Source organism: Schistocerca piceifrons, chromosome 6, assembly GCF_021461385.2.
Source record: "Schistocerca piceifrons isolate TAMUIC-IGC-003096 chromosome 6, iqSchPice1.1, whole genome shotgun sequence".
Taxonomy (NCBI): Eukaryota; Metazoa; Arthropoda; class Insecta; order Orthoptera; family Acrididae; genus Schistocerca; species Schistocerca piceifrons.
Genome location: NC_060143.1, coordinates 438583038 through 438655126, shown reverse-complemented (window position 1 = coordinate 438655126; position 72089 = coordinate 438583038).

Below are 72089 nucleotides of genomic sequence, written 5' to 3'. Positions count from 1 at the left end.
ATTTTTTCGTCCAACTCTCCCTCTGGAGTGTGTTGGCGACCTCCTTCAATTTGTGTCGATTCTGTAATGCTGTCGGTATATCCTGGACGTGCCACAGGTGTGCTGTGTAGCGGTCCCTGTCTTCCAAGCGGTCTTCCGTTTGCCATGACAGTCGACCGTGTCACCCCTCCATAGCTGATGGGGAGGACCGTTATCGTAGAGAATGGCGCCGTTTCACCTGACGGGTTTTGTGTAACCCGTCGTTGAATACCCATCACAAGTATATGGCCCTCTTCGCCGCAACCAGAACAACTACGAGGCTGTCCATCATACGTCACAATTGCTCGTTAGCCATCTATAACTAGGTAGGACTGCACCTGTTTTGTCGGCCGGAGTGGCCGAGCGGTTCTAGGCGCTACAGTCTGGAACCGCACGACCGCTATGGTCGAAGGTTCGAATCCTCCCTCGGGCATGCATGAGTGTGATGTCCTTAGGTTCGGTTTAAGTAGTTCTAAATTCTAGGAGACTGATGACCTCAGAAGTCAAGTTCCCTAGTGCTCAGAGCCATTTGAGCACCTGTTTTGCGTTAACTCAATTTTAACTAGCACGGCGTTGATGACCGGGTACGTCTCGAAGGTGTTCCATTTTTCTGCCATGTGGCTAATTACAATCCCATATGGTTGGAAAACAGCAGTGACAACGTCCGGGAACACTTCGATCGGGAGTTCGAAGACTCATAGTGTGCGGAATACTAGTCTTGCATGGTCAACGGTAACCACTCTTATATAACCATCGGTGTGTTTGAAGTTGACTGTTTGTACATCTAAGCACAACGGCGTGATATGTCGCGTCATCGACCATCTTTACGCAGAAGACGCTATTTGTGGTGAGTAGGTGGATACCGACGATGCACTGTGCTGCTGTCTGAAGCAGGGATGAAGCATTCGATTTCAAAGGATTGTGGTCTTCTATGGTCTGGGTGGAAGCTGATCTTGATGGTCTTTTCTGTAGGTATGAGCCATAGCCACTCAGTGTCAACAGACGCGAGTACTAGTTCCGGTGAGAAGGTAAGCAAACTGCACACGCTCGCAACTCTGTGGATGGGACACAAACAAGACGACCTCGCCGCTCACTTGCCAAAGGCAGACTTACCATCAGTAGTTTATTCGAGCACAGCTGATGCCCAAACTCAAACTTCCATATGTCTTCAAACTCTACCCGCACATCTATTATGTACGGCTAGACATTTTACTTGTACCTTTCCTCCAGGCGTTTGCAGATACATGCGATAATGCAGTGCTAGTGTTATTACGAATTAAGGTGCAATGTTCAAAAAATGGTTCAAATGGCTCTGAGCACTATGGGATTTAACATCTGAAGTCATCAGTCCCCTAGAACTTAGAATTACTTAAACCTAACTAACCTAAGGACATCACACACCGCCATGCCCGAGGCAGGATTCGAACCTCTACCGTAGCGGTCGCGCGGTTCCAGACTGTAGCGCCTAGAACCACTCGGCCATCCTGGCCGGCGTGCAATGTTCCTTTGCACATGCATACACCACTAGATCCTAGTCAACAGCATTTGCGTTCGATCCTGTAAAAATATTGCACTTACGTGTACGTGTGTGTGTGTGTGTGTGTGTGTGTGTGTGTGTGTGTCAGTAGACGATAACAGAACCCATGCTTATCACAACCTGGGCCTGTAATTCCCTCAAAACTAGCTATAATTTAACACATATAATTTTGTAATATTCTAGCCGGAGAGCTATGACCGTTATAACGAAAAAAACGACCATAGCCAGGCAGTATTCCAATGAAATAGAAAGAGAAAAAGAGATTGGTAACTTAAATAAGCCAAGATATCTCTTACAATAATTGTTCTGGGAAACACAGAAGTCACTCCGCTGTAGCAAAACAGAAAGCTGAAAGGGATTTGTTTTAAAATGTTCTCACCAGAGTAATTTTGTTCGGTGCTCCGGTCTCAGCGCACTGAATAAAGTAGACAGCCACTATATTCTGTGTGCAGCTCCCATCAATCTGCCACTAACCCGACCCATTAGACTATAGCAGACTATATCAGGCCCCTTTAAATGCTGCAATACGATTTTATCTTTTCCAATGAGCCTCGAGATGGAAACTTAGAATCCCGTGCCTCAACCTGACAGAAATCAGACAAGGATATCAGGTTTCATATACAACGCAACAAAAATCCTTACTGTATATCTATAGAGGCACTTACTCTCGTTTCCCAACTGTTTTGCAGCTAATTAAACTTAACACGACTGAGTGAGGATAAAACACATACTCACCGAGACTGCTCACATAGGGTTCTTATGCAGAATAACTAGGGAGAGTCCACGAACAATTAAAATAAAAAAATGATAAAACAAATCTAAAGACTAAAAAAACTGTCCAGGTGCGAATAGGACTCGCGCTCTGAGAGTTTCGTACAAAATTATGTATATAGACAGTTTATCCACCCCGGGAATCAAGAATCTAGAAGATTTTTTCCTTTTATCCACTCTGATGCTATCGAGATATCGGACCTGAGAATTCTAGAGTTTTCGGGAATGTTTTAAGCTGGACGTCGAGTAACGAATAATAAAACAAAATTTTTTTAGTGTTTTATAAACAAAAATTATCCTATTTTTGCTTTACTTGTACTGTGAAACTCTGTTTCTTCCAATTACAACGATTCTAGGTTCACGGTAAGCACCGTATAGGGAAAGTAAAAAATGGGATAGTACACATTGAGTGATATAAATAATCATCGTAACAGCTAGAACAATTAATAAGGTAATAAGTAAAGCTGCCATCAACCAGCTACACGTTTGAGATAGTCTGCTGTTTCTTGCGCTCAACCGCTCAGCTGCCTTACCCAACCAGTTATAGGAGGACCTACAGCTGAACATGGATCCTGAACCACACTGATATCGGTATTTTTCACAGTTACAAATATTAACACACTTAAAACAACTGTTATATTACATATAATAATTCTAGTGCTGATTGGTGATCGAACTGACACCTTTGAATTCGTAGTCTGGCACCTAACCGTCCGTTTTATAAATAAGATGGGTACAACGTCATCTCCAAACTTAAGCGGCACCTGACGTTGCCGGTATTTCGATGGGTGACCACCCAGCACGTCACTTGCTGCTGGTAATTTTTCCTTTGCCTTTCTGGCAAATAGGAGGGTTGTGGTGGCGTGAAGTTCCTGACCATCAGGCATTTCTCCAATGTCCTGAATTAAATTCCAAAGGTCTCTATAGTGTCTCATGGAGTCAGGGCGTGCGACACCGACCCCCTTGGTGCTCTTGGAGAGGACTAGGCTGTTTGCCGGCATCCTCACCCCTCTCTCATTATCACACAATGCAAACATTAGACCACACTGCACATACATTCGTTATAACCATCCACACACACCAGATACAGTACACACTGAGATGAAAGAAGTCATGGGACACCTCCTAGTATTGCGTTGGGCTGCGCGGGAAAACACTTTATTAATAATTATAATACAAAGTAATATCACCAGTTACAGTTACATTCTCAGCAAGTACACCAAGTCCTTTCATCCATACATGCATTTTCTCATCATTAGATACTTTTGTACATGAGCGACTATACAGAGTAAAAGGCATATTACTATGAACATAACTGGGTCTACTTTGCGTGTTCGGGTCGATTTCACAGTGCCAAGTCTTGTAGGCGATGATTACGTAAGTTGCTGATAACGGACTTAGACTCTGCGTGCACCAGCGATGAGAAAATACATGTAGTGGCTAGGTGACGCTATGTGGCAATATGGGTCTGCCGAGGGACGCACCGAGATAGTCCGCACAACTGCGATAAACATCGTGTCCTGGTGGTCTAGTGATTAACGCAAGCCACACAGGATTAGCCGAGCGGTCTCAGGCGCTGGAGTCATGGACTGTGCGGCTGGTCCTGGCGGAGGTTCGAGTCCTCCCTCGGGCATGGGTGTGTGTGTTTGTCCTTAGGATAATTTAGGTTAAGTAGTGTGTAAGCGTAGGGACTGATGACCTTAGCAGTTAAGTCCCATAAGATTTCACACACATTTGAACATTTTATTGTGTTGGATCTCCTTTTTCTCATCGTAGTACAGCAACTCGACGTGGTATGGATTCTAAATGTCGTTTGAAGTTCCCTGCAGAAATATTGAGTAATTGTATCTCCTTAACTGTCCTTAACTGAAAAAGTGTTGCCAGTGCAGGATTTTGTGCACTAATTTACATCTTGATTATGTCCCATAAATAACCAATGGGATTCATGTCGGGCGACCTGGGTAGCCAGATCATTTGCTCGTATTATGCAGAATGTTCTTCAAACCAATCGCGAAGAATTGTGGTCATGTTACGTAACAATCACGTTCGACCTCCTGCAGGAACCTCAGACTAGCAAGCATGGCATGGATGAGGACTACTGGTAGGTGACGGCATGTGGCAGTGTGGGTCGCCCGAGGGACGCACCCACACAGTCCGCGCAACTGCGATGAACATCGTGTCCGGGTGGTCCAATGGTTAACGCAACTCCATAGTAAGCAGGAGAGACAAAACTCGAATTCCGGTTGTAGGGAAGCAGCCTACTCACGCTGTAGTAAATTCACATCAGTTTCCATTGTGTGCCAGCCAGTCTGCTGTAACTAGCTCTGACGTCATAAATGTTGTGCAATACCTTAAAAATCAAGCAAATGACCTAAAACTTTTCTAGCATGTCAGGAATAATACTAAATTAATGTGTGTTAAATATCAGTTCGATAACTTCAGCCATTTTCGAAATTTGGACGTTTTTCTAAAAAAATCATTGGCGCAACAGAAAAGAGCTAGATACTTCAAAATTTATATTTAGATTCATCTTTCAGAATGATTTAATAAAAACAGTACTTTGGATTTCACAAATTAAGATTGTAGTGGAAATTCATGATTTTCTGGTTTTCGTCTCAAAACTGAAGGAAGCAAGATAGATTAAGTAGGCTAATAAATAAGGCTAGGATGTTTAGATTTAAATAGGTTGGAGGTCCGCTATGACTATGAAGATGTGAAAAGTTTCTTTTGAATACCTATAAAATTATAGCGATAGCGGATCTCAAAAGGGCCAGTTCAGAGCTCATCTACTGCGTGCAGTGTAATTAAATTAATTCTCTCGCCCAAAATATTTAACTTAGCCATGTCAAAATTTTATTATCAATACTTACCTGCGTGCTGAATGCACGTTTAAATTAAGAGCTTCATCAGCCATCAGCAAAAGAAGCTATAAATTATTATGTAACCTGAAGCGGTGCGCTACTAGCCCAGCGGCTAGTCGGGAGAGCCGATTTGATCAGGCGTTCCCTTAGCCGTCCGCACCACGGCTTTATATATAAGAACGCTGCGTGAGGAAGCAAGGCCCCAGTTCTCTCCAGACGCTGATTAACACGCCATCTGTGTCGGGAGTCGCGTCGCATCGGTATCACTGCTACAAACAGCCTCGGGTGCCGTATTAAGTTACTAGAGATACGTGGAACCATGAAATCATTTCAAGTGAAGGGTTAATTCTGGGATGATTTTCATTATCTAGTTTCAGATTGCGTATTGTCGTATTTTCACGTGCCGTCGCGGGACAGACATTCTACCAATTATTTAGCGTGACGTTTGATGAAATATTCTCATCAAATTATGGCGAGCATTCATTTCAACATTTAATTCGGACATTTATAGTTGCATCAGCGCATTAGACTCTGAACTGCTCTGTTAAGTTAGGTTGTAGGGATACTTGTGTTTTTTATCAGTGAATTTCAGAATATACTCAACTATTTTGGAAAACCGTTTTTGATTAGAAATCCCGGACAATCTCCTAATTCCTCAGAGCTATAAGCTGCAGCTATAATGATTTTCTCAGATAAAGTGGGCACTAGGATCTCTAATGACTGGTTCCATGTTTTGTTAAATCACTTTCTGGCTGCTAAAAATTAAATAGAGAGCCAGTGTTGAGAAAGGCGAAAGACAGCATTACAACATTCTAAAAGCCAGAAACTGATTCTACATGCAAGCATTTATGTAGTAATCAGATTAGATTATTTTTACAACTCAACCGCTGCCCCACACGGTCCAGCTCACATTTTCATTCGGTGCAGCTGATACCGCTTAAAGTCCTGATGGAGGTTCCTCCCCTTTCCTTTCCTTGCTCCCCTCCCCACCTTCAATTTATATAACATATATGACAGCTGCAGATTTTGCATGGTGGCTGCCAGACATCTACTCAGACTCATTGTATCTGTAAAAAAAAATTATCCAGTATTTCTCTTCCTGGCATCTCACTGAACATAACAGAATGACTCACGACCTTTACTCCTGACCAAGTGCAATCAAAATTAGTTACAGGGTCACATTCCTGCTGCCCTGTTTTTGTGAAAGACATATAACTGAAAAACCAACACAAGCTGATTTTTTTTTTTTTTTTTTGTTATTCTGTGTGTAGTTTCGACGTTAGCGCCACCTTCTGGCTAACCTGATGGTCTTTTGTATCCCAACTGGAAGGCGGCGCGTGGGTCTGCTCCTGAGATCTCCCAATTAGGCCCAAAGAAGGAAGTGAGTAGGAACAGATGAAGTAAAACACTTTGGCACTGCAAGTAAAATTAAAGCACCTTTACTGGTATATAAACATGTACAAACACATTACTTAACTTTAGGTACAGATGAGCACATAGGTGCGAAGCCGTTCATATATCAAAACTAACAGTTACTAGAAGTTACAAAGGCAAAGTCTGTAATAGCAAGACCCCCTACAAGTAGATGCTAAGCTGCTAGGTCGTCTGCTCTTGATGAAATGGGCAGAAAGCAGAGCTGCCCTTGTTGAGGTCCACAGCGTCGGATAGAGGGCGCTGTGGTCGGCGTAGTTCGTCCGCTCTCGTAGTGCCAACCTACGAGCGTGCGCCTAGGCTGCGCCATCGGAACTATCGATACCACAGATGGTGTCTAACACTTGCAAAACTCTTCCCAGAGATAACTTTAATGTTGAATTTAGACACTTAAAAACAAAAGTTTTATGTTGTATACTAAATTAGCACAGTATAAAGTGCACTGTGCACCTATTGCTAGTCTCAAAAAAGTCATTTCACTTATTTGAACTTTTAACTTTCCCACTATAATTCAAGACAGTGAAAGTCGAGCTCGTGATACGTCCAGTACTGAGGTACACGAATAGTTCCCATGCTTTATCTCTCCCCTTACATAAATATCAGTGAGAACCGCATGATCTGAATCAAATAAGATGCCTTCATTGTCCATTACATTACAATGCCGAGTGAAAATATTCTCGCAGTTCATGCCTTGGCAGGCGGTATAACCCCGCCATGATAAACTGATTACGTGCTCTGCACGTGGTATGTAGCTGTGGTATAACTCAAATTATCTAATTACAAGCATTCAATGTATTTTGCCTGAGTGCGATCTCTAGGAAAGAAGCCCAATAACAATTTCTACAGAAAGTCTTACGATATTTCACTTCGAAACTATTAAAATAGAGAGATACATACGTAGTGGAGTTGTTTGTGTGTGTGTGTGTGTGTGTGTGTGTGTGTGTGTGTGTGTGCGTGTGTGCGTGTGTGCAATCGTTTCTTGCAGCATACATTGTCCACGTCAGTAGCGTCGTTCGAAAAGCAGACGTTTCACAGGCAGTTAATATGAAAGCATCAAGATAAAAATATGTCAACTTGGAATACCCATAGATTCTGCACAAGTATCGGATATTCGGTAAGCACATCAAAAATTAGTCAGTCGCCATTACTGTTCAATGCAGCTGTAATTACGATTTGCAATTTACAAACTCGTTAGATGGGATGAATTTTAAATTTCCAGTAATTATCTTTCTCTGAAATAACTTTGCAGAAGGGTTAAAACGCTATAAATGCTACTTTTTAACTACTGCAATGCGGAAATATATCAATGATTCTTCAGTATTTTAATTTTATAAATAAAAAATTAGCGTTCTGTTTGTTTTACTATCTTGCAGCTTAAAACATTCCAATCCTCACCTTCAAGTAAATGTTGAATATCACTCTTTCGTCTAACTCACTCCTTCAAATACCTCACTATTTAATTTTTTATCAAAAAATATTTTTAAAAAACATTGTATTATCTACCTATCAGGACCTATTTAATTAAAATTGATTTTTTTTAGTAATCATGACGAAAAGTGGTATTGTTTTCTATACTACTGAGGGAGGTCATATTCAGTATGGCAAGTGGTGATGGGGCATTACAGCTATGTATTACTATTACGTTGTTATTCTTCTAGGCCTCACAGAACTCCGTTGTGTCGACCGTACGTGAAGTTCGAGGTACACGGATGGTCAAGCTCTTACGTGTAACTTTGGGTGTGATACTAGCTCATAGAGAAAACCCTTAGAAGCTTCCGCCAGAAAGAAAAAACCGGTTGAGATTATTTATACTGTTAATCGAGTTTCGGCTTGCATACTCAGCTTCAGCCAATAAGAATAGTCGTTAAGGATGTAGGATATTGTTAGGATAGAATGCCGTTTTTAAGGCGAGGAGGTGGAAGTTGGAGACTTTGTGGAAGAGAAGAGCTAGCTTTGCACTTTTAAGTATGGATGGTATATACGACACAATATTACAGCCGGAGAAGTGTGCTCAAGAAAATTCTTCAAGCGTACAAGTAATGTTTTTTAGTATGTTGTTGTTGTGGTCTTCAGTTCTGAGACTGGTTTGATGCAGCTCTCCATGCTACTCCATCCCGTGCAAGCTTCTTCCTCTCCCAGTACCTACTGCAGTCTACTTCCTTCTGAATCCGCTAAGTGTATTCATCTCTTGGTCTCCCTCTACGAGTTTTACCCTCCACGCTGCCCTCCAGTACTAAATTGGTGATCCCTTGATGCCTCAGAACAAGTCCTACCAACCGATCCCTTCTTCTAGTCAAGTTGTGCCACAAGCTCCTCTTCTCCCCAATTCTATTCAATACATCCTCATTAGTTATGTGATCTACCAATCTAATCTTCAGCATTCTTCTGTAGCACCACATTTAGGAAAGCTTCTATTCTCTTCTTGTCCAAACAATTTATTGTCCATGTTTCACTTCCATACATGGCTACACTCCATACAAATTCTTTCAGAAACGACTTCCTGACACTTAAATCTATACTCGATGTTAGCAAATTTCTCTTCTTCCGAAACGCTTTCCTTGCCACTGCCAGTCTACACTTTATATCCTCTCTACTTCGACCATCAGGAGTTATTTTGCTCCCCAAATACCAAAACTGCTTTACTACTTTAAGTGTCTCACTCCTAATCTAATCCCTCAGCATCAACCGACTTAATTCGTCTACATTCCATTATCCTCGTTTTGCTTTTGTTGATGTTCGTCTTATATCCTCCATTCAAGACACTGTCCATTCCGTTCAACTGCTCTTCCGAGTCCTTTACCGTCTCTGACAGAATTACGATGTCATCGGTGAACCTCAAAGTTTTATTTCTTCTCCATGGATTTTAATACCTACTCCGAACTTTTATTTTGTTTCCTTTATTACTTGCTCAATATACAGATTGAATAACATCGGGGATAGGCTACAAGCCCGCCTCACTCCCTTCCCAACCACTGCTTCCCTTTCATACCCCTTGACTCTTATAACTGCCATTTGGTTTCTGTACAAATTGTAAATAGCCTTTCGCTCCCTGTATTTTACATCTGCCACCTGCAGAATTTGAAAGAGAGTATTCCAATCAACATCGTCAAAAGCTTTCTCTAAGTCTACAAATGCAAGAAACGTAGGTTTGCCTTTCCTTAATCTTTCTTCTAAGATATGTCGTAGGGTCAGTATTGCCTCACGTGTTCCAACATTTCTACGGAATCCAAACTGATCTTCCCCGAGGTCGGCTTCTAACAGGTTTTCCATTCGTCTGTAAAGAATTCGCGTTAGTATTTTGCAGCTGTGACTTCTTAAACTGATAGTTCGGTAATTTACACATCTGTCAACGTCTGCTTTCTTTGGGATTGGAATTATTATATTCTTCCTGAAGTCTGAGGGTATTTAGTCTGTCTCATACATCTTGCTCACCAGATGGTAGAGTTTTGTCAGGACTGGCTCTCCTAAGGCTGTCAGTAGTTCTACATGTTGTCTACTCCGGGAGCCTTGTTTCGACTCAGGTCTTTCAGTGCTGTGTCAAATTCTTCACGCAGTATCGTATCTCCCATTTCATCGTCAAATGGTTCAAATGGCTCTGAGCACTATGGGACTCAACTGCTGTGGTCATAAGTCCTCTAGAACTTAGAACTACTTAAACCTAACTAACCTAAGGACATCACACACATCCATGCCCGAGGCAGTATTCGAACCTGCGACCGTAGTGGTCGTGCGGTTCCAGACTGTAGCGCCTTTAACCGCTCGGCATTTCATCGTCATCTGCATCCTCTTCCATTTCCATAATATTGTCCTCAAGTACATCGCCCTTGTATTGACCCTCTATATACTCCTTCCAACTTTCTGCTTTCCCTTCTTTGCTTAGAATTGGGTTTCCATAAAAGCTCTTGATATTCATACAAGTGGTTCTCCTTTCTTCAAAGGTCTCTTTAATTTTCCTGTAGGCAGTACCTATCTTACCCCTAGTGAGATAAGCCTCTACATCCTTACATTTGTCCTCTAGCCATGCCTGCTTAGCCATTTTGCACTTCCTGTCGATCTCATTTTTGATACATTTGTATTCCTTTTTGCCTGCTTCATTTACTGAATTTTTATATGTTCTCCTTTCATCAATTAAATTCAATGTTTCTTCTGTTACCCAAGGGGCCGGGCGAAGTGGCCGTGCGGTTCTAGGTACTGCAGTCTGGAACTGCGAGACCGCTACGTTCGCAGGTTCAAATCCTGCCTCGGTCATGGATATGTGTGATGTCCTTAGGCTAGTTAGGTTTAACTGGTTCTAAGTTCTAGGGGACTAATGACCTCAGACGTTCAGTCCCATAGTGCTCAGAGCCATTTGAATCTTTTTTTTTTTTACCCATGGGTTTCTACTAGCCCTCGTCTTTTTACCTCTTTGATCCTCTGCTGCCTTCACTATTTCATCCCTCAAAACTACCCATTCGTTTTCTGCTTATTTGTTTCCCCCATTCCTTTCAATTGTTCCCTTATGCTCTCCCTGACACTCCGTACAACCTCTGGTTCTTTCAGTTTACCTAGGTCCCATCTCCTTAAATTCCCACCTTTTTGCAGTTTCTTCAGTTTTAATCTACCGTTCATAACCAATAGATTGTGGTCAGAGTCCACATCTGCCCCTGGAAATGTCTTACAGTTTAAAACCTTGTTCCTAAATCTCTGTCTTACCATTATATAATCTATCTGAAACCTTCTAGTATCTCCAGGGTTCTTCCACGTATACAACCTTCTTTCATGATTCTTGAACCAAGTGTTAGCTATGATTAAGTTATGCTCTGTGCAAAATTCTGCAGGGGGCTTCCTCTTTCATTTCGTAGCCCCAATCCATATTCACCTACTACGTTTCCTTCTCTTCCTTTTCCTACTGTCGAATTCCAGTCACCCATGACTATTAGATTTTCGTCTCCCTTCACTACCTGAATAATTTCTTTTATCTCATCATACATTTCATCAGTTTCTTCGTCATCTGCAGAGCTAGTTGGCATATAAACTTGTACTCCTGTAGTAGGCGTGGGCTTCGTGTCTATCTTGGCCACAATAATGCGTTCGCTATGCTGTTTGTAGTAGGTTACCCGCACTCCTATTTTTTTATTCATTATTAAACCTACTCCTGCATTACCTTTATTTGATTTTGTATTTATAGATCTGTATTCACCTGACCAAGATTCTTGTTCCTCCTGCCACCGAACTTCACTAATTCCCACTATATATATAATTTTAACCTATCCATTTCACTTTTTAAATTTTCTAACCTACCTGCCCGATTAAGGGATCTGACATTCCACGCTCCGATCCGTAGAACGCCAGCTTTCTTTCTCCTAATAACAACGTCCTCTTGAGTAGTCCCCGCCTGGAGATGCGAATGGAGGACTATTTTGCCTCCGGAATATTTTACCCAAGAGGACGCCATCATCATTTAATCATACAGTAAAGCTACATGCCCTCGGGAATAATTACGGCTGTAGCTTCCACTTGCCTTCAGCCATACGCAGTACCAGAACAGCAAGGCCATTTTGGTTAGTGTTACAAGGCCAGATCAGTCAATCATCCAGACTGTTGCCCCTGCAACTACTGAAAAGGCTGCTGCCCCTCTTCAGGAACCACACGTTTGTCTGGCCTCTCAACAGATACACCTCCGTTGTGGTTGCACCTACGGTACGGCTATCTGTATCGTTGGGCACGCAAGCCTCTCCACCAACGGCAAGGTCTATGGTTCATTATAAAATCTGTAAAAAATGTTAAAACTATATAGGGAGTAAATGCAAGGCGCAAAGGATAGAAACACGGAGATGTGGCCGGAGGATTGGTTCAGTTATTTAAGAAAACTTATGTTGCAGATTTTAAACTATGAGTGACATTAGTTGAAATGCACAATTTGGGAAGTGACTACGTAAACAGAAAGTGACAAATCACGTTTATATACAAGCCAGAGTAATAGCATAGCATGACACAAGAAAATTAGAAAACATTGTAATATCGAAATAAAGTACATTCGAAACAAATCGGAGAGGTGAGAAAAACAGCACAAAACACGAGGCGAAGCGAATAAAGCATTTAGACGAAGCTTGTAAGAGGAGAAGCAGTAACCTCAACCTTTTAACTGAGCATCAAATATAATCACTCTGCCAGTATTTAATGATTATGAGGGATTAAGCCTCCGCTCTTAGTCTACAAATGGACACTACACTTATTTCAACTTAAACGTGCTCAGAAACCATAGACTTCAAGTGACACCAGCTACGTCCATTTCAGTCAATATAGATGCTCACGCGTTTCCTTAATACCCAATAAGAAAATTTAGCACTATAAAGTAATTCCTCTCCCCCCCCCCCGGTCAGTATTCACTTTATAATGTAATTCCCTCCCACTGCTCGATGTTCTCCTTCTAATGTCCTTCTAATGCCTTGTCTTTGAAGTCCAAAATATACTGGCCGCAAAAGTTTGTGGTAGCATGATACCATTAGCAAGATTTCATTCTATCGGCTGAATGTTGGTAAACAGCTTCTAGATCTGGCTTCATAAACGAAAATCGCTAGAACATTCGCAGTCTAAGCTTTTATTTGGAAGCATGAAATATTCCTAGCAAACAGCGATGCAAGAATCCATTAGTATGATTCACAATTTGTATCACCCAAAAAAAACTACCTTTCAGAAATTTGAAATAATGTCAACTACGTTTGTACTCTGCAGCAGAAGAAAAAATCTCGCATCTCTACATACAGTTTAGAGTCCCTATGAAATTGGTAGTGAAGACATAAGAATTTCTGAAAGTTCGTAAGGATCTTAGACTACATAAGGAATTACGAGGAGTTAGATATTCTGAAACCGGAAGAAATTAAATAGAAGGAGATTACGTTATTAGATGGTTACGTCGTCCACAACATGTGTAATACGAAGTGCGTTAAGTACAGAAAACGAAAGAACACAAGTGTGCATTAAAACCTTTGGCGAGGTGGCACCTTATGGCCACTAATTTATAACTTGTAGTTCAAAGAAACTACGAATGAGCTGAAAGACAATTTCAAAACCGGGACATGGGAATGACAAGTTAACAGATGAGGTTATCCTCGAGTCTGGATGTAAGGTAGGCTTAGATGACATGTTAACTGTAGTGAAAAAGTTAGTTAGCTAACAATATCGCTTGAAGAGAAACTAGACAAAGGGGGAAATATTGTGCGAAGTAGAAGAGCGTTACCGGTAATCTTACGAAAGAAGGCGAGGAAAGAAGGCGAGGAAAGAAGGCGAGGTAAGAAGGCGTGGAAAACACATGAAGCTGTGTGAAGAAAAGATCATACCCAGAAAGCAAGGCAAAAAAAAATGGTACTGGAAGGCATCAGAAATGGTGCTCTGTAAGGAATGAGGAACGAAACAATTGCGCGTAGCTCATATTTTCTTCGAGAAAAACCAAAATGCAGTTCTTTGAAAGCTGCTGCAACTGCAGACAAATATGAAACAATAAGTTGTACTGCTTCTTCCCTGCTTCTTTCTTAATGTTTTCACATCGGAGTTGTTAACAAGTACTTCTAAAACAAATCAGTCAGATAAAAAGCTTAGCTAAACAGGGATCAGGCTTACCATCAGCTTCACAAATTTATGGTTTAATGTAAAGCGGTGGCAATTCACACACACGGTTTAAGATTTGAAATGTTACATATTAATGACGTGTAAATTGAACGTATCGATTGTCTGGTAAGCCGACATGAGCAAAATGACCCACACAGAGCCACCCGTAATCCAGTGGCTGCAGTACGTGCAACGCACTGAGCTGCTAAAACGCATAGCCATGAAGCGAGGTAAACCTCAAAGCGGAATATCAGCATTCTGTTCCCGCTATCTGGCAGTGCTGCAAGACTTGGTGAAGTTTGCTGCTGCGCGCAAACATATATTTTCTGCAATTCTCGTGAACAAGTAACGAAGTCAACAGCTTAAAGTAAAATATCGCCTAGTTCGTATCCCTATCATTTTGATCTCTGTTGTTGCTGGCATTGAACTGGAACTAATATATAACTTTTTTGCGGCTTATCACCAGTCCTAAAATTACAGCCAATTCGCAGTTACGTCAGCACTGCTAACAATTTTGTAAACCAGGTAGATTGGTGCTGTAAAAAGTAGCAGTTATTTCCAAATGGATTGTTTTCTACGTCATATTCAACACGAAATGTCGACTCTAGTTAGTATTTAAACTGAACAGCTTATTTCACGCATAACAGTATATGACTCGTAAGGATTCTTGTAGTGGGTACCACTGCAAATAGATGAAATCCTTAAACATAAGTGAAGCCTTGGTGATTTGCGTAATGTTAAGACTCTCAGGTTATTTAAATGGTAATAAAAACTCCCTTCTGAATTTCTCCCATACCTTCACAGGGGGAATTTTCCTTTCAGTATACAATCATCTCTGTCGATTTCACAGCCTCTGAATATATTTAAATCTGTTATTTTGGCACATTTCTTCTCATTTACCAACAAGTTTCACCTAAAAAAATACATTAAGATTACTTAACATAAAAAGAAAATCTAATACAACTTCAGGAAAGCAGGCTACAGCAACACTGAATATATATACGAACTGAGAATGATTTGGAACAAGAGTAGCTGAAGTAAGATGTTGAGTTCTGAAATAAGCATTAGCAGCTCTCTGCAAAAGAAAAATTGGACAGTGAAATCAAAAACGCAGTAAAACTACATTAAAGAAACCATGAAAGAGAGTATTACAACGTAAGAGCATCAGACATTATGAGAAAAAAGCTGAAATAGCAAAGGGATTGTATCTGGTGAAACTAATGGGAAATTTCTTTACCACAGAAACGTCATGCTGCAATGGGAACTATTAGGCATCAATACCAATTTTTACAAACAAGGAATATTTCACGCTCCAGAAAATCAAGCAGTTATACCCACCCTTTCCCAAATAATTTACGGTTGTTGCCTATATTAAATATTGCTACAGTTAAGTTACAGAGCTGTTGTACTAAGTAAGCTTTATAACGTAGCGAGGAAGCCTTGTATACTTCATCAAGTGAATGTTGTTAAGACTAGCGTCTCTAATATACACCTCTTCATATTATTTTTTATGGCTAGATTCCGGTCAAACTCAGAGCATCAGGTCATGAGAAACGTATTCAACTGTGTATTAAACAATTCCTAGAACTAATCACTCTTGAAATGTTTCTATTCAAGTACATGTGTTGAACATGTCCTCTCTCTTGCAATATGAACACTATTGCACTGGGAACAAACAATGAACCTAGTTTAGGTGCACTGAGTGGATTAAGTACTTTGGTTATTCCAAGCACATTAATGTTTACATTGCAACACACAATATGTGTTTGTTATACTATAGTCAAATAGAACATTTCAAGAATGATTCTGTTTCTCAGTTTGAAACACACAGTGGAATACAGTGGAATACATTTTATGACACAAAGATAGGCTAAATTTGAGCCAAATCCATAGCCAAATTAAATAATAAATAAGCCTGCGTATTATGTAAACGTAATGTATGAAATCGGTTCAAAACTGCCTACACAAAATATTTCTGAATTTTGTTGCTAAATGAGAAGTTAATTCCCCAAATAAGGGAAATGCATACTTTCAAAGATTGTAATACTGGCTGAGATCAGAGTGAACAGGTAGCAAATCAGGCGCTTTGCAGGAAGTGAAGAAAGGGAAGAAATCGAAAAATTAAAAATTAAGTATTATTTGAAATAAACTGATAACTCAAAATAATGTCCAGAAACGAACTTCTAGTTTAACATATCATCCTATTAACAATTCTGATTGTTACAAAAGTATTGGGGATTCTTGTACTATCGTAGAAGTAATAGAAGCTCCATCTGAACAGCAGAGGGAAAATTTCAACTTCAATCGATACTGTGAGCTGAATAAAGGATATTAAATCATCTGTTTTAAAGTAACAGTACCATTTTTATTAATGCAGTACATAAATTGTCTGTACGATTCATGAAGAACACACTGAAAGCAAATCCAGAACATGTTATTGAAAAGAAAAATAATGAAATTCGATGAATTACAGAATATATGTTGGTTATATAGCAATTAGAGGAAGGAAACGAATTTAATTTAGAAATGAATATAGAAGTTATAGATTTCGTCAGTGTTTTTGAGAAATTTAATAAGTTACAGCTGTAGTCAGTAATAGATTACAATGAATATCCAAACAAATTAATGAAGTTGTAAAAAGCAAGTACAAGGACCCAATGGTCATGGTGAACATAGGAAGGAGATATGCAGAGCAAATTACAACAAAAGAAGTGTATTGCAATGCCACCTACTATCAGCTTTTTAAATAGTATCTTATTTAATCACATTAGTAACAAGGTAACGAAACAAAAAGTTTCAAACTTTTGCTGTAGGCTTAGTACTTAAAGAATCAGCGAGCATGTTGTCATTTTGAGTAAGTTATGTAAGAAATATGATATCGAAATTTATAAATGTAAAGCAAAGATATGTTGTTATGCAGCAAATATCAAGTGCAAAGTAAACTTATTTTAGATGCCGTGGCATTACATCATATATAGGACATGAAATTTGGATGCAAAGATATAAAAATATGGTTCAAATAGCACTGAGCACTATGGGACTTAACATCTGAGGTCATCAGTCCCCTAGAACGTAGAACTACTTAAACCTAACTAACCTAAGGACATCGCACACATCCATGCCCGAGGCAGGATTCGAACCTGTGACCGTAGCGGTCGCGCGGTTCCAGACTGAAGCGCCTAGAACCGCTCGCTCACACCGGCCGGCAGATATAAAAAGCAGCAGGTGCACCAAGAAGACATTCAACTCTTCTTCACCATGAGTTCACACTACAAATGTGTCATCAACATAGCGGTACCATTTAGCAGGCTTTTTACTGGCAGTCTGCAGCGCTCGCTGTTCGAAGATCTCCAGCTGGGCTGAGAGGGCTTACTATCGCCACCCCGTCGATCTGTTCTTAAAACTCGTTGTTATACTGGAGAGCGTCTATACATTAGTTTCTTTCTACCTCATTTAGCATCACTTCAGACGGCGTATGCTTAGTGGAAGGGTGAAGCAAATGATCAAATATACCTTCAAAAACAGACAAGTACTAAGTCTATTTGGTTTGTTGCTTTGCAGCATATGATCTGATAAACCTATTGAATTCTCTAAAGATACGTCTCATGGGACTGGATACAGGATTAGTTCTGGATATTAACGTGTGCTTAATGTTTTGTTCCCTTACAAATTCCTCCAACCTATGTCCCAAGAAATACAATGCATTATCAGACGGATCTGCACCGGGATTCCCCAGCTGCGGAATACAGTTTTTAATAAATCTTCTACTGATAGAGGTGGCTGTTCGTAATGTTATAGGATACAGTTTTCGATACTCCTCGCAAAGGGTGGCCCGGTTATATCAGAAGATACCATTGGAAATGGTTCAGCGTAAATAATTGGATGTAGATTAATTTTACTGCATCTGTTTATAGGCATAACCTTTTGACATATTAAACAAGTTCATATCAATTTATCAACTCTCATTCTTAAATTAGGGTAATAACAATGTCTAAACATCTTGGATTCAAATTTCACTCCCCGAAATTATCCCGATTCGTAGTGAGTAAACCACCTAAAGTTTAATAGACACTGAGAGAGAGTACACAATATCCACGTATTTACAACGTCATTACCTTTATAAAATAACACGTCAGAATATAGTTCAAACTTTTTCTATACATACTTATCACTACTGCTTAATTTTACCCATTTTGGGATGTTCCTCCCAAACTTGCCATATTGCTACGCAAAGTCATGTACTGTTGCCTAAATGGAGAATTCCTTAAAACAGTAAAGTTAGAGGATTGTTCAACAATCTCATGGATGCTTGTAAAACATTGCGGCCGTCGGGAAAGAGCATCTGCCTCTAGGTTGTTTTTTCCCATTCTCATGACCTCCTTCTGAATCAAAATTTTATAACACTAACGCGCAACGCGCAAGCCTTGCATGAGGAAATCTGCAAGATAAAAGAAAACTTTCAGACTGGTGACACCAATATAGTTTTTCGTGCTTTCTGTACATTAAATAATCATATTTTTCCACTACCCATTTTACGGCACAAACTTCTGATTCTGTTATTGTATAACAGCTCTCGTAGCAGGGAAAAGTTCGGGTGGGAAAACTGGTAACTAATTTCCTGTTGTACGTCCACTGCTACTACCTGAAATAGAAATGCACTGAAATCAGTTATATTATGTATCTTAAGCCAAACAAAAGTCATCATTCATATGGATGATGTATAATATAAGAATTTACTAGAGCAGTGTTTATTGTTCATAACTCTATGCACTCAAAGGTTTCCAATGCTGTGGCCTGTTCTTTCTCAACAAATGTAATAAACGATCATTATTTAATAACTAAATAGGCAATAATTTTCTAGAAAACGACTCGAGACCAACAAACGACTTCAATGGTTTTTATTTGTAGGATGTGAATAGTTCTTGATTGCGTCTAACCTCTTGGGGTCAGATTTTATCCCCCAAAATGATAGGATACAGCCCATAAATTTAATTTGATTCTTGCTGAACGTTGACTTTATTAGGCTCGCAGTAACAACATATTCTGCGAAATTTTTACACGCCCTGTCAAGCAATTCAACGTACTCATTCCACGTTTTTGTTGCTATTAGTAAATCGCCTAAATAGCAGTTCTGATCCTAACATTCCGTCCGGTGCTGCAATAAATAGACCTTCATTCACATAACTGATCATGTTAAAGTATGGCAAAAGGTGATATGTCCGAATACCAAAGCCCTTTAGTCGATGTGGCCACATCAGCTCAAGTGCACGCCAATATTGAGTTATGTCCTCACTAAGTGAAATATATTCAGTGGGCTTTATTCAGTCCACAGATCAAGTATAGCGGGTCTATGAGATAGATAAAATTGCAGATTATTTACATGCAATACTCATTTATATGAATTTCAATTAGAAACATTTACTTAAATATTCCACAATAATTCACAGTCCACAAATTGTTTTATTTTATGATATTTACCCTATTTCTTCTTTCTTGGTTCGTGTCAAACGCTTGGACGCCAGTTGTGGCATCTCTTCCGGTGCTGCAGATGCGAAGTCTCACTCAAGTTTTATTAATTGTTGACAATTTCTCAGGTTTCGGATAATTTTGCACGTGAGGTGTCACAAGAATTAACTAATAATCAAGCTCTATCGATGTTTGAGTGTCAGTTCCATGATAAAATCCCTGATGTCAGATAAATACAGTCACTACTAGCTGTTGATCACATTTTAAAAAGTTTCGGTTTGTTTCTCACGTTTCTGTATCGTCGGGAACAATACTGGTCAGCAACATCTCAACAACGCGCGAGTCGACCACAGATATATATTATTAGACCGGAAATACCGCAGGGGTAAAAAAAGAAGGGAGGTGTCATTACGTCACAGACTTGAAGCCGATGTCCACTATCTTAACTAGCCCAAATCATAAGTTTAATCGCATTCACACCGCCATGGTTCACCGCAGTGACATTTCAACGTGATGTCATGCTGATGCACCCGTGTCCAGTTTCGACCGTTTTGGGTGCTTTGTTTATGAGGAGTTGTAATTGTTTCATCAAAAATGCCAGCTTGCGTTGTTCACCTGCGTCTTAATCCATCCGATCTAATCTAAAGTGTAAGGGAATCACATTTCATTCGTAAGTGGAGCAATTCAGGCAATATTTTCTTTTGTATACACGAATTATTGCTGCACTGGTTACTTTTATCGTAGTGGTTTTTGTTTTTTCATTTGACTGTAGATTTGCCTTACTTTACTCAGTGTCCGTTTTTCCTCTTCTTTGTCTTCCAAATCGCAAACGCTCCGACATCCGAGCCACATTGTGTCAACGGTCTCGTACGCGCACAACACACGGCTACCTAAGCGCGCTGGCAGTTGGGGCAGCATCTGATTGCCTAAATTCCTCTCGCCGATTATTATTATTCATTTGTCACATTTCCCCCTCTTTGAAAAATATTCTGGCTAGGACAGCCGGAGACAGCGGTCACGTGTGCATGAGTTTCGTGTTTATGATTGTACGAATGAGGATGTGTGCTGTGCTTCCTTTCTGAAGAAGGCGTCCGCAGCTCGTGGTCTAGTGGTTAGCGTTGCTTCCTCTGGATCACGGGGTCCCGGGTTTGATTCCCGTTAGGGTTGGGGATTTTCTCTGTCCGGGGACTGGGTGTTTGTGTTGTCCTCATCATTCCATCATCATTCACAAAAATGGCTAATTGGACTGTGTAGAGAGTGTGAAATGTGTACGGAAGCTGACGACCGCGCAGTTCAGCACCCCACAAACCAAACATCATCATGATCTTCGTTGTGCCTGCCTTGTGCTCTGTGTGTGAGTACCAATCCATCCGTTTACCGTATAGTTGTTCCCTCATGAAGTTGGTTGTAAATAATCCACTGCACTTCAAAAATGGTTCAAATGGCTCTGAGCACTATGGGACTTAACAGCTATGGTCATCAGTCCCCTAGAACTGAGAACTACTTAAACCTAACTAACCTAAGGACATCACACACATCCATGCCCGAGGCAGGATTCGAACCTGCGACCGTAGCAGCCCCGCGGTTCCGGACTGCACCGCTAGAACCGCACGGCCACCGCGGCCGGCCACTGCACTTCAACAGGAACAATAATGTTTATAATTGCTCGTACAATACCAGAAGAAAAAACTGACATTCATTACGCCACAATAAGGTTGTCTATTCTACAACCATGGGTTCACAGTGCTGCAACCAGAAGTTTTGATCACTTGCTAATTTATGTAAGACTCCTTACACACGACAAAGTAACATTTGAAACTAAGGTGAAAAACGTTTCTCTTCGATAACACCTATTGCGCTAAAGATTATCTATTCTTGTAACGTGTAAATGGTATTGGGGAGGAATTACTGACAAATAACTGTCTGTCATTACTCAAAAAACATAAAAACTAATACCTCACCAGGTAGGATTGACGGAGGACATCGAAAAAGAGCAGCTCGTTTCCTGTTATCGTGCAATAGGGGTGAGAGTGTCAATGATATGGTGCACGAGTTGGGGTGGCAGTCAGTGAAACAAAGGCGGTTTTCTTTGGGGTAAGATCTATTTACGAAATTTCAGTCACCAACTTTCTCTTCCGAATGCGAAAATCTTTTGTTGACACCCACATACGCACGGAGAAGTGACCATCATAATAAAATAAGAGAAATCGGAGCTCGAACGGAAAGATTTAGGTGTTCCTTTTTCCCACGCGCCATTCGAGAGTGGAATGGTAGAGAAGTAGCATGAAAATGGTTCGGTTCGATGAACCCTCTGCCAGGCACTTAGTGTGAATTGCGGGGTAACCAAGTAGATGTATGTGTAGATGTAGATGTAGAGGCGTATTTACAAACAAAGAAAAATTTATGTCGGCATATAATGACTCGTTCCATATAATTACAATTTATCGTGTAAATGATACTTGAAACATGTAACTAGATAACTAACTATTAGTATGTCACAAAGCATGGTATAGACTTACGTAATCTGAACACTTCAAAATGAAATTCAAAAGTAATATCTAGCAGATGATCAAAGTAGACGTACATTCCAAAGACGCTATGTTTGGCTATTCCTCAGAAACTGACAGTGTTAATGGCGAGAAATATTCCGTGAAATGGAGCAAAAAGGCTGCTGTTAGAAAGGTAGACCTACATCTTACACATGTTAGGCTATCATCACTAAAAAATAACTTACATATACAGAAAGCAAAATAACTCGTTTATCGGGTCTTAACAACTTTAGACCATTCCCTTAATCACATTTCTAGCATTCCAGATTCTTGAAAAGATTAAAAATTATACTGTTTCTTTTACCCTGTGAGTTGCTTTTATTATCCGCATCCTAAATGACATGTCTTAGGTGAAATTTCAAAGTGAGAGGATGTGTAAATTACAGTCCACTTACAAACTAATAAAACAAGGACTCTATTCTGCATGGAGGTATACCTCTACACAGTTCCGTTTCTCTGACATTTTAATAATCAACCACTTAGTTGACATGCACCAGATATTATAGCATCCTTGCTTCTTTCCTCACTGGACACGTTTATGGGTTAGCAAAGAACAAGTAGTTTAGCTTTTTGCAAACATGAACATTTAAAATGTTGTACATACGAGCTGAAAGTTGAAAATGTGGCGAACAAACAGTAGTACCAGTAAGCAAAATAAGCTCTGATTGTGGAGTTCCAATTTTATTTGCTATGACTACAAATATAACAAAAGTGGTATTAAATGGATTACGAAAACATTCTTTTCACATTACTTCCTTCTGTTTCAGGTTATCCGAAAAATAGCAGTAAAAAATAAGTTACGCTAACGTGGCCAAATGTGTCGTCTTACTAGAGAAAATACGCATTCAAAAACAAGAAAACGTCCTAAATTGCCTTCCTGATATTAGTTTATTCATGTAAGCTCTTTAATTTTTAGTCTTAAATACAGTTGTTGCACGCACACGACAGAAATAATGAAGAAGAAACAATCATAAACCGTAGTCGACTTACGTTTTTGGCTACTTAAAACAGTGGCAGGCCCTGCCCACTCTGGCTCCAAAACGACGTACAGCTAAATCTGTAGTACCAACTCCCTTCTTTTTTCCTTCCATGGGGAATACCGTATACAGTACGAGTATGATTTGTGTCACTGAAGCTAGCATTTTAGAACCGCAATAGGGCGGCAAGCGCAAAGGACGTGTGAAGATCCCTTTGGTTACTGATGAAACTAAGAAATGGCGATAAACTGATGTAGAGTTTCGACATAATGGTCAATACGTACGTCGTGTTTGACGGAAATTTTTCGCACAGCAGGCGGACGACCCAAAGAAAGGAACACATCTCATTGCAATCATAACTAAAGTGACGTAGTTTTGTTTCGGTATTGAATGTAAGCCTAAATAAATACGTTACAGTTTGTCTTATCTGAAAAAACGGCAGTGTTTAAATGACGCGTGTACATTTTAAGGGATTGAGTGAGTGCTGTATTAACAGATTGATAATTTGTTTTTATATAGTTTTAATAAACTTCGGCTTTTCTTGTAATAGTATGTTCATTATGAAACTGCTCTTATAAGTAGAATGTTCTATTTCTGGTTGATAACAAGTGCCTTTACCCATTTGAGCGTTTTTTCGAAAAATATAGTGTGCCTTAAAAGCATGTATATGTAACCAAATGTTCTCATAACACGTTCCTAGATTGCATGTCTTAAACGTAACTTTTTTTTCTTTTGGGTCGTCACTCTTCTGACTGCTCTGATGCGGCCTGCCACGAACTCCTCTCCTGTGGCAACTTCATCTTAGAGTAGCACTTGCACATACGTCCTCAATAATTTGCTGGATGTATTCGAATCTCTGTCTCCCTCTACACCTTTTGCCCTCTACAGCTGCCTCTATTACCATGGAAGTAAATCCCTGATGTCCTATCAGCCTGCTCCTTCTCGTTGTCGGTATGTCCCACATATTCCTTTCCTCTCCGATTATGCATAGAATCGCCTTATTCCTTACCTTATCGGTCATCTTATTTTGAAATATTCGAATGTAGCACCACATCTTAAATGCTTCCATTCTCTTCTGTTTGTGTTTTCTCACAATCCATGTTTCACTACCACACATTGCTGCGTTTCAAACGTACATTCTCAGAAATTTCTTCATCAAATTAAGGCCACGATCCATTACAGCATATCGCACCTCACGGGAACTAGTGAGATTCTCCTCAATCCTCGAAGAGGAAACAATTTCCTGAGTCCGACAAAGAAAATAGGTGAATATCAAGCAATTTCGGACCATATAGATCCTTTCCAGGACAAATTGTAGCTTTGAAATAATTCCTCAGACATCAAAAAATTTATAATAACAAAGTGATTTGTACTTCTTTAGATATTTAAAAGAAGCGTACGATTCACTGTAACACAAATCTCTCTTGCGGATTCAGAAATAACAGGGACCACAACTCAATAACAGTGGATTATAAGTGAAACACCAGATGGTAGAAAATCAAAGGTAGAATTCAGGAGAGAATTTTCGGAACATTTTCAAATAAACAGTACTGAGACGAGATGACGGACTTCCTTAGTTATTTTTCAGCTATGTCTTAGGAAAAGTAAACCAAAAGTGGTGAAATCTAATATCAAGACCTAAAATTGACAAACTACACGGGTTAGCGAAACCACATATTAGGAAAGACTGCTTAGCTTTTGCAGACGACCTGGCGGTGTTATGTCAGCACACTTAAACAGTACATAATCAGACAGAAATTATTAAAGGAACAGCAAAAACAGTTGCTCTCCGAACATCAGTTGGAAAAAATTACGTGGCTATCTGTGACTGGTAACCACCGTTGTAAAAACTACATGCAGGAAAAACGAGAGAGTTCCTCAGTTCAGAGTGTAAGTTAAACCGTTCTGGACACTAGAATGGAAAGTTCTGGTTACGCCACTCATTGTAACAAAACTGTAGTAGCTTTCAGATTCGCAAAAGATATCTGTAGCAAAATATACATCCCAAAGCACGAAAAACTGGGACACCGTGGCGCAGTAATCAAACCAGAGCGGCTGGGGCTGATATACTCAGTTTAAATAGAAAGAAAAATATTATGAAAATTCAAAAGAGTGAATGAAAAGTAATCAGGAAAAATTAACTACAAATTATACTGAAAAAGAAGCATACAGACCAAGAGCAAGTAAAAAATTGAAAAGTAAGAAATTCCATGCTAACATTCTATGGGTATATTAAAGGAATGGAACAAACCACATCAACAGGCCGTAAAATTCTGTGAGGTAACAGTAAAACTAAAATGCAAACAATAAAACAGATCTGCACAGCAAACGATTTTCTGAAGGAAGCAGGAATAACGCAACTTGACACGACAGACAGAAAAATTTTTACCTAGAACATTCACAACTGTAAAGTTTATTATGCTGGGAAACCCAAAAAGACCGCGACAATTTGGCAAGATGTAGGGAAAAGAGACCGTTCTGAGAGAGTAAAATGAGCAATACAGAAATGCTAAAAGAAATCTCTCGAAAATGCTCTTTGTTGTACATCAAGCGCTCCAACGCCGCACAAATGTTAATAACAATAACGAAATTTGTAACTCTTTGAAATGTGCTGTACATTTGACATTAAACATTTAATTGTCTGATAAAACAGAAAAGGAAGAACTGTTACACGTGGACGAGTATACGAAAATTATGCGTCTTTACGCTAAAAGGCGGAACAAACAAACAGAATAAATTGCTTCTCCTTTAGGTTTAAAATTACGCAATTTCCGTTTGTGGAGTGCACTGTGGTAGGTACCATCCCCATACATACACTACCTTTATGGTGCTTAACAACCTTTCTCGGAATAGACACCACGCATAAGCTGTCAACACGTGTTACGCTCAGGGGGCAGAAAAACTCGCTTTAGCCGGCGCTAGTGGATACGCGTCGGACGAGCGCACTGCGCCCTTAAACAGCGGCGTCTGCCGGCGCGCGCTGTGGCGCTTCGCTTCACAAAAGCGTCTTTGTTCGTCGGCAGGGGAAAGACGGCGCCTGCCGTGTGGCTTTCAGCGCAACATTACTGTACGTGTGGTTGCCAGCACGCCAGGGGCGCCACCGCTCGTGTGACAATACACACCGCGCGATCGCCTGTGCATGACACTCTGCCCTCTCAAAGCCTGTTGCTGCTTTGTGCGATCCAGAACAAACTCACCTGCGGTATCAACAGAAACTGACTACCTGGATAAAGTCGTTAATCCGGTAAAATTTAATCCCTGCTCAAAGTGCGACGATACTTGCCACAGACAACTGCAGTGACAAACGTCAAGCGATGATGGTATTGCTTGTAGCAAATTTGAAATTTGAACTGAATCTAGATGATGTTGATTCGTATCATTACAAATAAGTAACAGAATCGATTTTCACGTTCGCTTACATCGACGCTGATTACGAAATAACATGGATAATTTTAATTAGGATACATTGGCGAGGTGTTTGCAATTAATACGGTGGCGCACACGCTCTTCACTGTCCCCAAGTAAGAGACTGACAGAAAAGAGGATAACTTTAACTTTCTTTTGCACTCCTGACTCACCCTCTCTAACAATCTGCTCCCCCCCCCCCCCCCTCCTACTTTCCGCTCTTTCCTTTTAACGCTCCCTATCCACTTATCGCTGTCTTCCTCTCTTACCTCGGTCCCCTGTACCCTAGAATTACACTCTCCCTCACCTTCTCCCTCTGCCTGTGCCTCACTCTCAATTTCTCCCTCTCTCTTCCCTCTGCCTCTTCCTGCCTTTCCCATGTCTCTCTCCCACACTAATTCCCACAGCCACTCATTTCTCCTTCGTTCTCTGTCTTTAGAATACTTGAATGCTTACAATGTGATATTGACATGTATTAAAATTTTACTTGCTACTACGCCATAACTAACTGTTTCACTTGGAAATTATATCGTTTCGCTCCAGTTGATAACGACACGTTCAACATGGAGACAAGTTGACAATTTCAAGAGAACTTCTAGAAAATCGACGTAATTATGTTGCCTGATGTCACTTTTGTGTCACGCTGTACATCTAAAGGAAGGAGAGTCCAAACACTCTTTGAGCTCATCATCGCTATGTATTTTGATATTAAATCTATAAAACCGTCGTGTCTGCATATCGAAAAAATTTGCCAAACAGAATATAATACGACTGTTTTTTAAAACCTTGTCTATTTGTCTAGTTGAACACGCTAATCTCTAAGACTACTAGACGAATTTTCATGGTGTTTTCACTGATAACTTGAGGGTATCTCTGAGCAACATATAGCCTTTATTTCACCCATGTCAGATCACGGTAAAAAATATATTTTAGGTTTTAGGATTTTGCTCAGCTCAGCAGTTTGGATGATTAACTTAGTGACGCAATCATCACGGAGTGGTAGACTAAAGATGGCGCTTCTAGTAATAGATGGTGCTGTTAGCTTTGTATCTCATTATCAGAAGCATTTCCAGAAGTTTACGTAAGTGACAGAATCACGTCCCACAGTCTTATCCTCACGAATGCAAACTAACGTTGAATTTATTTGTCTAGGATACATGGATTTCTCTCTGTGTATTGAACACTAAAAGAAATTGCTTCTTTCGATGGTTTTCATGTACATTTGATTTTTTGGCTAAGAAAAATGATTTTATTGAGCTTCCTTTGTGAATTGAATGTCTGCTTATTGTATTTTCGTCTTGTTTCGTTTACGAATGAAAGCGCCAAGAAAACGGTAGAGTCCTTCTCAATACATTAAAGTGGCTAAAGGACTGAGGACTATGCGATCACCAGAACCCTATAACGATCATGAATGAGACTTGGTGCAGCGCGAGAACGTTAGGTTTTAACTCACTATTTGTAAACTCTTTACGAAAGTGAGGCACGACGTAATTCTGATCGAGAGCGTCATGCATTATTTCGCTCCTTACTATACTGTAAACAAGTGCGTATATTTTTAATTCAGGAAAACAGCGATTTTAGCAATTTAATTGTATACCTGTTCAGAGCTGACGAGTTTTGAATTATTTCATAATCAGCTCAAATGGAAGAAAGCGTGAACAGAAAAGAACACGTTACATTCTCGTCCAGCAATCCAGACCAAATTTGCTATAATATAAGGTGCAAATTCTTCTCTAATTTCTGTTATGGAAACAAAAGGTGAATTCAGTTGGTCCAGAGCAAAATGTGCTCATTTTCCACACCAGCATGTGCGTTGAAACAAGAAAAATGTAGAACTCAATGGTAAGCTGAAAGTGATGAATTTGCACAGAACATGTCTATGAGAATACAGGGCAGATTTAGTGTACGAAATTGTATTCCTTCAGTAAGTACTTTAATTGTTGAGACGGTTAAATGAGAAAAAGGTAAATTATTCGAATGCACGGTGTCTGTTCCTTCGAAGGAACAGACACCACACAGATGCCGCAGCTGTGAAACACTGTATATAAATTGAAGGGGGATGACGGCTATCAGTTGTAGAGGAACTTTCAGCGGAATCAGCGGCGACGAGCGAAAATGCGTTCCGAACGGGATCTCGAACCCCGGATCTCCTGCTTACTAGACAGGTGTGGTAGCCACTGCGCCATCCGGGACACATTGCTATCGCAACTGCATGAACTATCTTGGTACGCCTTACGGCGATACACACTCCTACCGAATGCCACCTGTCCGCAGTCCCTGTCCAATATACTGCATTTCACTACTTAGAGATTCCGACAGAAGGTCGAAGGTAATTTGTGCATTCGCACTGAAGAAAGTGGATCAATTGACCAGGTAGGCTTATAAATTATTTGAATGCATGGTGTAAATGTACAAATTACTTCCGACCTTCTGTGGAAATCTCTAAGTAATGAACAGAAGTATAATGAAGTTAAAATCTTTTGGGTTATTAGGCCGCGTCATGTTTTTGCAGTGTTCTAGCAGTAGTGGGCACCAAACGATCCTGAGGAGGATCCATGCAGAGGGGTCGAAACGTCGAAGATTTTAGATGAAACACGACGCGGCCTAATAACCCAGAAGATTTTAACTTCAGTGACAACGGCCACGAAAGCCTGCAGACTTACATAGAAGTATAATGGCCAGGTACTGCAGACAGTTGGCGCTAGTGGGAGTGTGGTTCGGCAGTGACACATAACGAGATAGTCTGTGCGGTTGCGATAACGCTCTGTCCCGGCTGACGGAGTATTACCGCACCTGCCTAGAAAGCAGGAGATCCCGGGTTCGAATCCCGATCCGGTACACATTTTCGCTCGACGAAGCTGATTTGGCTGGAAGTCCCGTTGCCGCTGCTGGCAGTATTCCCTCTTTTAAAAGATAAATTAATAAACATCCTGAGCGTATACAGCACCATCTACCGGCGTACGACGACGTTTGCAGCCAGGGGTTGCTATGCAATTTTCAGTCCTTATGATGTACCCCATCTCCCCTAGAAGTTTGTGGCAGCATCTCTGGAACACTTTATATTTTGAAATATCTTCTATGTGGCGGCGACAAGTACATTCCAGAAGCATACGGTTTTTTATTTTAGCCCATCTTTGTTTACTGTTTGACAGTCTTTGAAACAAAATTTGAGAGACTCTTATCATACATTGATGCACTAATCTAGGATCAGAGATGGTTTCATATTTTTGTAAGAATATTATATGCTTCTTATGACTCCTTCGTGACAGCCTCATTGTGTCCAACTGCTGCTATAATGTTTTGTTGACGACGAATTGTTGACTACATGAGCAATGCATTCCTTTGCTTCATGTAAATCTTAAGGAGAAGGTACTTTACATGAGTTGTCATTACAAGAACCGTTTCCTGTCACATTTATCAAACCTACAAAACAAAACTCTTGTTGTCATTTTCCGTAGAAAATCTCTCCCAATAATTACACGGCACTGCATGATTAAGAGTTCACTTTTTCGAAACCTCTGATTGCCTACCATTGCAAAGCATTAGTTTGAAGTTTGGTTCAAAGGTGATTAAAACCTACCTATGTAATTCTGCAAAAGCGTGGCGCTCTGCGACGTCATCCTCTGGCGACCCTTTAAACCGCAATGTGTATTGGACCCATGACAAAAGAAGGCCAAAGCTAGGACGTTCATATGAGCTGTAACGATGTTACATTGCCACCAGATTTCACCATGATTCTGCCCAACGCCAACGTGGACTTGTCATGCGGTAAGAATGTCGTCACAGCCCCTTTACCCAAATTTTACCCCTACTTTCGACTTCTCTGCGATGAAGGTAGGAACAGTGACACCCAGCGTTAAAATCACGCGGCTTTCGTATGGACGGCAGAGGAAAACATTTCAGACACACCGCCGAACAGAATCGATACGAAAAGGCCCGTGGTGGTGGCATAAAGGGCGTCAGAGGACCCATATCTTTACCTGGGGCGTTGATTCCCACGCAAAACAACCATGTTTGAGTCAACCGATTCTCTCGGATATTTCAACCTTCTTCTATGTACACTGTGCACCTATCGCGTACTAGCTGGAGACACTAGGGACAGTTCACAACAATTCGACAAAATCTGAAAGTGGTGCGATGTAGCAAAGGGTACTTACGCTTTTTCAATCCTCCTGTTTTCCACCCTTCTGTGGCGTCATCATGGGAAATTGCAACATTGACATGTGCGTCAATAAATCGGCAGATGTTCCCTCTAAGTCCCCTCCCCCCCCCCTTTCCCATCTCCCCAGTTCGGTAACAGTGTCAGCGCACCCACGGATTTTTGCTGAGCACGTCAGAAATGTATCTTCAGAAAAAGCGACACCAGATCAGCCCGGCAGCTATTGTAGCGCCTGAGTTTTAGGCAACCCCTTCGACACCTGTTGCGTGAGGATTGCCTTAGTTTCTGGCAGGTAGATTAGTAGGTTACCGAACAAACTTCAAAATTGCATGCGAAGCACCGAGGGTGTTGCAGAACTGCAAGGTCAGAGAGGGATCATTTGTCTTTTTTTTTTTTTTTTTTTTTTTTTTTCACGCGCATTTTAATGTTGCACTCTTGCATGATCACGCCACAAGAGGGAGGAAAGCAGGTACGGTTTTCAACTGTCCCTAGTGGTTCCAACCTGTATACCAGAGCAAAAATCACGGTCGTACTGCACTCCAAAGAGGTGCGACAACGTTCAGTGGAGTTACCTCCCAACAATGTCTTTAGAGGAAGGTTAAAAACCTCCGTTGGTATCAGCAGTGTTGAAGATTGTCAACAACATTTTCCTGTTGCTCATCACACTGTGAACAGCTTTTTTCAAGCTCGAAATATATATGAATCAATGTCCCAGAGAAAGGAGTGGTTTCATTGACGCCCATTTTACCACCCACTGATGCCTCTTAGTGTCGATTCTGAGCGTAGGTGTGTCGTGATATCAACGCTGGGTGTTGCAGTTCTGGCCTCTATCGCAGAGACGTCAAAGCTGTGACGATCTCCTCATCGTGTGACACTTCCACACTGGCGTTGAGCAGAACTGTGATAAAATTTGGTGCCAATGTGACACCATTACCTACCTTAAAGCTCACAATAACTTCTGATCTCTTGCTTGTTTTCGGATAGGCGCCACCTTGCTGTTTGAAGGGTAGTCGAGTCAGAGATGGGGCTTGCAGGGCCTACACCTCTGAAACATTACAGAGGAATCTTGTAGGCATCTTAGAGTCAAATTTCATACTTATGCGTTGCAGTGGAAATTGTAGTCCTTTAATTTTGTTGCGCAGTTTACTTTTGCTGGTACACCAGACGTTATTTATCCTAATGAAGATAAACACAACACGGACAAGTACCAATACATATGCAAAACGAAGAATGCTCATGAGCACCGACACTTAGTAGGTGACTGACCATGACAGGTATGACATACTTGAGAGAGTGGTGAGGCAGGCACACGAAACGTTCACCTCCGTTTTTGGTGTCTTCTTCCCGCGCTTCTCCCTAGGTTTGTCCGGAATGTCGACTAGTTTTTGTGGTGAGGAATCGAACTCAGATGATGTAAAAGCACTCTTGTAACCTAGAGAACTCTACTGCCGTAAGAAAAATCGGAAAACCTACCTTGCAAGCTATTTAGCACTTCGTAAAAATGATACTAGGTTCTCGGTAAGAATCATACCTCCAATAAAGCTAGGATTCGTACTCGAGGATTCGGATTATATATTTCAGATGAACAGTTAACGGAAGAAATGAAAAATGCAAGAATAAAGGAATGTAGCAGTTCAAATACTCATATACTTTAATTCACTTACATACATTCAAAAAATTTGAAAAGTGCGTTTCGTAACATGAGTGAATCTGAAGTTAAATACAAGCAGAAAAACAAAGGAAAAACGTACAAGGACAAACAACGTCAGCAATAAGGGAAATGAGACGTAGTTTTAGTCGCACTGTAGTTGCAATAACTACAACGCACTGGATAAACTTCCTGACCATGCTAAGATGTTTACGTGGCTTATAAAGTAATTGCTCGCTTTTGTTACTGATAATATTATTCTATATTAGACACGCGAAAACTTTGGCAGCAATTCCACAGCACTGACTGTCACATGACAGCACGAAACACTTCATACTGATTGTGATTTGTTTCAGACTGCTGCCAACCTCAGCAGTATAATATTTGATAAACAGTTGCTTGTTGATGTGTTGTTGGTTTTACTATCTGTACGAATGACTTTAATTTAAAATGGTATTTATACTTATATATAAATGCACTACTGAGTACTGCTGTGTGCAGTGGTATCGTTGTCTATGTCTCAACTACACAGTGTGACGATAATAAGCTTCCACAGGGGGGCGGGTGTAGGTTTGGTCACTTCAGTAATACACGTACGATAACTCGTTAATGACCAGATGCAATTACTCTGATCGTATTATCCAACAATATTTGTATCTAGTCAGCTCAAGTAACCTCTCACGATCTTCTGTACGATTTATGTTTTCGAGGGTAATGGTAGGACGTTAACATTTGGTAAATTATTTATACTTCCTACTCATGGACACAATGTCTGTCGCCTCTCCGGAGAAATTTTCTAATACTGCAGATCCTAACTTTTACGGATCAGAGAACAAACTCTTCTTATTAATGAGCGATATTTAAGTCTAATCTCGTCAAAGAATCGAAATCTAAATTCAATGTCTTTTCCATTACCGTGGTTCTCAGACGTCACAAACTCTATAACAGATCACTAAAGAGTGCAACTCACACAATAACGGCTCCATGTTTACGTAATGCTAAATTATTTAAAGAAGATTCTCTCCTAATTCTCATAACATTTTAGGCTACTATGACGTAATCTTTCGCTATAATTTTTAGTCAAAATACTCCTCCTTGACCAAGATCCTTCGGTGTGACATAAATTTTCAGGTTTCGTAAGGATGTTACACGTCGTGATAATTTCTTGTAATGAAAATGTCAATCAATTCTTCAGACTAAATGGTATTGCTTCAGTTGGTTAGGTTAACACTTTGTTTCAAGTAAGTACTTCCTAAATAAAATCATCAATTCTGGTATAGTATATGAATTTCTAACTATAAATATTTCACAATAATTATATAGTGTTACAGAAGACCACTCATTATGATCCATATTTGCGTGCTGTGTTTGCGGCCGAATACTAACACAGGCTGACTTCCTTTTTACAAAGAGAACGTGTTTCATGTCGATAATAATATGAGATCACGTTGTTATTATTTAAATGAAACATGCTCTGTTTGTAAAAATGAAGCCAGTATCCGTAATTTCATATTTTATTAATAGGCACAGGGCACGGACGCAGTGAAGATGGCTTCTCCTTCCTTTGCGTGGCTGTCGGGTGCGTGCTTTTTAGCTTGCAGCGCCACGATTAACCTCCAAGGATTTGAGATTATTTCGACGCAATATATGGCAATAACAGTTGGAAATGTTTTCGTAAGTGAACTAAAATAATTCCAATATGGCTATGGGGCAAAATGACCCACCTAAACTTGGACACTTCAGCCCATATGCCCAACGTGCCTTCCTGTCTCTTTGTAAGTAATAAATCTTATTAAGCTTAATATGTCCAAAGTATCCGAAAGTAGATTTCATCCAATGCAACATTTACGTTATCAAATTGTGTCCTGTATTGATTTTAAACCAGTAACATCTACGCGAAGTTGGACTCTTTTTCTTTCTCCTTGCAAAACTCATAACTTGTTTGTGTTCACGTATTCAACTAAAACAAATGAAGTATAAATTTGAAATGTCTGCGTAAGGGCCGCAGAGAGACATATATTTCCAAGTATCTAATCTAAATTTATTTTCGAATGTAGACGTATTTTTAATGATCGTTGTTCTCCAGTTTGGTTTTTGGGATGGTTCGAAATTATAAAAAGAAAACTGAAACATGCAATGTTTCTCAAGTAAATGAGATTGGCAGTGGCAAAGTGCGAACAACAAGGCTCTGGAAACAGAAAGCACGTTAAGGAGAAAACAGTTGCTATGATCAGACAAATCACATGATAAAGCTTCTTAAATAAAGCGATGAAAGATAGTAGGCATTTCTAACTAAGTGCTTCGAGACGAAGAAGATGAGGATGATGACGATGAAGTCTTTTTTTTTTTCTTTTTTTGTTCCTCATTCGTCTGAATGACTTGAAGCAGCCAGCCACGAATTCCTATCCTCTCCCAACCTTTTCGTCTCTGAGTAGCAATTGCAATCTATGTCCGCAGTTCTTTGTTCAATGTATTCAATTATCTGTCTCCCTCTACAGTTTTTACTCTCTGCATCTTTCTTTAGTACCGTGGAAGTTATTACTGATATTTTAACAGATGTCCTGTCATACTGTTCCTTCTTCTCGTCAGTGTTTTCCACATATTCATTTCCTTGCCGATTCCGCAGGGTACCTCCTCACTCCTTACCTTATCAGTCGACATAATTTTCTCGCTTCTGATGTTTCTCATTACTTTCATCTTTCTTCGATTTACTTTCACTCCTTATTATGCACTCATCTGACTGTTCGTTACATTCAGCATAATCTATAATTCTTCTTAACTTTCACCTAGGATAGCAGTGTCACCACCGAATCTTATCATTGATATCCATTCACCTTGAATTTCAGTCTCATTTTCGAACTTTCGCGGGCAAGCCCTCTACCGACTGAGCTACCCAAGCACAACTCATGGTCCGTCCACACAGCTTTAATTCGGCCAATACCTCGTCTCCTACATTCCATACTCCACAGAAGCTCTCCTGCGACTAATTTTCAACATTCGTCGGTCGCACTACATCTCAAATGCTGCGAGTCTCTTCTGTTCAGGTTTTCCCACAGTCCATGTTTCACTACCATACAGTGCTGTGCGGGGATTAAAGTTTAGTGATTGTCTTGCAACAAATGGTTAGAAATTGACACTGAAAGGGAAAAGAAGGAGATGAATAAACAGAGGGAGAGGAAGCGGTGAAAGCGGAGGAGATGAAAAGGGAGAGTGGGTAAGATGAAACTGACAGAGGGAAGAAGGAGGAGAAGATGGACAGATAGGAGGAGGACGATTAGATGGACAGAGAGGGGGAAAGGAGGAGATGGACTAAAAGAAGTTCGGAATAAACACATAATTGGAGAACAACAGAGACACAGTTAAGTTATAAAATCATATGGGTCAGCTTGTCCAAATTGCTGGACCACCTAGCCTCGTGGGTGGGATGGGTCGGTCGAGATGGTACTACTGTACTAAATATTGTTTTACGAATAGACAAATAGTGAGAGACTTCAGTTACATAATTCTGAAGGAGGTGAAGCAATGTACCAACATTTACACATAAATGGATGCTTTTAAAATACAAGCTGGTGACTTGCTGTCAAAAGGATGAATGTTATACTCTTGTGTTAGGTGTAAGAAGTCTGTACCACGCGCATATAGAATTACCGATCAATGTCGTTGACGTTCGTATTTTGCAGGATTACAGAGCACATTGAAATCCGTTCCGCTTTCGCAGTACAGAGCAGATCAGGATAACGTTGTGGAGAGGGGCCAAGATCAGTTACTTTTAGTTAAACAAGAACACAAAACTTTATTGATCTAAAACACAATGCACAGTTTTCTCTTTAAAAACAATAAGGATCAATTCACGGCTGAGGACCAAAGTAACTTCTCAATAATAAAGTTTAAATAATTCCTTTTAAGGTACAAGAATTTAGACAAATAGCTGAAGGCCTTACTTAAGTAAAATTAAAATATCTTCTCGGCTCAAGGCCCAAATAATATTCCAGATGACCAACGGAAATTCTTTAAAAGGCAAGCATTTACAGATTTCGGCTAAAGGCCGTATTAAGAATAATTTGAAATAATTCCTCGGCTGAAGGCGATAATATTTCAAAATAATAAAAGGCAACCTTTAAAGACAAGCATTTACACAGTACAACAGAAAGCCATCTTAAGAAAAGTTGAAACATCTTCACGGCTGCAGACCCAAACAATTATTCAAAATAGTTAAAGACAAACCTTAAGATAAGCATTTACACAGTACGACTGAAAACCATTTTAAGAACTCAAGATAACTAAAAATATAGGAATTTTGACAGTATAGCTAAAAGCCACAAATTTTAAAACAAACGTGGCTGAAGGCCTAAACATGGAGCAAACAAGAAATTTAAATAAAACACAGCTGAAGGACTAATTTCAGTCAATTAAAACAGCATCAGTACACTAGAGAAGGCCAAGCACAGCTCTTACAAAATTACAGAAAAAGGGGGAAAACACAAATTAGAACAATGACAAGTGGTGTCCAGAAAATACTCCAAGATCGGGCCTGAGAAGGTCCCTTAAGGGTGTAGTGAAGTGGGACAGGCCGCCAAGGCTTAAGATCAGATAGAAGGCAGCACGACCGACCGACACTCTGACCGATTTCCAACCGTCAGATCCAACTGCACAAATAATAGAAAATACCGGCCTATAACGAGTAAACCAAGATACCTGCAACTTCGGACATGGCCTCACCAAGATCAAGGCATCAAACACCACTTAAGGCCAGTTAAAAAGAATACAGAAAACACAAGTCACAACTGTCAAATCACTACGGAAGAAGGCTGCGTGTTCCAGGCGACAACACACACCACTGGTTATCACACGCGTCAACGGCTGAGGAAGACGAAAAAACAATCCACAACGAAGAAATCGTAACAGACGAGTTTTAAGAACAGGCAGATAATTACTGAACTTGAGGATCCTGCTTCGGAGGAAAGCGAACAGTCTCTGACATAGCTAGCGCCTCCAAATGCAATAGCGCATGCCCGCCTTCAAACGCCCCGGCCTGGCTTCGCGCTGTGGAGACTACGTCGCTGCCCAGTTCCAACGAACCAACAAGATCCAACCACATCCAGACTCGGAAAATGGTGTTCATCCTGAGGATCTAAGACGTCGTCGAGGGAGACGACCGGCCGAGCAAACCAACGCAACAGCGGCCCCGGTGAATACTAACACCATACGGACCCGACCGTTGCTGGCTGCCAACTCTTCCCCGACTCATACTGGTGTCGGTGCTCAGCAGATCACTTGTCGCCATCTGACGACCAGCCAACCGACCGACCACCGGCCCTCCGTCTGCGTCGAGCACGGTCCCGGGGCGTACTTGCACAGTGCGGACCTGCCTGCTACTGACTGCCAACTCGTCCAACAGCCGAGTTACGACGAACCCGACTCAGTCCACAACCCAAAGGGGACTGAGAGCCGACCGACTAACAGGCGACTGTCTGCCTTCCGAGTGACTCTCCGACTCACTGCACCGATCGTTCCTGTCAGAGCAGAACCGGGAAATACTCTCGGTCGCTCCACAGATAGTAACACGAACCTACTATCGCTAATGCTGGTGCTGCCAGTCACGGATAGCGTAGGATAGTGGCGCCAGAAGACATTAACAGAAAATAAATAAAAAAATATTCTCGCCGTTTCAGAATTGCAGGAAGGACAGGTCACGATCGTGAGACACGCACGGCTCACACATCATAGGCTTAACCGCCATGATGTTCTCAGGAGAAAAGAAATTTCTCTAATTAGAAAAAGAAGACTGGTGTGAAGTGCAGCTTCCTTTATACATATATTCAAAAATGTTCAAATGCGTGTGAAATCTTATGGGACTTAACTGCTAAAGTTATCAGTCCCTAAGCTTACACACTACTTAACCTAAATTATCCTAAGGACAAACATACACACCCATGCCCGAGGGAGGACTCGTACCTCCACCGGGACCAGCCGCACAGTCCATGACTGCAGCGCCTTAGACCGCTCGGCTAATCCCTCACGGCTCTACTCGACACCTTGACACCCTGAAAACAACAGGTGCAAAGTGAACAGATAAGTTTCATCTTCTTAGAATTCCACAAAAAGTAGTTCAAATGGCTCTGAGCACTATGGGACTTAACTTCTGAGGTCATCAGTCCCCTAGAACTTAGAACTACTTAAACCTAACTAACCCAAGGACATCACACACATCCATGTCCAAGGTAGGATTCGAACCTGCGACCGTAGCGGTCGCGCGGTTCCGGAGTGAAGCGCCTAGAACCTCTCGTCCTCTCCGGCTGGCAGAATTCCACACCACTGTACTATATCGCCGACTACTATCCAACAAACGATCATATCGCTCACAAGTACTGGCTCGGTGAATGTTTGACTAATAGAATCCACTGTATTGTACTGGACAGTGTATCTTCTACTAAAACGTCAATACTATCGTGTGTGCCCTAAGGAAGCGTAATAACTATGTTTCCAGTATACATAAACCGTGTATGATTATCACCATTGTTCGCTGATGATGATGATGCATACTGCGCTGTACCTTCGTTGATTCACCAAAAGAAACTGAAGATAAGAAGATAACAATTCTACATTGTGTAGTGACTGGTCACTTGCTTCAAACGTGGATTTACGATAGATAGTACCTACAATAAAGACGAGCAAGAACTAGATAGTATCTGATTCAAGGATCAGTGGTAGACATCCTGTGAATAGCACACCCCGTATATACAACATCGGTATATTTCGTAACAGAACATATTTCCTGATAATGAAAGGTGAATGAACGATGTAGATTTGTATGGAAGAGTTTACGTGAACGAAATCGCATAGGAGACGATATTGCCACCAATTCAAGGGTCTTATTCCTGTGTCTGGTGTCGTTATAAATCGAATCGAATTCGGAGATGCTTTATAGATTTGTAACTAGTCCGTATAGCCAAGGCGAAAGTGTAACACAAATTCCAACGGCGCCTTAATTGGAATCGTTGGTTGAAAACACAACGCATTCTCCCTAAAGCCTGTTGAGGCACTTTAAATTACTTAAAGTCGCAGAACGCTGTGCTACGATTATACTATCACTGTTATACGAGGGGTGTTCCTCACTGGTCTGCATTTTATCTATTCGCATCATCGAACAATTATTACACTTACACTTATGTAGTACTGTGGTCTAACCGTAGATGGCAAAACCTTCACTATTAGGGCAATCCCTCCGTAGAACGGCCCGTTTTCCCAACTGCTGTCATGCAGAGAACAACATTGAGTGTAATCATCAACGGCAGCGCTGGACGACGCGTTCTCTATGGAAGGATGGTGTAAACACTGCAGATGTTCACGGACAGTAGTACTCCATCACGAAAAGTGCTTTTGCAACACGATAACAATCCTCCTGCTACGGGTCAGAAAACAACGGCTGCCATCGCTGAAACAGGTATCCATTTCCCCTGCCTTGGTCTCTACAGATTATGCAGAACCTCCTAGAACTAATTTTTTGGAATCTGTTGCATCCACTGCAGGACAGGTGCCCCCATATCCTCACTCTGAAAAACGATGCCCACGTTTCTTCATAGACCCGAATACGAGGTAGTCAGGAGGGGTGAAGTTAGGAGAACAAAAAATGGTTCAAATGGCTCTGAGCACTATGGGACTCAACTGCTGTGGTCATAAGTCCCCTAGAACTTAGAACTACTTAAACCTAACTAACCTAAGGACATCACACACACCCATGCCCGAGGCAGGATTCGAACCGGCGACCGTAGCAGCAGCGCGACTCCGGACTGGAGCGCCTAGAACCGCACGGCCACCCCGGCCGGCTCAGGAGAACACAGTGGCAGCACTTGGAGCCCCATTTTAGCGATGGCAGCCGCGGTTTTCCAACTCATAGGGGGACGGGCTATGTCAGGTTCCAAGTGCACCTTTCGTGACGGTCCACTCTTTTCACACACTGCCACTGTTCGCCTGTTAATATCCACAGTGCCCCCCCCCCCCCTCCCACCAGCCCCACCATCCAAAATGTGTCATCCAGCACTGTTATCCATGATCACACTCCATGTTTTCTACACACACAACGACAGCAATCGGAAAATTATTTACACTGTGAGGGGATTAAAGTTTAGTGATTATCTTACAACAAACGGATAGACCAAGCTACTACACACTTGTAGCTGTAATAAATCAAACGGCGCACCATGAATGATTGAAAAGAATTACGTGTAAATCAATAGGGAAAGCTCCTCGTGTGTCTCATACAGATCACGAGAATAAGATGAGAGACATCAGAGTCCTTTCAGAGCCATACAGTCAATTTTCCCTCGATGAACACACCTACCGAATAAGACATAAAATCGAAAACTTTGGTATGAAATACTCTCCTCCATACACTGTACAGTACCTTGTGAAGGGATAGATGTAGGTGCAGATCTAAATTTTACTTCAATGAAATGGTCACTCGCTATCCGATACTGTCATCGAAACAATTTATCGCTTTCAACGTTGATAGCTGCAGTTCTGGAGAAGTTCTCAATTTTATGTGATAGCTCGGTATGCATATGCAAAAGTTCCATTTACCACAACATCTTCTCATTGGACACCTGTTCCAGTGGATGAATTCTATCAGTAAATCAGCTTTCCTGACAGAATTTCACCAGCCACGTAAATTCCTATACACTCTGATTCGATACTGATAAATTTTGGGGTAATTTTAACACTGTTTGCTCAACTTTTATTTTCATTTGCTTTACTTCTCTCCATTAGATATTTCCTTTAAGATAAACTCAATTGCTTGGAAAAACATTCCGAAACACTGTTCGTGATACGTGATATAATATTTGCAGTTCAATGACTGCAGTATGGGAGTCACTTTAGGAAATAAACTTTAGCATAAAAAAACAACTCATATGCACTGAAATGTCAGACTTGGATGATCGTCATTATATCACAGAGCATTTTACGTGGGCAGCCAGAGCCACAAGCGAAACACGTAAATGCATAACTGTCTACGCAGTAGCATGCGTCAGTACGCCAGTGACATTTGTGTCAAACGCTGCCCACAGAGCTTTCCACTTTTATGAAATCCTGTACCTAAATAAATATTACCACATTTGTTTTGTTTAATGGCTGGAGGGGAACGCAATTTGCATTACGTCCGTAAATATACAGAACCGTATTATTTAATTGTGATTTAGATAACAGCCAACATGCAGTGAGACACACAAGCGGTACATTTTCATAGCGGATTCCTACAAACTTTGCGCCGCGTAGTTGTTAATTGACGTACTGACTTCTCACTCTCTATGTCACAGTGTTTTAAAAGGTGTTGTTCTCGAGACTATGGAAAAAAGACTTTTGTGAGCAAGCAACTATGAGACCTACCAGTAAAGTTACATCAATAGTGATCCCAAATAAACGTCATATGTACAGTGCCATAAACTATAGACTCGGAGAACTGGCCGTGTGTACGGTACTACCCACCAGTAAAAATTTTTGCCGTTGCCTACAGTCGCACTTTTATTCTACAATACTGAACAAGGCTCTAGGCACCAACTGTGTATATGTTTCCAGTCAACAAAGTACACAGTCATTTAGTTGTCGATTTCATTTTTTACTTTTAGACTAAACCCCGGTTTCAATACCATGAAGGTATCTTCTAGAAAGAACAAGAAGTTACTCGGATTGCATTACGTAAAACATGTTGCATTCGTCACGAACTGAGGCACTCTCATCACATACATACAATATGATTAAAACCCATGGAAACTCTTATTAAACAGACTAACTTCAAAACTTTCGCATATTCAATAGCCAAATGTGTCTCTTACAGTTTTGCGGATTTTTAATCATATTGCCTGTATGTGACGACAGCGCCTCAGCTCGTGATGGTGGAAAACGTTGTACGCAATGTAATCGAAGTAACTCCTTGTTCTTCCGAAAAAGATTCCATTAGCGGTATTGAAAACCAAGGTTAACTCTGAAAAATAAATAAAAATGGCTGTACGCTTTGTTAGTTGGAAAATTTATTTTGCCTACTGACAGTCAGTTTCGGTGTCCAACAAGCCATCCCCTGGTGCGAAGTCGGCTAATGCGAAGTCGGCTAACTCAGTTCAGCTCTTATACAACCTGGGTAAGCGGGGTTCACGACTGATCACCTGGGTATGCCCTGATGATAGTATCTGCTATGGAAACCAGTAGTCATTAGACAAAAAACGTGCGACTCTAGGCAGAAGTATTTTTTCTTATTGTGTTGGTCGTTGTTCTGGTTCAAATGGTTCAAATGGCTCTGAGCACTATGGGACTTAACATCTGAGGTCATCAGTCCCGTAGAACTTAGAACTACTTAAACCTAACTAACCTAAGGACATCACACACATCCATGCCCGAGACAGGATTCGAACCTGCGACCGTAGCAGTCACGCGGTTCCGGACTGAAGCGCCTAGAACCGCTCGGCCACCACGGGCGGCCGTCGTTGTTCTAATCGACGGTATATCGGAAATATGTACACATATCAAAAAAGATTTAGCATCACCTCAGTTCCGAGAGTTTCAGAACCAGTACTGAACAGTCGAATAGAGATCAACATAAACATCATTTCCGCCCCTTTTATTGCTCATGAAAACCAAATATTGGATGTTGTACCACCATATAGCGAGACCCTCAGGGTGGTGGTCCAGATTGCTATACACAAAGGTACGTCTAATACCCAGTAACACGTCCTCTTGCATTGATGCATACCTGTATTCATCTTGGCATACTATCCACAAGTCATCAAGACACTGTTGGTCCAGATTGTCCCACTCCTCAACGGCGATTCGACATAGATCCCTCAGAGTGATTGGTGTGTCCCATCGTCCATAAAGAGCCCTTTTCAATCTATCCGAGGCATGTTTGATGGGGTTCCTGTCCGGAGAACATGCTCGTCACTCTAGTCGAGCGATGTCGTTATCCTGAAGGAAGTTATTCACAATATGAGCACGATGGGCGCGAGTCGTCGCCTATGAAAACGAATGCCTCGCCAATATGCTGCCAATATGCCTGCACTATCGGTCGGAGGATGACATTCAGGTATCGTAAAGCCATTACGGTGGTTCTATGACCACCAGTGGCGTACGTCGGCCTCACGAATGCCACCCCAAAACAGCAGGGAACCTCCACCTTGCTGCACTCGCTCGACAGTGTGTCTAAGGCGTTCAGCCTGATCAGGTTGCCTCCAAACACGTCTCCGACGATTGTCTGGTTGCAGGCATATGCGACACTCATGGGTGAAGAGAACGTGATGCGAATTCTTAGCTTGAAGTTGCGTATCATGCGCACAGTTTGAGTCGTAACATGACGTCCTGTGGCTGCACGAAAAGCATTATGCAACATGGTGGCGTAGCTGTCAGGGTTCCTCCGAACCATAATCCGTAGGTAGCGATCATACACTGCAGTAGTAGCCGTTGGGCGGCCTGAGCGAGGCATGTCACCGACAGTTGCTGTCTCTCAGTATCTCCTCCATGTCCGACCAGCATTGCTTTGTTTCACTCCGAGATGCCTGGACACTTCCGTTGTTGAGAGACCTTCCTGGCACAAAGTAAAAAATGCAGACGCGATCGAACCGCGGCATTGACAATCTTGGCATGGTTGAACTAAGACACCACGAGCCGTGTACCTCCTTCCTGGTGGAAAGACTGGAACTGATCGGCTGTTGGAATCCTCCGTCTAATAGGCGCTGCCCATGCATGGTTGTTTACATCTTTGGAGGGAGGGGGGTTTAGTGACATCTCAGCACAGTTAAACGAACTGTGTCTGTGATACAATATCCACAGTCGACGTCTATCTTCAGGAGTTCCTAGGATCGGGATAATACAAAACTTTTTTTGATGTGAGTAATTTGCTGTACATCCTAATGAAAGACGTTACGCAAGAGGAATACCTGATAGAGAAATACCTAATTATGAAGTCATTTTCGTTTGTAGAATCCGCTGCCATTGCCGGGTCCTCAGTGTGGCTGAACCTCGGGTGGAGGACTATGGTTAAATTCCCATTACTGTCAGAGATTATTCCGTGGTGAGAAGAGTGGAACGCTGTGAACTCAGTCTCCTCGAGCCAGCTGAGGAGCTGCTTGAATGAGAAGTAGCATCTCCCAAGTTCCGAAAAAGCTTGCGAGAACGGCGTGCTGACTCCATGTCCTTACATACAGCATCCGCAAGACATCATACAGCAGAGAATGACCACCACCAAATGTTCAAATGTGTGTGAATTTCTAAGGGACCAAACTACTGAGGTCATCGGTCCATAGACTTACACACTACTTAAACTAACTTATGCTAAGAACAACGCACGCACTCCCATGCCCGAGGGAGGACTCGAACCTCCGGTGGGAGGGGTCGCGCAATCCGCGACATGACCCCAAGACCGCGCTGCCACTCCGCGCGGCTGACCACAACCGCCCCAAGAGAAGGCCGAGGCACGTTCGTTGTGACGCAACCCGAGCGGTGCAGGCCTGGCGAGGCACCGCAATGACACGTTCGATCCACACCCTGCAGTATTTCTCAGATGATTTTACAAAATATATTCGGTAGAAATAAACATTAAATTTCTACTTTACTTGTAGTTTTATATACCAGCTCCATGGTGAAATGACCATAACTCCGTTAACTGTTATGCACTCAAGAGCCAAAGAAACTTGTACACCTGCCTGATATCGTGTAGGGCCCCCGTGAGCTCGCAGAAGTGCAGCAACACGATGTGACCTGGACTGGACTAATTTCTGAAGTAGTGCTGGACGGAATTGAAACCATGAATCCTGCGGACCTCTCCATAAACCCGTAAGAGTACGACGGGGTGGATATCTCTTCTGGGTAACACGTTGCAAGAGGCATCCCAGATATGCTCCATAATGGCCGTGTTTGGGAGGTTTAGTATCCATCAGAAGAGTTTAAACTCAGAGGAGTGATCCTGGAGCCACTCTGTAGCAATTCTGGACGTATCGGGTATCGCATTACCCTTCTGGAATTGGCCAAGTCCGTCGGAATGCGCAACGGACATGAATGGATGCAGGTGATCAGACAGGATGCTTACGTACGTGACTCCTATCAGAGTCGTATCTAGACGTATCAGAGGTCCCATATCACTCCAACTGCACACTCCTCACACCATTATAGAGCCTTGACCAGCTTGAACAGTTTCCTGCTGACATACAGGTTCGATGGATTCAGGGGGTTGTCTCCATATCCGTACACGTCCGCCCGCTCGATACAACTGAAACGAGACTCGTCCAACTAGGCAACATGGTTCCAGTCACCAACAGCCCAATGTCGGTGCTGATCCGTGAAGGCGAGGGGTAAAGCTTTGTGTCGCGCATCATCAAGGATACACGAGTTGGCCTTCGGCTCCGAAAGCCCATGTCAATGATGTTTCGTTGAATGGTTCGCCCTCGGTGACACTTGTAGATGGCCCGACATTGAAATCTGCGGCAATTTGCGGAAGGGTGACACATCTGTCACGTTGAAAGATTGTCTTCAGTCGTCGTTGGTCCCGTTCTTGCCGAATCTTTTTCCGGCCGCAGCGATGTCGGAGATTTGATGTTTTACCGGATTCCTGATATTCACGGTACACTCGTGAAATGGCCGTACGGGAAAATCCCCACATCATCGCCATCTCGGAGATGCTGTGTCCTATTCGTCTTGCGCCGGCTATAGCACCGCGTTCAAACTCGCTAAAAATCTTGATAACCTGCCATTGTAGCAGCAATAACCGATCTAACAACTCTGGCAGACACTTGTCCTATATAGGCACTGCCGACCGCAGCGCCGTATTCTGCCTGCTTACACATCTCTGTATTTGAATACGTACGCCAATACCAGCGACCGCTACGGTCACAGGTTCGAATCCTGCCTCGGGCATGGATATGTGTGATGTCATTAGGTTAGTTAGGTTTAAGTAGTTCTAAGTTCTAGGGCTCTGATGACCTCAGATGTTGAGTCCCATAATGCTCAGAGCCATTTGAACCAGCCAATACCACTTTCTTTGCCGCTTCAGTGTAGGTATTGTGATATTTAGTAAGTAACTAAATATTTAGAAACGTTGCAATGAAAAATAGGGATCGCAACGATTTTTATTTTAGTGTATTTTACACGATATGTTGCTATGAATGAAATTTGACTAAGATATTGAAATAATATTTTAGACTGTTGGCTTTTTCTTTAGGATTTACGGGTGGTTGGTTTGGAAAATTCGCATTAGATAGACAATAAGTATGTACAGGGTGGTCACAAACAGTCTGATAAGCTTGTAAGGGTGTTGCAGAGTTTCTGAGTTAATTAGCATCGAAGTTAGCCAGTCACACTGTTCGGTGTGCAAAATTCAAGTGGCACGTCTAATAAAATTATCGTCAGTTCTTCCAATAACGAAGATGATAATGCATGAGACTGCTCAGCCTTTGTCTCGGGCTCGATCTCACTACTGTCCCATGTCCAATTTTTGTATCAGTCTGTTGTTCTGATTTAGGAAACCAAACGAAGGACACATCGGGCTGCTTAAATTTGCCTGCACACTATCCTGACTGGCTGACTTCAAAGATAAATACTCAGAACGGGGGCAGTAGGCCTATACTGATTTTTTTCCTAACAATTAAGCCTCAATACAATCTACCTGCAACATTCTCACAAGCTTTTAAATATTTTTCCGTCTACCCTGTATAGAGGATAACACTTTTTCAGTATGGATTAATCTTTTGAGTATGTGTATGGAATAGAATCATTATCAAGATTTTAATTCAGTTATTATCTTCGCCTGTTTAAAGTCCTTGTTATTCTGCACCCATGGAAGTATAGTTAACCCCTACGTAGTAATATAAAACTGTAGTAAAGAGGCATGAATCGATTTGGATATATAGGTGGTAATATTTCTATGAATAAAGCATTCTCATGTGAACGAAATGCAACATCCCGCACTTCCTGTACACACATTGTATCAGTTTTTTTAATGCTAACACATATTAGGATTTCTCAAATTAATCTTGTCGTTGATATGGCTTTCTGCTTAATGTACCTTCCTGCCTGGATAAGCGTCGTGCGGCGCCTGGAGTATCCCATCCACTCTGCTAGAGTGTGGTGAGCTCTCAGACAACAAACTCCAAACACATAAAGTGGAACTCGCAAGTGAGTTCCCCGCATGTGGAGGCTAATGAAGCTGTTACGCGAGCGAGACTGGCGACCCACTCAGTACACGAGCGGACGGGGCTCTTCAGGGGACATCACGTAATGGGAAACCACGACAGTCCATAACGACTACTATTTACTACGTACGGCCTGTACTAAAAAGGGTGTACACAAATTCGTCCGATAGTTTATAGGGTTAGATTCTTTATCATCAATTTCGTGAATATGTTAAGGTTCGCCTCATTTGGCGAAGAATGTGGCGAAGAAGCGTAATTATTTTCTATGTTTCCTGAAATGTCATCAAGTTAAGATACTGACTTCCTTCGTTGCATGCTGTTTAAACAGGCGCTCAACAAAATTGGAGAATCAGTGGTATCTGGCAAGCAGGTGCTGCTATATTTGGAATTAATATTTCCCAGCATAAATATGCCATAGGAGTATTTACCAAGTAAAAAAAAATCTGTGCTTTTCGTCAGCATACTGATTAAAGTTCTTCACGATCCTTGAACCGTCACAATACTCTTTTGTAAATTCTTCATACCATGTAGGGCCCCCGCGAGCACGTAGAAGTGCCGCAGCACGACGTGGCATGGACTCCATTTACGTCTGAAGTAGTGCTGGAGGGAACTGACACCATGAATCCTGCATGACTGCCCATAAATCCGTAAGAGTACGACGGGGGTGGAGCTGTCTTCTGAACAGCACTTTGCAAGGCATCCCAGGTATACTCGATAATGTTCATGTCTTGGGAGTTTGGTGGCCGCCGGCCGCTGTGGTCGAGCGGTTCTAGGCACTTCAGTCTGGAACAGCGCTGCTGCTACGGTTGCAGGTTCGAATCCTGTCTCGGGCTTGGATGTGTGTGATGTCTTCAGGTTTAAGTAGTTCTAAGTCTAGGGGACGGATGACCTTAGATCTTAAGTCCCATAGTACTTAGAGCAATTTTTTTGTTTTGTGGCCAGCGGAAGTTTCTAAACTCAAAAGAGTGTTTCTGGAGCCACTCTGTAGCGATTTTGGACGTCTGGGGTGTCACATTGTACTGTTGGAATTTCCCAAGACCGTCGGAATACTCGACGTGAATGGATGCAGGTGATGAGACAGGATGCTTACGTGCGTGATTCCTGTCAGTGTCGTATCTAGTATCAGGAGTCCCATATTATTCCAACTGGACCCCCTCCACCCCTCCTGTACCCGCACACATAGTCTTACAGCTTGAACAGTCCCCTGCTGACACGAAGGGTCCGTAAATTCATTAGGTTGTCTCTACACCCGAACACATACCTCCGCTCGATAGAATTTGAAACGAGACCCGGCCGACCAATTAATATGTTTCCACTCATTAACAGTCCAGTGTCGGTGATGCCGGCCCAAGGTGAGGCGTAAAGCTTTGTCTTGTGCAGTCATCAAGGGTACACGAATGGGCCTTCGGCTCCAAAGGCCCATTGCAGCACCTCCTTTTCTTTTCTCCCAGTAACTCACCGAAAAATCTTAACACAAGCTTTAAATAAAAATGTAATTCTAGCATTACTGAGGATGAGGAACCAGGAAATATGGATCACCCACGAGCTTCACCTTAAGTTTGCATTTATTGCAACACAACCAGTTAAAACACCAACATCGGAGTGAAAACAAGACTCCCTAAGAAATTACAAAATTTTCGCAGCCAAACGAAAAATCTAGCCCACTAGTTTCAGATCCGTTCTAAATCCACATACCTCACAAAAACACAATGGCATGTCTGTTCTAAAGCCACAAACCTCACAAAACCTCAGTGGCACGTAGATAATTCATACACATTATAAAAATATGTGTATGTAGGTATGTGTGTGAGTGTATGTATGTATTTATGTGTATATGTGTGTGTGTGTGTGTGTGTGTGTGTGTGTGTGTGTTTGTGTGTGTGTGTGTGTGTGTGTGAGAGAGAGAGTGTGAGCATGTACGTTCCACTTCTCCTCCTAAACCACTGGACTGATTTCAACGAAACTTAGTAAATGTATACTTTATTGTCAGTCAAGAGTGGCTGCCGGGGTAAGAACCATCTTTCAAAGGGCTGAGGAAGGGGACGAAGAAGGAACGTAGCCCATGACGCGTAGATTCCCATAATTCATTCATTCAGTATTTAAGAATAAGAGCATTTAGCGAATTGTAATAAACTTTACACATAACTTCAAACCTTTATGAAACTTTTTCTCACTGGCAACCGCTACAAATCATGAAACCAAAATTGTTTATCGCTTACTGTTTTTACACTGTACATGTACTAAAAGTACCGCATAACATTTTGACTTATTACGTCTCTACTACCAACTGTTTCCGCGTTACCTTTTACAGACAAGTTGCACATATAGCCTATCATTTAATGTAAGTGCAAAATTATACAATTTTTCGATACATAGTTCACGAGATTCGACGTAATAAGAGTAAGATACCTGAAAACTGCCGCATCATACACGACGTTAAAATTTATTACTTCTCTGCTAACAACTCTATTCGAAATAAATTTCGTAGATAGTATCCACATGTGCCGCTCAATGTGCCTCAATATTGTATAATTGTACAGCACATAGTTCAGGAAATACTTGACATAAGCAATGAGATGGGTGAATAACTGCTGCATCATGTATGACGTTTAAACTTATTGCTTCGTTGCTACTAACTCCTTTTGCAATGCATTTTGCAGACAGTATCTATACATGCCGCTGAATGTACCTACAAAATTATATCGTTCTACGCCACAAATGTCAGCAGATATGACGTCATAAACCTTAAGCACGAGGCCAGACGCGGTTTGGTGCGGGTGTTGACGTACAGCTAAAGGTGATGAAGTTAAAACTGGCCCGCCTCTCCTCTGAACGTGAATGCAGTAATGAAATAAACAGCTACAACAATGGGCGGTTTTATGAAATTATCGGTTGTCAGCAGTCTTCATCAGTGAATCACCTCTTTGCGGTCTGCTGAATGACTTTGTCGATAGAAGAAAGAATTTAAATTGTTGAAATTGTAGAAGCATATGCGAAAACACGTTCGATTAAGGAAACTCGCAAAGTTTTCGGGGTCAGATATCCGGATAGAGGACTGCCAGTAAAGAGAGCAATACGGAGTCTGTATTAAAATTGGCTCATCTATGGATCTGTGAAAAATGTGAAACGTGAAAGAATTCCTTCACTTCGCACACCAGAAGTTATTGGAGATATTCGCCGAAGGAATATTCAGCGCCCACGGAGGTCTACACTTAAACTGGCCCAACAGGTGCATATAAGTAGGAGAAATTGCCATCAGATACTGAGAAGTCTTAATCTGAAGCCATATCACGTCACAGTTGTGCAGCGGTTACGGGAGGGTGACAGATAGAAGCTTGGAGATTGCTGCACTAGGCTTTAGAATACATCGTGAGCGATGAAGCATGGTTTCATCTTTCCTGTCATGTGAATTCACAGAACACGAGAAACTGGGCAACGGAGAGTCCTAACATTATGCGTCAGCGACCAGTCCATGATTAAGAAATCGGCATTTGGTGCGGTGTAACAGGAACATGTATCATTGGACCGATATGTTCTGACAATATCATCAACACGGTTGATGGAAATTTGTTATATAGGTTTGCCCAATTCACTGAATATGAAAGACAATACTGCTTCTTCCAGCAACGTGGGGCAACATGACTCACGTCTAAGGCATCCATGGAATGAGTCCAGGACGTCTTCACTGAGAAACGAACTGCCAGCAATCATTTATGACCATCATTTTCGTCGGATCTAACAACTTCTGATTTTTCCTGAGGTAGCTCTTGAAGAACAAGGTCTAAGAAACATATCCACACACAATACAAGAACCGAAAGACATCAGCAGTGAAGTTGCCACCATCGATTTCTGAACTGCCGGGTGTATCTGAATATGCTTACACGTGCTCAGCTATGTACTGATGTTGCAAGAGGTCACGTACAAAATTTATAAATGTATTTTTCATTGTAAATAAATGGTAGGTCCACTTCAGCTCTTCGTTTCTGTAATTTCTCTGCATTTCCTTTATACTTACAGGGGCTACTTTTATCTGGGCCACCCATACTTGGGCAACGCTGTGTTTCTCCGCTGGGTGATATTACATCCAGGACACCTCTTTCACAATCACGAAGCCGCATTCTATTACTAAAAAACTACCCCCGCTCCCCTTTGAAAATGTCATGCAATCCCGTAAATTACTGGCTGATAATTTAGGGCTGCCGAGCTGGAGTCCGATAGCATCCAAGATGTGTTCCATTGGGTTCAGATCAGGTGAATCTCGTGGTAAAGACGTCAGAGTGGGTTCGCTGTCGTGCTCCTCAAACCACTGACAATGTCGTTCGTACATGAGTACATGCAGCCGTCGTCTGCTGCGAAGTCCTAAGTTCAACAGTGTGGGCAAAACGGCGTACTTGGGAACACTTGTGCTTGCACCAACACTGTATTCTGTCCTCAGATTTGCTACTTGCAACCCATCCAGCATCCATCTTCTGTGGAGACCAACAGCTTCTCCCCTACTCTGGTTTCACTGTGCTTCAGCCGCTTTTCATAGATGCTCACGAGTGAATCACGCGGATACCCAATCAGCTTCGCAGTTTCCTAAGTGCTCATTGCCAGACATCGAGCCGTAGCACTCTTCCCTTTTTCAAAGTCGTTTATGTCAGAGGACGTCCCCATCTGCGGCCCATATTGTCGCTAGAAGTGGGCGAGCGGTTCTAGGCGCTACAGTCTGGAACCGCGCGACCGCTACGGCGCAGGTTCGAATCCTGCCTCGGGCATGGATGTGTGTGATTTCCTTAGGTTAGTTAGGTTTAAATAGTTCTAAGTTCTAGGGGACAGATGACTCAGCAGTTAAGTCCCATGTGCTCAGAGCCATTTTTTGTCGCTAGAATGGTTCGCTTTACGTCCCTCTTTCGCTACTTGACAGGGCCGCATGACTAACCAGCGAACGTAGGATCGTCTAAATATTTTTAAAGACGTGCGTAAAAGACGTAACGAGTAAACCATTGAAAGAAATACTTTTTGTGACGTTTGCTAATTGCATACGATATTTACCTTCCAAGTAACAAACATTGTTCAGTGTAATGGCCATCGCTATTCACTCCAGCTTGGAACCATATCAACATCTACATCTACATAGATACGTCGCAAGTCACCATATGGTGCGTGGCGGAGGGTACATGTATCGTTACCAGTCATTTCATTTCCTGTTTCACTCGCAAATAGAGCGAGGGAAAAACAACTTCTATATGCCTCCAGATGAGTCCTAGTTTCTCGCAACTTATCTTCGTGGCCCTTTCGCGCAGTGTATGTTGGTGGCTGTAGAATCATGTGGCAGTTAGTTTCAAATTCCGATTCTCTAAATTTTCTCAATAGAGCTTCTCCAAAAGAACTTCGCATTCCCTCCAGGGATTCCCATGAAGAGATCCCGAAGCATCTACGTAACACTTATGTGTTGTTCGAACCTACCGGTAATAAATCTAGCAGTTCTCTTCTGAATTACTTCGATGTCTTCCTTCATTCCGACCTGGTACAGATCCCAAACACTCGAGTCGTACTCAAGAGTACGCCGCAAAAGCGTCCTATATGCGGTCTCCATAACAGACGAACCGCTCTTTTCCAAAACTCTCCCAATAACCGGATTTGAATATTCGCCTTCCCTAACACAGTTCTCACATGCTCGTTCCATTTCATATTACTTCGCAACGATAGGCCCAGGTATTTGAAAGAATTGACTGTGCCAAAGGGGACGCTAGTAATACAGTAACCGAGAATTACAGGTTTTGTATCCCGCCTGGAAGGCGGTGCGTGGGTCTGCTTCTGAAATCCGACAAAGAGGCCGAATGAATGGAAGTGAGTAGGAGCAGGGGAGGTAAATCACGTCGGTACTGCAAGTAAAGCAAAAGAGGTTTATACTGGTGCATGAATATATATAAAGGAATACGTATCTTTTGTACAGGTGAGCACATAGGTGCGAAGCCAAAGTCCAGATAAGAAAGTCTCAATAGCAAGCTAAGCTAAAGCGGTGGTCATCGGCCGTCTGGTCTTCATGAACTGTGCGAAACTGGAGCGGCGCTCGTAAAGCTGCACAGCGACGACTAGAGGGCGTTGTCGGCGGTGCAGATCGACCGCTTTCGTAGTGCCAACCTACGCTGTGGCATCGGAACTATCGATACCACAACAGGCTTGTTGCTCCTACTCATCCGCAGACTTACATTTTTCCACAGTTAGAGATAGCTGCCATTACTTACTGTATACCACAGCATCGTCATCAAACAGCCGCAGATTGCTGCCTACCCTGTCCGCCACATCGTTTATGTACATAGAGAACAACAGCTGCCCGATCACACTCCCCTGGGGCACTCCTTACGAAACTCCTGTCTCTGGTGGACACTTGCCGGTTATTACTCAAGAAGCCTTCGAGCCATTTATTTCACATAATTATACCTTCGTTAACAGCATGCAATGGGGCACCGTTAAATGCTTTCCTGAAATTTAGAAATATGGACTCTGCCTGATGGAATCTGACTTTGCTCTATTACTGCCCGAAACATTTCAGGTGTGATTTTGGCTACCTCCCTCGCTATGCTAATCTTCGCCTTAAATATCGCACATTGCTCCCAGCGTTCTCTTCCATGGCAACAGAAACGTCTTCAGGAGCTTGTGGCGCAATTGGCCGCCGGCTTCGTCCAGAGTCTCTTCCCCAATTGCCAATTAATTCTTACTCCAGAACGTGTTCTTCAACCCCACTACGGCATGAAAAGCTCACTTTATTCCTCTAATGCGTTGGTGGTCGGAAAGAACAACAGCATCGTTGCTGTTGTTTTGATAAAGCATATTTACGAGTAAAGCTTTGATTACCTTTTCCAAACTCAGTTGAGTGTCTGCAATCGTAATACACAGTGGTGCTTGGGTGTCAACCCTATGTCACCTTACCACTACTGGCACCTAACAGCGAGTCATGACACTAACCCTGAAAACACAAACCCTGCAGCGCACTGCCTGAACGTCACTCCTGTAAAGCTGAGTGCCCTTAGTTTTCTGTGTATGCTGGTTCAAGTAGCAAAAGTCTAATTAAACCCACCTTGTACTTTCCTCGCCAAGCCACGTGGCCGATCTCCACCCATTTCATCTCCCTGTGAGCAGAAGTCATTATATTGGTTTCACATCGGTGTAAATTATTAATGCACCGCCCTCGTCATCGACTTGCGAAAATACTCGTACAAATTGTCGCATCCGTACATTATGATTTCTCCCGTGTGGCTCAAAAACCTGTTCATAAACCCTATGTATTATTGTAGAGTTGCCGGCTGCGGTGGCCGTGCGGTTCTAGGCGCTCCAGCCCGGAGCCGCGCTGCTGCTACGGTCGCAGGTTCGAATCCTGCCTCGGGCATGGGTGTGTGTGATATCCTTAGGTTAGTTAGGTTTAAGTAGTTCTAAGTTGTAGGGGACTGATGACCACAGCAGTTGAGTCCCATAGTGCTCAGAGCAATTTGAACCATTGTAGAGTTGGCCAGTTCCATAATTGGCATAAAAGTCTTCTGAGAATAGTACAGCGTCATAATGTAAACAATTATTCTGGAGAAAACAAAGTTTCGCACAAAATAACAGAGGCTTTACCTGTATCTACTGAGCAGTATACGCAGAGGAAGGCCGCTATAACCTTGGCGGTAGCGTTGGTTTCGCCAGTGTAGTTGTTTACATTATGATGCGGTGCCCTACTCAGGAAATTTTCATGTCAAATGACTCTGGCAGCGAGGGTCTGCGCAGTTATATAATTCCCTAATTTCTTAATACAAAATCATAACCTGATATTGGCAACTCCAGATAATTTCGCTACTTTGACGTTTAGTGCACTGAAGTCAGCTCGATGCTCCGAATCAGACTGTGCAACATTATAGTCTTCAGCCATTTGACGCCCCCATGGAAGCCATCGTCATCTTCTTCAACACCGTCAGAGTAACAACGGTATGTAGAAAGGTATGAAAGTGGCAGAGTATGAATTTTCTCATATTAATACAGCTGATTTTTACAACTGTACTCTGGCAGCTTTGTCATTTTGCTAATCCACTGTCACCTGGCATAGGGCGCTATTGATGTTTCCTGAGTATTTTCCGTGAATCACTGAAAGACTATACTGACAATAATGAATGCAAGAAGCGAATATTTTGTTTCCCTGCCAGTTTGAATTGTACCAAGTTGTAAATGTCCTCTTCCTATAACCCGACTTCTTAAACAGTTCTTTTTTTGTTTACTATTTCACATACAAAACAAGTACTTTGAAAATATGTGATCTACAAATTCTTGTCAATGCTGTCAGGGTGTAATATTTAGACTGTTTATGATAGTAGTATAAATAGTTCATGTAGAAACGATTTTCTTAATGCAGTCTCAAAATTTGCTAGTCACTAAGGCGTCATTAAAGACACATAACGTGTATCCACAGGACATGTGGCCTGTAATTGAAGAAGTGTCATGATCTCTCCATTGGCAAAAGATTCCGGAATAGTCCCCCATTCCGATCTCCGGGAGGGGACTGCCAAGGGGGAGATTACCATGAGAAAAAGATTGAATAATCAACGAAAGGATAACGTTCTACGAGTCGGGGCGTGGAATGTCAGAAGCTTGAACGTGGTAGGGAAACTAGAAAATCTGAAAAGGGAAATGCAAAGGCTCCATCTAGATATAGTAGGGGTCAGTGAAGTGAAGTGGAAGGAAGACAAGGATTTCTGGTCAGATGAGTATTGGGTAATATCAACAGCAGCAGAAAATGGTATAACAGGTGTAGGATTCGTTATGAATAGGAAGGTACGGCAAGGGGTGTGTTACTGTGAACAGTTCAGTGACTGGGTTGTTCTAATCAGAATCGACAGCAGACCAACACCGACAACGATAATTCAGGTATACATGCCGACATCGCAAGCTGAAGATGAACAGATAGAGAAAGTGTATGAGGATATTGAAAGGGTAATGCAGTATGTAAAGGGGGACGAAAATCTAATAGTCATGGGCGACTGAAATGCAGTTGTAGGGGAAGGACTAGAAGAAAAGTTTACAGGAGAATATGGGCTTGGGACAAGGAATGAAAGAGGAGAAAGACTAATTGAGTTCTGTAACAAGTTTCAGCTAGTAATAGCGAATACCCTGTTCAAGAATCACAAGAGGAGGAGGTATACTTGGAAAAGGCTGGGAGATACGGGAAGATTTCAATTAGATTACATCATGGTCAGACAGAGATTCCGAAATCAGATACTGGATTGTAAGGCGTACCCAGGAGCTGATGTAGACTCAGATCACAATATAGTAGTGATGAAGAGTAGGCTGAAGTTCAAGACATTAGTCAGGAAGAATCAGTACGCAAAGAAGTGGGATACGGAAGTACTAAGGAATGACGAGATACGTTTGAAGTTCTCTAACGCTATAGATACAGCAATAAGGAATAGCGCAGTAGGCAGTACAGTTGAAGAGGAATGGACATCTCTAAAAAGGGCCATCACTGAGGTTGGGAAGGAAAACATAGGTACAATGAAGGTAGCTGCGAAGAAACAATGGGTAACAGAAGAAATACTTCAGTTGATTGATGAAAGGAGGAAGTACAAACATGTTCCGGGAAAGTCAGGAATACAGAAATACAAGTCGCTGAGGAATGAAATAAATAGGAAGTGCAGGGAAGCTAAGACGAAATGGCTGCAGGAAAAATGCGAAGACATCGAAAAAGATATGACTGTCGGAAGGACAGACTCAGCATACAGGAAAGTCAAAACAACCTTTGGTGACATTAAAAGCAACGGTGATAACATTAAGAGTGCAACGGGAATTCCACTGTTAAATGCAGAGGAGAGAGCAGATAGGTGGAAAGAATACATTGAAAGCCTCTATGAGGGTGAAGATTTGTCTGTTGTGATAGAAGAAGAAACAGGAGTCGATTTAGAAGAGATAGGGGATCCAGTATTAGAATCGGAATTTAAAAGAGCTTTGGAGGACTTACGGTCAAATAAGGCAGAAGGGATTAATAACATTCCATCAGAATTTCTAAAATCATTGAGGGAAGTGGCAACAAAACGACTATTCACGTTGGTGTGTAGAATATATGAGTCTGGCGATATATCATCTGACTTTCGGAAAAGCATCATCCACACAATTCCGAAGACGGCAAGAGCTGACATGTGCGAGAATTATCGCACAATCAGCTTAACAGCTCATTCATCGAAGCTGCTTACAAGAATAATATACAGAAGAATGGAAAAGAAAATTGAGAATGCGCTAGGTGACGATCAGTTTGGCTTTAGGAAAAGTAAAGGGACGAGAGAGGTAATTCTGACGTTACGGCTAATAATGGAAGCAACGCTAAAGAAAAATCAAGACATTTTCATAGGATTTGTTGACCTGGAAAAAGCGTTCGACAATATAAAATGGTGCAAGCTGTTCGAGATTCTGAAAAAAGTAGGGGTAAGCTATAGGGAGAGACGGATCATATACAATATGTACAACAATCAAGAGGGAATAATAAGAGTGGACGATCAAGAACGAAGTGCTCGTATTAAGATGGGTGTAAGACAAGGCTGTAGCCTTTCGCCCCTACTCTTCAATCTGTACATCGAGGAAGCAATGATGGAAATAAAAGAAAGGTTCAGGAGTGGAATTAAAATACAAGGTGAAAGGATATCAATGATACGATTTGCTGATGACATTGCTATCCTGAGTGAAAGTGAAGAAGAACTAAATGATCTGCTGAACGGAATGAACAGTCTAATGAGTACACAGTATGGTTTGAGAGTAAATCGGAGAAAGACCAAGGTAATGAGAAGTAGTAGAAATGAGAAAAGCGAGAAACTTAACGTCAGGATTGATGGTCACGAAGTCAATGAAGTTAAGGAATTTTACTACCTAGGCAGCAAAATAAACAATGATGGACGGAGCAAGGAGAACATCAAAAGCAGACTCGCTATGGCAAAAAAGGCATTTCTGGCCAAGAGAAGTCTACTAATATCAAATACCGGCCTTAATTTGAGGAAGAAATTTATGAGGATGTACGTCTGGAGTACAGCATTGTATGGTAGTGAAACATGGACTGTGGGAAAACCGGAACAGAAGAGAATCGAAGCATTTGAGATGTGGTGCTATAGACGAATGTTGAAAATTAGGTGGACTGATAAGGTAAGGAATGAGGAGGTTCTACGCAGAATCGGGGAGGAAAAGAATACGTGGAAAACACTGATAAGGAGAAGGGACAGGATTATAGGACATCCACCAAGACATGAGGGAATGACTTCCATGGTACTAGAGGGAGCTGTAGAGGGCAAAAACTGTAGAGGAAGTCAGAGACTGGAATACGTCAAGCAAATAATTGAGGACGTAGGTTGCAAGTGCTACTCTAAGATGAAGAGGTTAGCACAGGAAAGGAATTCGTGGCGGGCCGCATCAAACCAGTCAGTATACTGATGACAAAAAAAAAAAAAAAAGGCGTCATGCACTTCGATATTCGACCCCGCTAATTTTCCTTCCGAAAATTTTGTGTTTCAAAAGTTATTGATATTCAAAACAATCATGTCGTAAAATGTTCCAATTTTAAAATGTAACCATTTCTAAAATGCAGTGTTATTATATTGCACCTCCAATTTCTCTGACTCCAGAAACGTATAACATGTTATCTGGTAACATACTTCAACTAAAAAATTAGAGTTCTCAGAAAATTGGAATTCAAGAAACACTGGATATCATAAAATTAAATTGTTATTTGTACCTATTTAAAGACATTCAGCTATTTGTTGGTGCAACGACCTTGCCGCAGTAGATACACCGGTTCTCGTCAGATCACCGACGTTAATCGCTGCCGTGCGTGGCCTCCACTTGGATGGGTGACCATCCGGCCCACAATTTGTTGTTGCCATTTTTCTGGGTGCACTCAGCCTCGTAATGCCAATAGAGGAACTATTCAACCGAATAGTAGCGGCTCCGGTGAAAGAAAACCATCATAACGACCGAGAGGGTGGTGTGCTGACCACACGCCCCTCCATCCGCATCCTGAGTTGAGGATGACACGGCGGTCGGATGGCCCCGATGGGCCACTTCTGGCCTGAGGCCGGAGTGCCGCTACTTGTTACTAGAATAATGTGCTTAATGTGAATCTATATTTTAGCCGTTTCTGTCTTTTTTGTGGTTAAATAAAATGTGATATTTTTAACGTCCTCTTATTTCTGACCTCCACGGGTCTTTAAAACAGCGCAAACAGCCAGACAATAAGCTGCAGGTTACATTAAAAGAGCGAAGTTCCTTTCTTTGTCAATCCGAGTAGATAAAACTGCAACAAAAGTTAAAGTCCCTTGGACCAGCCCAGTGTCAGTGGCACGCGCAGTGCGGTTAGCATGGGGGGAATAGTAGGTTTATAGTTTCCTGGCACACCTGTAACGCCGCGGGCAGTGCAGTACAGTAGATTTAAGTAGTAAAACAAAGTAGTTACAGTAGAGTCAATAACGAAAGGTAGAAGTAGCTTGCCCATCAGTTATCCTTTACATCAGTACTTGTAACAGCTGCATGTTAAATGATAATTGTACAACATAGGACCCAATAATCACTTACGTGGCGACTTGTGTTGAGATGTTAAGATGTTAAGAATAAAGATTTCAAAAAATATATTAATAATCAGACTATGACCTTATGCTTTTCCGTATTGGTTACTTGTCTCTGTAAGTATGAAGTGTACTTTTGTTAGGCTGCTCGAAGTCTATGGAGTCACCGGCCTGTGTTGTCAAATCTACATAATTCACTGGGAGTAAGCTCATCTTCGTGAGTGTGTTTGTTAATAAATAATATGAAAAAATGGGAAGTAAATTTGACAGTGTTATGCAAAATTATTTGCTGTTTGAAGCACCTAATGGTCATCAGGAGATCAGATGTAGAAGAAGGTCAAGGTGACTTATGAGTCATCGAAATAGATCGGTAGAGCTCCAAGTTTCCGTTAAATACTTAAAGTAACTTATATTGAAAGATTTGGTCCAATAATAATAGGCCTTCAGACATACGAGTATTCGACTGTTTTACTGCCGTATTATTAAAATTAAAAAATAGTTAACTTTTCTTTGCATGTTTAAGAAGAATACTGAATTAATAATTTTTATTTTGTGCTGTTGTATTGTATGTACCTGAGTGCCTTTTTGATACAGTATTCGAACGTTGTCTCATCTATTGCGTATCTTCGTGTATGAATATTGATATAAAACACGTACTTGAATCAGTTTCAATCAGAATATGGCAGTTCAGTACGTAAAAGCACACGTTGGTGTGTTGATATGTTATTCCATTTTCGTGTGTAATTTCAGTAAATATCACGCAGCTGTTGTTGCAGTACCGGTATTTCTCTTCTTGCTAGGTTTAGTGTGAAATTTCAAATTAACTACACATGGAGAAATTTGTATCTTGTGAGCGGGACAATACTACCGTGTCGTTACACAAGTTCGTCTGAACATTATGTAATTCACAGTTCAGTTCGTCCATATGGAGTACGATTTCTCTTTTTTTTTAGCATTTTGATACCATTTATCAGTTTCGTAGTACTTAGGTAGCTGCTTAAAAGTTTCCGAAAACATCAGGTACGCAATAACTAATTCGGTTATGGGGTACATTACATCGGAACACTTGTTCTGGGGAATATTCCAGCGTGACGTAATCGAGAGGTCAGTTCGTGCACGAAATCCTGCACCGGTAACACTTTCGCTATTATGGTCGGGTGTAGACGCAGCTTGACTCATTATTTCTCCAGGAGACTTCCAGGAGTGGAGTCCATGACAAGTCGAGTTGCAGCACTTTCTTTTTTTTCTGAGTCATCAGTCTTCTGACAAGTTTGATGCGGCTCGCCACGAATTCATCTCCTGTGCCAACCTCTTCATCTCAGAGGAGCACTTACAAACTACGGCCTCAATTATTTTCTGTATGTATTCCAGTCTCCTTTTCTCAACAGTTTCTAAACTCTATAGCTCCCTCTACTACCATGGAAGTTAATCCGTCGCGTCTTAACTGATATACTACCATCCTGTCCCTTCTTCTTGTCAGCGTTTTCCTTGTATATCCTTCCTTGCCGATTCTTCAGAGAACCTCCTCCCTCCTTGCCTTATCAGTCCACCTTATTTTCAACATTCTTCTGTAGCAAGACATCTCAAATGTTTCGATTCTCTTCCGTTCTGGTTTTTTCACAGTCCATGTTTCAATACCATATAATGCTATGCTCCAAACATACATTCTCGGCCGGCCGGAGTGGCCGAGCGGTTCTACGTGCTTCAGTCCGGAACCGCGCGACCACTACGGTCGCAGGTTCGAATCCTGCCTCGGGCATGGATGCGTGTGATGTCCTTAGGTTAGTTAGGTTTAAGTAGTTCTAAGTTCTAGGGGACTGATGACCTAAGATGTTAAGTCCCATAGTGCTCAGAGCCATTTGAACCATACATTCTCAGAAATGTCTTCCTCAAACTAAGGCCTATGTTTAATGCGAGTAGATTTCTCTTAGTCAGGAATGCCTTATGTCCTCCCTGCTCAGTCCTTCATGGGTTATTTTGCTGCCTATCTAACAGAAAGCCTTAATTTCATTCATTTCGGTATCACTAGTTCTGACGTTAAGGTTCATTTTGTTCTTATTTCTGCTACTTCTGATTACTTTCATCTTTCTTCAGTTTAGTCCCAGTTCATATTCTGTACTCATTAGAGCGTTCATTCCATTCTTCTATCACATCATTAGACAAGTCTCCACCCTAACAGGAGCCTTGAATGTACTCTTTCCACGAACCAGCTCTCTTCTATGCATTTGACAGTGGAATTCCCATGGCACTCTTAATGTTACCGCCCTTGTTTTTAATTTCATATAAGTTTGTTTTGACTTCTTTATATGCTGAATGAATCCTTCCGACAATTATTTCTTTTGCGATTTCTTCACATTCTTCATTCAGCCATTTCGCTTTACGTTTCCTGCACTGCCTATTTACTTTATTCCTAAGTGGCGTGCATTTCTGTATTCCTGAATTTCCCTGAACATTTTTGTACTTCCTTCTTTCATCGAACAAGTGCAGTCTGTCTTCTGATACCCATGATTTCTTCGTAGTTATCTTCTTTGCACCTATTTTTTCTCATCCTTTTTAGAGATGTCCATTCTCGTTCAACGGAAATGCCTTATCGCAGTATCTGTATCTTCAGGGAACTTCAAGCGTATCTCTTCATTCCTTAGTATTCCTGTATCCCGCTTCATTATGCATTGATTGTTCCCGACTAGCCTGTTAAACGGCCACCTAGTCTTCATCACTACTAAATTGTGATCTCCAGGGTACACCTTACAATACGGTATTTGATTTGCTTGACCATCATGTGACCTAACTGGAATCTTCCTGTACCTGCCGGTTTTTTCCTGTTATACCGCATCCTCTCGTGATTCTTGAACAGAGTATTCGCTATTACTAGCTGAAATTTATTCACAAATTTCAAATGTGTTTGAAATCTTATGGGACTTTACTGCTAAGGTCATCAGTCCCTAAGCTTACACACTACTTAACCTAAATTATCCTAAGGACCAACACGAAAACCCATGCCCGAAGGAGGACTCGAACCTCCACCGGGATCAGCCGCACAGTTCATGACTGCAGCGCCTCAAACCGCTCGGCTAATCCCGCGCCGCTGAAATTTACTCCAGAACTCAAATATTATTTCTTATCCCTCATTCTTAGTACAAGGTGCATATTCTTCTGTAACCGTTTCTTCTACTCCTTCCCCTACAATTTCATTCCATTTTCCTTTACGTAGTGAATTACCGGTTCAATATCCTCGTATACCACTTCTGTATCTTAATCTTCGGTTTTCCGATGTTAGCACGTATAACTGAACTATTATCGTTGGCTTTGCTTTGCTGCCGATTTTGATGAGAACAAACCTAACACTGAGCTACTGACAGTAACTCACTCTCTGGTCTATCTTTCTATTCATAACGAATCCTATTCCCGTTTAACATTCTGTACTGCTGTTGGTATTACCCAATACTCAACTGACCAGTAGTACTTTTCTTCTTTCCACTTCACTTCACTACGGTCCACCATACCTAGTGTAAGCCTTTGCGTTTTCCTTTTCACATTATCTAGGTTTCCTGCCACGTTAAAACTTCTGTCAGTCCGCAGGAGATACCAAAAACGTTATTCATTCGTTGGTTATTCAGCCTTTTTCTCGTAGTCATCTCCACCTCGGCACTCCTCTCCCGGAGGTCCGAGTAGAAGACTAGTACAATGGAGAGATCGTCATGACACTTTTTCATTTGCAGTCCACTCTTTCTGTGGAGATACACATTACGTGTCTTTAATGCAGTGGTTTCCATTGATTTCTGCATCCTCCGTTGATCGTTGCTGATACTTCCGCCTTCATGGGCAGTCTCCCACCCTTCTCCCGAGGGGCAGAGTGAACGTCTGACGGCTTCTCCGCCCTGTTTCACAAGGCCGTCGGCCATCATTGCTGAATATTCATGTTCAAAATGTAAGCGGTGGCTTGGTTTGAAGCCGATATGGAGGCGGTTGATTAGCAACTAGCAGCAAGAAAGTAGTCTCAATTAAGACTGCTGCCCAGTTGCCCGCCGCTTGTGACATCGTCCTCACGGTCTTCATTAGTCGGCGGCCTGGACGTCCTCATTGGTGTCGATGTTCAAAGCCCTGGTCACGGCGCCTGCAGGAACCTCCGAGGCAGTAGCTCCGGTAGTATCGGTAAGTTGCGATACTACACTCTCCCTTCGAGTCTTCTAATTCTCTAGCAGTACCTATTGCATTCTACGACGTCCAAGTTCATTTTGATAACCCAGCAGTGCTTCCTCGCACTCTCCAACGTACGCATGTAAGACTTCATCTGTACACAGTCACATAGAGTCACATAGAGTCACGAACTGTAGCTACGTCAAAGTAGTAGTAGTTTCGACCACTGAGCCCGGATGTCAGGGAAGGAAATGAGCGTCCGACGGTCGCAATAATTCATCCGTCGACGGAGCGGCAGCATTCCGCGGATTAAAACGGGGCCATTGCTGCGGGGGACAGCAGTCTCCAATTTATGGCGCGACCCCGGAGAGCGGCATAAATTGTGCGTGGGCGGGAAGGGCGCGACGCCGTCCCGGTTTGGCGCCGGGTGGCGTCGCCCGGCGTCGCTGGATTTAGTGCTGGCCTGATGCACCGGCCGCAGTTAGGCGACGCCAGCGATTTGGCCGATGAAGCCGCTTACGGCGCTCGCTGAGCGCCGTTCCCGCGTTGTTGGCCCGCACACAGGTGCGGGCTTGTCCACGTCTACCATGAGCAGCCTTTCTTATGGTTACATTGTCAAATCCGCAGTATCACCTGCGATGGAACATACACTGCGCGAAAAAGATGCAGTGTACTTGGAAAGACGTCGATTTTGACCCGATGACGGAATACACCACCTGGGGGGTGGGGGGGGGGGTGGGGGGGAGGTAGTAGATCAACTGATAAATGTTTCAAAGTCGTTCGCCAACAGATGGCGTATCCGCATGGTTACCAGAGCGCCATTCCTGTCTACCCCTTAATAGGGAACGCTCCCAGCCAGAAAGCTCAAGGTAGTGCAAACGTGTGAAACAAACAGACAACCATTCCATGCAGACGAACTCGTGCTTCCTACAGCCAACTGTGCGAGTTTGAATCGGGTGAAATTGTGGTCTTCTGAGTGCGGAGATGCTCCTTTCGGGGAACTGCCACACAAGTAGGACGCGCTGTGTCAGTTGTGCAACGTTGCTGGTATCTGTGGTCTCGTGAAGCTTCTCACACTGGTAGACGAAGTTCTGGTCGTCCACACAGCGCTGACACACACCAGGGCCGTCGTATTTTCAGGGCAGCAATGGCAACGTACAACCTTCTCAGACGTGTCAACACCAATGGCGAGCCTTTGTGATAACAGATTCTGCCTTCAAGCGAGCGATTGTCGTTTGTGCATACGACACAGACCTAGTAAACGCTGTCTGGTAGAGCTGTCGTCCAAGACACGCTGCTCCTCTCCCAAGCCTAACCGTCTGCGGCGCAATAAGCTGCAACTCCCGTTCACCTTTGGTGTTTCTGGAGGAAACACTAACCAGCGCTCGGGACGTTTAGAAAGTTGTTATATCCCTTACTTTGCCGTTTTTGCAACTGGATGTTGATATGTTATTCCAACATACTGTCCAAAAGACGCAACTACCTCTGCTAGATGTGCAGTAACTTCCCTGGCCAGCACTACTTCTGGACTTGCCTCCAATCGAGCAGATGCGATATGATGGGACGCGAAGTGACTCGTGCGACTCGTCAACCAGCACATCTTACAGAACTACGTGAAATGATGGAGCATGCGTGGCGAAACCTATCCCAGGATAGTATTCGCCGTATGTGCGATGGAGTGGACGCCAGAGTCAGCACCCAAATGGCCACCCACGGAGGCTACAACGGGTGCTGACGTGAGTGTTTCAGCACTGGTCGATACATGGTACCTGAGTACCGCTTGTGCTGTTGATATATAAATGTAATCATTTCATGTACTCCATACCGACTACTGTAACAATAAATCTTCCGTGAATTGGAAACCTCTAAAAAGGTGTACTATTTTTTTCCGGTGGTATGTTTCCAATCACATTTTCCGACAGTAGAAAAAATAGTGAACAAGAAGGACGAGTGAGCCTTGGCGCTCGTTACTGGCGAGCCAGTCTCTTGGATGTCCATTATCGATCCTTCGATGTTTCTTATCTTTGCTTACCTTGTTGTTTTCCGCATTCGCGGGGCGAGTGGCAGTTGACGTTTGCTCCGGCTACCTGCTGAGACGCCGCGAGGCACGAGGTGGCAAGCAACCACGTATATGTGGAGTTGGTTGTACGCGGTCTGCCCGATTCAGGATGGAGGATATGTGTTGGCTGCCTGCCTGTATGCTCTCCTGATTTTGCTCTCCGTGCCTTGCGACCGCCTAGCTTGGGTTGCTGTCTGGTGTATCCTACACGAGCCATACCGGACGTCCAGCAGAAGTCAAGCAGCCTTGTGTTTCTTTTAAAGAAAAGGAGAAAATGTATAAAACTTATTGTAACCAATTTTGGTGGCCTCTTAAGTGTGGCCTTAGCGTTTACACTGTCTTTGGGGAGAGCTAATTGTTTTAATTTTAAATAGTTTGGGTTCCATGTCCTTTATAATCATTTAGGGGTTTTATTTGAATTTTTCTCTTTGGGGTTCCTTCCTTGTGCTTGGTTAAATGTTTACTTGTATAGCAGGAAGTGACTCCTTGTTAAAACTCGGAGAAGGTGTTTGATGTTACTGCCGCCTCCGACATACGTCTTTTCAATTAAGTGTTGTCATCCCTTCGTACGACCTGGTGTCACTCCTCGTTAATTAATGCTGGTTAATGTGTACTTAATTTTGAATTGGCCATTGGAATTAATATTTCGGAGCGTAGTATAGCACTAAGGCAACCTCATTGTATACCACCTTGTGCCCCGGTCTAGTACCTTAATTTTCAGTGGCACGAGTTAGCTCCACTACCAGTTTTACTGATGTGCTTCCTCCAAAATCTTGTCTTGTATAAGTTTGCCCCATGTGTGTCTGGGAACACAGAGATGAGCCTTAGTGTGACTTCAGTGCTCATCAGTTAATGGAATCTTCATTTTGGCTTGGCTTGCACTGAAGAGTCTGAGTGGAGCGTAGTATGTTTGATTTGTTATTCTTTTAATTACTTTAAGTTTGTTAATTTAATGAGGAGCAAGACATTTAAAGACTGTTGGTATTAACTCCGCTAGTTGCTGGGTGTTGTTAATTCGTTCCAAATGGCCTACTACTTATTCAGTGGCAAGGCTGTTGATTAGTTGGTTACTGTGAGTACAAATTCACGCTACTTATTTGTTGCCGAAATTGTTAAAGTGTTTGTGTCGTGAATCAATCACTAGCTACGTGTTTGAGCTGAATTGATATAAACCTTACATTGCTTCCTTAAAATTTGTTGCCAGCAGAAACCCTTACGAGAACTAAGTTTTGTCACTGCTTATGTTAACTTTTGCTGGGAGTAATATTTCATGTAGTTAAATTTTGTCTTATAATGTGTATTTCTCTGATATAACAGACGAGTGATAAAAGAAAAAAGCAAAGGGACCTGGTCCTTCCTACTGTGTCCTGTTTGTAACACGTATCAACGAGATTATCGTGATCTTAATAGAGTGTAAAACTATAACAAACCCTTGCAACAGCTGTGCTTTGCAGTGGGTACGAAATCTTTATAATGTAAGATATTTTATTTTTAGCTGTTACCCAGTGTATTGCCCAAATGACTAATACACTGAAAATAATTCTGTCACGCCATGTAGCACTGGTCCAATATTTACGAAACTTCTTGAAGGTGTCCACCAATGACGTGTTGATGATTAAGGGAGGTGGACCAGGGAAGAATTAGTTTCCGAGACAATTCTTTTATTGGCTTATAATATCCCTTAGAGAGTCCATTTTTAAGATTCTTTCGCAAAAATTGTGCCATAAATGCCAGAACATGCTAAAGCCTCGATTTACTGCATGTGCTCGAGTGCTACCGGTGTAATACTGTAATAGTTAACGACGGAATGGATTTCCTGTTAGTTTCGGATAGTATCACAGAATGTATTATTATCAACTAAAGTACTTTTCTCAACAATATTTCTCTTCGTAATACCATTTGTTTGAGATAAACACTATGAAAGCACGTGCCTCTCTCGTGTCTCCTTAACTTGCCAATTCGCTTGATATTTGTACGAAGTAAATGGCTCTTGCTTGAAGACGACAAACAAACATATACGGATAGAACAGGTCCGAAAAGTAATGCCAGTCGTGGAAAAGGGTTGCGATTGTTAAGCGGAAACCAGTTAATTGATGTAATTCGTCAAATCGATAGTGTTTTGACATTGCCGAAAAAAAGAACAACTGTACAGTTGTCGATTAAAGGTTTGTTCAATTTCAGTATTGAATAATACAAGTTGAAACTTTAAATGCTTGTTTTTTTTTGTTTTTTTTTTTTTTTTTTTTTTTTTCAGAACGACGGTTTTCAAGTTGACGGGAGCTATAATTCAAGGCATATACATGCAGTTACATTATACGTTATTTCTAACTTATGAGTCGGCGTTTTCCTGTTTTAGTACGTAGGATTTTTGAGAAATACCTTAATTTCCATTTTTGGTGCACGTTTATATAACGATTTTTTGTCAAAAATATCAACTTTTACTTCAGATGCCGCCATTTTTTTTTCAAAAACTTTCTTTTCCAACTCTCTAGGTACTACGTTACGTAATATCATCAGTTTCAAAGCAATTTTTGAAATTTTCTTGTTGGTTGAAAATTGTCGCATTCAGAGCTCCCGCCAACCGCCCTCGCACACCGAGAAGCCTTTTGTTGATGTCGTGTAGTGCCGTCTGGGTGCAAGTTTCTCACTTAAAGAAATACAAAATACAATCTGAAGTGTGCACATTAAAGGTTTAAAGTCAGTTTTGTAATTTATTATTTTGTTGAGGGAAAACTCATGAACATCGGTTCCAAAATAGTGCATGAACCTCGTTTATCCCCTTATACTTTCATTTAATTCGGAAATGATGTAAATCATCGTCTGTATCAGGAATATGTAGTTCACGGCACTGTCGAATTATCGCCCCAGCTGGTAATGGGCAGCAGTGCTGGTCACGTGTTCCATGCCTTGTCGGTGGGTCTGAGAGTCTGCTAGTTTGAGACACGCAATGCCACGCCATGACTGGAGCGATGGTGTGTGACAACAGGGAGTTATTGGGCAGTGAGTGAAGGAAGTGTCATCAGCCTACGACTTGCATCAGAGGCCGTGGACAGCAGCTGACAACATTTAGCATATGGCGCCAGGCGATGCATGGCGCGCCGATTGGTCTTTTTTCTGACACAGTGGAACTGACTCAAGAAATGGTTGGTGGTAGTGACCCCATGTATCTTGCGGACAGGGTGTCTACTGTCTTCGTCAGCACGTGGAGCCTCAGTGAAAAGGAAGTAGTATCAATCGAGACGAGGGCGCTATAGTGATAGGCGTATTAAATTAGAAACTGTATTTTAGTCTTTATTGAGTTAAGTAAAAATATTATCTATCCTTAGTGATGAAGTATACTGATTTGATGTCTTCATTTATTGTGGCTAAGGTCAGCAGTGGGTAACCGTGGCAAGTGTGTTCTGTTATTTATTTTATGTTCTCTTTTTATCTGTATCGTATTAGTTCACGATGTCGACTTCTGGAGGAACATATATTGGGGTATTGTATTTCGGGCTAAAATTTGATCATTGCTTGCTCTTGTTCGTCATCCTTTTGTCTTTGAATTTTTGCTTCTAGTGTATTGTTTTGTGTACCACCCTACTGTAAAGTCGAAGGAATTAAATGTAACAAATAATTTTACTGTGTGCTCTCCTGCGTTAGGATCTATGTTTGACACTTTGGTAATTACAGTATTTATTCCTTCATTTATGTCGTCTTGCGCATGCGCTCCAAGTTGTTAAATTTTATTAATAAGTAAATAAAAAATTGTCAAGCATTTTCGCCCACACCACCCCCAGGCACTGTCTACTCATACCGTGTCAGGCGTGATCCATACGAGAGCTTACGTTTTCTTCACAATCGGGCGAGCATTCAGCCTCCCTTCGACAATTACCAAATCAGTGGTATGCAGCATCCACCCACAGCATTATCCCATGAGTTAAATAGTTATGAGTCTAGAGAATCGCTATTTCCCCTGACTTTCAGCGTCGGTCTCACTGTCACAAACATAAGGGACGCTCATTGATGAATATTAAAGAACGCCACTCATTATACCATCAGAGTCTGGTTCAACACAGTGCTAGTCTCTGTAAATGGTATGGCGTAAACGGCAAACGACGCGTGGTAGCTCAAAATCTCAACCCAGCTTTCCCTTAATTCTTCCCGACCGTTCGTAGTGCCCTCTGCACACATTTCAGCTATTATCACATCTGTTCTTCATTGCCAGTCGAGCAACCATCTCGAGCCACATACATTGTGCAAGGACCAACGCCTACTCTTCTTGTCACAGTGTTGCCATGAGTCCACCTAGACAGCACTTGGTCTGTAGTCTCTGCACTACTGTAAACTGTGTGTGTCGTCTGCAGGTAAGATGCTTCTTGTCTCACTCCAGCGATTCGACTTTACCAAAGACCGAAAGATGGCGCTAAGTTGCACGTGCATGCCTGTTGCGCTCTCCACGTGAACAGATGTGGTACGGTACACACACACAATAGTCATCATATCTTCTTCTGTAAAGACGGGTTTATTTCTGTACTGAAAATAACTTACATATAAATGATATTTTAATCAATGTATCAGATGAGCACAGATATGCTTTAGTGTCAGCTTGGTAGCGTTCAGTTAAGGTTTCCGTGGTGTAGCACCTAACACTTTTGTCAGTGTATATTTTCCACTCGCATTAATGTGACTACCACCTGTGTTCAACGGCAAAGTGCAATAAGCACTCACAGACAGCAGGCGGCAGAATTAACAGTGGAGGGTATTTAAAACTGTTGGGGGACGCGGAAAACAGTACATTTGCTGTAATTCGGAAACGGACAGATTAATCGGATCTCCAAAAGGGCATGATCACTGGCTTTCAGGCCAGGGGTGGAAGTTTGTAAACTCTTCGATTGCCGCTGTGGTTACAGTACACCGTACACGGCAAAATTCCGCTATCCAAAACAGGCACGGAGGCAACTGTGGCGCACCAGAGGCCGTGTGTGACAGTGGTGAACGAATGCTGTGAAGAAGTGTACAGGCGAACTGACGCGCAACCGTTGAGCAGCTGTCCGCCCAGATGAACCAAGGGGCTACTAGCGGCGTTTCCTCAGCCAACGTTCAATGAAAACTACTGCGTATGGGCCTCCGCAGCAGGCGCCAGGTTCATTCATCCATGATTAGTCTTGTTCATCAGCGACGAAGGCTGGAATTTTCACGCCAGTACAGCAAAGCGAAGTCTATTGAGTGGCGATAAGTGCCCTTTTCAGATGAATCACGTTTTATGTTCCACTGAACAGATGACCATTGTCTTGTACAGCGTGAAGCGTCTGTTTCAGTTACATCTACGTCTACCTATCTACGTATATACTCCGCTAGCCACCAAACGGTATGTGGCGGAGAGCACTATTCGCGCCGAAGTTATATTTCCCGCCCATAGTTCCACTCACGGATCTTGCGAGGGAAAAACGACTGCCTGAACGCCTCAGTACGAGCTCTAATTTCCCTTATCTTTGTATGGTGGTCATTGCGCGATATGAAAATTGTTGGTAATAATAAATGCTCTACATCCTCGGCGAAGATCGGTTTTTGGAATTTTGTGAGCAGCCCCTTCCGTTTAGCCCGTCGTCTATCTGCAAGTGTGTCCTAACTCAAACTTTCTATGTGATTTTCAACGCTCTGGCGATGGCTAAATGTACCAGTCACGAATCTTGTCGCTCTTCTTTGGACCTTCTCAATCTCTTGAATCAGACCCAACTGGTAAGGGTCCCATACAGACGAACAATACTCCAAGACTAAAGTATTCT